The 60,948-nt window shown below is 38.4% G+C and overlaps 3 protein-coding genes and 1 long non-coding RNA gene across 8 annotated transcripts; 1 reads left to right on the forward strand and 3 right to left on the reverse strand.

Annotated features, from left to right (window-relative positions):
- The first annotated feature begins 20,513 nt into the window (after positions 1-20,513).
- LOC112171198 lies at positions 20,514-39,886 on the forward strand. Its single transcript, XR_002925119.2, has 3 exons — positions 20,514-20,656; positions 35,553-35,557; positions 39,839-39,886. It is a non-coding gene; the product is annotated as an uncharacterized LOC112171198 (long non-coding RNA).
- On the reverse strand, positions 36,002-41,323 carry LOC112171197 (disease resistance protein RUN1). Of its 4 annotated transcripts, XM_040508255.1 has the most exons (6): positions 40,821-41,317; positions 39,534-40,174; positions 38,205-39,294; positions 37,820-38,098; positions 37,255-37,722; positions 37,049-37,168 (listed from the first exon to the last, which is right to left on the reverse strand). In XM_040508255.1, the coding sequence occupies exons 2-6, from the start codon at positions 40,025-40,027 to the stop codon at positions 37,166-37,168; spliced, it is 2,334 nt and encodes a 777-aa protein (XP_040364189.1). In that variant the 5' UTR covers positions 40,028-40,174; positions 40,821-41,317; the 3' UTR covers positions 37,049-37,165. The 4 variants fall into 4 exon arrangements, with proteins under 4 accessions (XP_024164185.1, XP_024164184.1, XP_024164183.1 ...); XM_024308417.2 differs by having other exon boundaries at positions 36,002-37,722; positions 39,534-40,171; positions 40,821-41,323; XM_024308416.2 differs by having other exon boundaries at positions 36,002-37,722; positions 39,534-40,185; positions 40,821-41,323.
- Positions 41,324-44,985: 3,662 nt separating this feature from the next.
- LOC112171462 (F-box/kelch-repeat protein At3g23880) lies at positions 44,986-46,158 on the reverse strand. Its single transcript, XM_024308645.1, has one exon. The coding sequence runs from the start codon at positions 46,156-46,158 to the stop codon at positions 44,986-44,988; it is 1,173 nt and encodes a 390-aa protein (XP_024164413.1).
- A 622-nt stretch (positions 46,159-46,780) lies between these two features.
- Positions 46,781-53,337, reverse strand: LOC112174235 (mRNA-decapping enzyme subunit 2). Of its 2 annotated transcripts, XM_024311976.2 has the most exons (11): positions 53,222-53,315; positions 53,078-53,122; positions 51,465-51,521; positions 50,580-50,678; positions 50,195-50,346; positions 49,494-49,621; positions 49,157-49,252; positions 48,180-48,332; positions 47,821-47,924; positions 47,667-47,734; positions 46,781-47,310 (listed from the first exon to the last, which is right to left on the reverse strand). In XM_024311976.2, exons 3-11 carry the CDS (start codon positions 51,482-51,484, stop codon positions 47,126-47,128), a joined length of 1,005 nt encoding a protein of 334 aa, XP_024167744.1. In that variant the 5' UTR covers positions 51,485-51,521; positions 53,078-53,122; positions 53,222-53,315; the 3' UTR covers positions 46,781-47,125. The 2 variants fall into 2 exon arrangements, with proteins under 2 accessions (XP_024167744.1, XP_024167745.1); XM_024311977.2 differs by lacking the exon at positions 51,465-51,521 and having other exon boundaries at positions 53,222-53,337.
- Positions 53,338-60,948: the final 7,611 nt, after the last annotated feature.

The following is a 60,948-nucleotide window of genomic DNA, read 5'->3' on the forward strand; positions in this document are numbered from 1 at the left end:
TAGGATGGAGAGAGTTTTCTCCCAGATGGAGCTCCCAGAGGACAGGAAGGTTAATTTGGCGGTGCAGTTCCTGGAGGATACCGCCTGGCATTGGTGGACTGGTGTTGTCAATGACCCTACAAATGCTGGCCCGATGACGTGGGATATGTTCAAGGCCCATTTCTGTGGACGGTACTTTAGTGATGCCCACCTTAATCGGATGCAGGATCAGTTCCTGAGTTTGGAGAAGAGAGATAACCAGTCAGTCTAGTCCAAATGGGTAGAGCCGAGCTTTTAGACTAAAACACCCAGCCCTACTACAACCCTACTATCAATTTCTTAGTTGAAGACTAATACATACGTGTAATTTGTTTTGTTGTCTTTTTTTTTTTAAGTTTAACTTTTCTCATTGATTCTAAAAGCTTCCATATGTTCATAAACACCCCCCCCCCCCGGCACACACACACACACACATATATATAATATTTTACGGGCCGGGTTTTTGCGGGCTTTTGACCGGCCTGCCGTCTACCCACCGAGGCGGGCTTTTGCGGGCCTCCATCAGCCCACTTGATCCGCGGCCTTTTTGATGAGGCCTAGTTGTGGATAAGTATGATGGGTTTGCAATTTAAGGTATACTAGACCCAACTTCCCAATGTAGGATTTACATCAAACAACTTCATGTCCAGTAAGAAATTAGCTCCATTTATGATTTATTTTAAATAAATCGATTGCAAATAACTCGGGGAGTACGTTAGCTATGGAAAATGAGCTTTGGTGCAGACTCTCGCATTTTGTGCTTTAATGCAGTTATGGTAGTATGTCGTGTAAATAGGATCATTGTTGATGTGCTTTTGCTTTCCATTAAAATAAGCTAGTCGAAGAATATTATTTCATTTTGGATTTTAAATATAGTACTTTAAAGGACCATTATGTTATAACATGGAACCATTATGTGATAAAACATGATGTTAGAATTGCCCCTTTGGATTTTAATACATTGGTCAATACACCCTGAAGTTATGGACACCATTAAAATTGGGAATGCAAGACCTCAGTTGATTGCTTGCTTATAACAACTTATATATGTAAATAGCTAGAATTGCAATGGGATTAACACTGTGCAAGGGATTTTGGTTCATGAAACTGAATAATTAGACCACTGGAATAATTATTAACTTTACGGAAACACACAAGAGGCATAGGAGATTAATGACATTTTAAATGTTCCACCAAAAGTTAATAAGTACAGGAAAAAAATCGGCTAAATTCCTAGTTGGATAGATAATTTGATTCCTAAGATCGGAAGACATCCAAAAAAATGTACAATGTACTTGGAAATTTGATTGGCCCCCTCCTTTTCTTATAAAGCAAGATGAGTAGTTTTTTGTTGATTGTAATTACTAATTCCGTACCAATTTAATTATTTTTCATAATATATAGCAATGAAATAAAAGAGACATCCAAAATTTTGGACTAATTAAATATTGTTGCTTCATCAAGTCACCACCAGTAGGCATAAACCATAATTTTACAATCAAGCTTTCCCTTTCTTTTTCACAGAAAAAAAATGCATTAACCATGTTTTTGGTCATGAATATAAGGGATTCCACTGGGTCCTGCGTTGTCAAGGGGGAGTTTCTCAATTCTTTTTGGAAGAGCCTGACTTGCAACTACTAGATGCTTCATCCTCATCATAGTATTGAAGGCATCACTTGGTATTAATGCTAGTATTGCTCTGCTTCAATAATGTTTCCCAAAGCTCCTCTACATCTTCCTCATATACCATACGGACCCCACACTTCTTCACGTGCACAATTTCCTCATTCATTATTCATTTATCAAGCTGACACAATTCTTGGCTACGACGGCCGTATGCTACGCCAAAAACGCCTGTTAACGGAGGGGCACTTACGTCAATTCCACGTCCATGGTAAATGAGTTTTACCTGAGCCACCTCCCTCTCACGTGCCCTTCAATGGGCTTCATCTTCTTCAACCGGATTTATCCGTTGTCTCTGCAACCTTGCTCGGAAGAGGACTGTCACGCCCCTGATTTTACACACATGAAAATCGATATATAATCCCATAATTACATATGCGTGAACGTTCAGCCATCAATACAAAATACCTTGAAACTTTTTCCCTTTTAACCCAAGTACATATTGATGCCCTGAACCCACTATGTCAATATTGACCTGCTCCATAGAGTCATATATTACATAAGCTTACGAATTAAATTGTCAACAACAAGATAAAACGTAAGTGCTCCTCAGAGTTTACTACAACTGAAGTCTTTATCAAAAGTAAGGTCACAGAAATAACTTCCTACCGTAAATCATCAAAGGCACTACCTCAGCTTCAACCACGATTATCCTAACCTGCACGATTAACCCCTACACCGTTTGAATAGTTTACCGGGTTGTCATACAACAAACCCGGTAAGCTTTTGCAAGCCCGTATGAGTAACTCAAAACAGTTAACACAACTCACACCAGAAATAGGGAAAACAACTCACGCTTTGATTTCTTAAAACATGAAATAAAGGAGAATAACTCACACTTTAATTTCCTTTCAAATCGAAACATAGAAAATGACTCACTCCTTGGTTCCTATCAGTAAAACATAGAAAACAACTCACACCTTGAATTCTATCAAATGTACTATAAGCGTACCATAGAAAGCAACTCACACCTTGATTTTTATCAAATAAAACATAGAAAACAACTCACTCCTTGAATTCTATCAATAAAACATAGAAAGCAACTCACACCTTGATTTCTATCAATAAAACATAGAAAGCAACTCACACCTTGATTTCTATCAAATCGTTAATAAGGAAAACAACTTGCACCTTGTCCCCTTAAAAACCATTAATAAGGAAGCAACTCACACCTTGTTCCCTAAAAATACGTAATGTCATGAGTTATCAATAACCAATTCCCATTACCCCATGAATTACCTATATGGCAGACATATTAGAGCTCTAACTGAAAACGTAACCACTCGTCCGGCCAAAGACATGATTACCTGATATTCTGCCCAAGGTCATCGACCTTCGATCCTCGTGCCGCACTGTCCCTTGGAGCAAAACATTAAAGGAGTCACACTGGACCCAAAATGTTACACAAATCTCAACGCTTTTGAAAACAATCGAAATCAACATTTCCATAATCATTGTTTTCCGAAAAAGCCATAACACAAAACAATAAAAAGCATCAATTCATGCATATTGTTTTCATACCCAAATCTTAACGCTTTTTCCCAAATCTCAACGCTTTTCAAAACAAATCGAAATCAATCATTTCCACAATCATTTGTTTTCCAAAAGCCACAACCCAAAACAATAAAAAGCATCATTCATGCATATTGTTTTCACAAATCCACAAACCACCAAAACATATATATTTCACTAAAATATATATATATATATATATATATATATATATATATGTAGTCATCCGCTCAGGAATGCCTACTAATACCAACTATAGTTTGCAGTTAAATCAATAACTCTCAAAACGATAAAGGAAATCCGTTCATTAATGAACCTTGAACCTTGTGAGATTACTCACCTCGAAACTGCCGCTGCGTCTTCTATACAGAACCGAACTAACACTCTCGCCAACAACTTGTCCAATTCACCTTTTAGAAGCACCTATTCACCAATGATCTCAAATCAGTAACGATTCACATTTGATTTAAGTTCAAAACCCCTGTTTTGAACTAAAATCCCCAACGTGGCCCCAATCGAGGCAAAACCATATCCGAGACCTCCCAAAGTCTCTGGAATACGTCCACGATCGATGTGACCAAACCACAAGTCGATTGGAGGCTCGAATCCTCACGGATAGAATAAATCGATCGGTATGAAACTGCAAAAATCATAACAATTCCATACGAACTCCAAAATTTGCATATTATATATCGAAACGCTCGTATCAACGAGTAGAACATATACAATACCAAAAACAGCTCCTTAAGCCGGAACGCCGCCACAGACAGTGGCGCACCGCCGCCGGCCAAAACTCAATATTTCACAAAACTCCCAACATCAAAAAGCTTCATCTAAGCATGCTTGTGAACTTTCATAACTAGCTAGAAGTCAGAAAACAAGCATAAAGGGTCGAAAACTACCTCACAAGCTGTGGACAGTAATCCAATCTGAGTTGAACCAAGTTTTACGTGAATCGATCCAAACAACCACCAAGGATCGATCAAGGAGGCTGCTCTGAGCTCCCCAAGCTCAACTTGAAGCTCCGCTGACGTCGGAGATCGGAGAACCGATCGGGTCCGAAAACACTCAACTGCGCCTCCTTGCAGCCCCGCTGTGGAGGAGAATCGGGGCTAAAGGACACCTGAGGGACGACCAGACGGAGGAGACGATCCTATCTGAAAAGTTTCGTCACCGGAGACCGCCGCAGTTCGCTGGAAAAGCCGGGTCGGGTCAGGTCAGTCTGATTATTTTGTTTCTGAAGGTGCAGCCGAGAGAGAAGAGAGGGGAAGTGAGTTTTCCGGAAATGGAAATAATGAAAATAGTAAGTTTCCAACTTGGGAAACTTCTATTTATACCAAAATGAAAATTCCTTCCAATGGTCATAACTTTCTCATACGAACTCCGATTGAAACGAACCAGATGTCCACGAACTCGTATCGACGCTCTCTACAACTTTCGTGAAGGAAGTTTTTGGAGAATCCCAATGTATAAAAAATCAACCTTTGGCAACCCCCCTAAAACCATATTCTTCAATTAATTATTCGCCCGAAACACTTCCGCTCCATCCACGAGCCACGAAACCGTCCAATAACCATAATTTAGATTCCGAAAAATCCTCGGAAAATAAATACGAATTTCCGGGGCATCACAAGGATTGACTTGATACACATTTACGCAAGCGTATGTATCATTGTCAAGATAGGGAAGTATTAAGCCCAAAATTATCATACCATGGAGATTAGTGGCTAACCCACAATCCTTGGGTAGTTAGAACTAAAGTCACTAAGCAAATAAAAGAAAAAGAAAAAGAAAATAAATAAAAATACTATTCTAAGGCATCAAGCCTTAGCAATGCTCGGCTTTGGTTTTCACCAAAGCCTAATCAAAACTAAGAGCCTAGTGATGGCTATTTACGATGACGTAGAGATTGTCATTCGAAATTGTAATTGTAATTTTCTAATAATTAAATTGCAAAAAAAAATAAATTAAATGAAAGCTTTAGCTAACAACTAAATTAAATAAAGGAAAGAAAAGTAAGAAATGGAAATTAGGTCACTAGGGTATCCTCTTGCCAAAATTCAATGCACAAATATACTCCGACAATGGTCACTCAATTTATAATGGCATCAAGAACTGTACCCAAGGCTTTTCAAGGCTCATGAGTCATTAGATTCCTTAAATGGTATTCCTACTCCGGATCAAGGGTCGTAGAAACTCAATTGAGACAATTTAGAGCCTTGTTAGGGCCTCTAGTTGCACCAAAAGGCGAAGAGTTCTAGAATCAAGGATCTCAAGCTAGCCAATACGACAATCGAAATTGGTATTGTAACTAACCATGTTCTAAACAAGTGTCCTAGCCATAAATTAGAAAGGTGATTAGGCTCCCTAATTTCGTCTAGACATGCTCATCTACACATTCAAGAGTTAATCAAGCTCCTAATATGCATCTAAGCCAAGTATTATAGAATAAAACATATGCCAAACACGAAATTGAAAACCATTAAATCAAAACATATTTATTACATAAAATTCATGCTAGGGCTCAAACCCTAGTTTCCTAAATAAAATACTCACTACCCATCAACTAATCAACAACAATATTCACTAAATTAAAGAGAGAAAGGTGAAGAGAAGTGATGAGAAGTAACAAGAACAAGTCACAAATTGCTATAGAGCAATTATGACAAATCTTGATTTATGACTTCTCACTTTTACCCAAACTCAAATCTTGATGCTCCTTGACAAATTGATGAAGATTTGTTGGTGAGGATATGAGAAAAGAAAAAAGAAATGGAAGAAATTAGGAGAGAGCAGCCCAAAGGGCTGCCCCCTTTTAGATGGTGTGGTGCTGTGTGTTGAGAGGAAGAGAGTCGTCTAGGTGTGGCGCTGTAGCTCCTGTAGGGTAGAGAGAATGAGAGTGGGATGACAATATATATATATATATATATATATATGGACTCGGCTTCTCTGCTATAACAGGCAGTGCTAGGATCTACTTGGACTTCACTACCAAGCTGACACGTCATCTAACATCATTCCAAGGGCCAGAAGTGAAAGTCTCCAAAACACAAATCATATACCGCACACATCATATCACTCTCCCTCCCTCCCTCCACTCCTTTTGCAACTCCGTCTACGATACCACCATTCTGATTCCCACACTTTAATCTCCACCCGTAGTAACCTCTAAACCACCGGCACTCTCATCGCCACATGTAGAACCCACCACCGCAATATCGTCGAACGAGCATACCCTAGCCTCCCTAATCTCCCAGCTCGCCCTCTCTTTAGACGGCGCCATTTTACGCACCATTGTCGCCTTCGCCACCGTCGATTCCTTCCTCAGCTTCAAATCCACTTCCTCCGCCCTCCGCAAGATCCGCCAAGCCCCCTCCGTCAAAGTCTCTGATCTCCACTCCCTAATCCACAACGACTCCAACCAGCCGTAGCCGTCCGATGCCTCCAAGCTCGTCGGAATTCCTCAAAGCTTTCCTTGTCAGGGAGGGTCCAAGCCCCTGACAGTTCCAAGAAATCAACCTCATAGCCGGGTCTATGACTGACAAAACCAGCTGCTGTCGATATGAGCAGTAGGAGCAAAAGCCCAAACTCTCAGTCAAGCAAAACAGCGATGAAAGAAGAAAAAAGAAAAAGTGATTTCAGATTGGTGGGTAATTTGGGGATGGCGGTGAAACTGAGGGTTGTGAAGGATGGATTAATTGGGGGATGGAAAATGTTTAAAGGGACTGATTTTGGACGAGAAGGCGGATTAGGTATAGTGGTGGTGGAGGATGGGCGAAATCAACAGTGGATATCTTTATGAGAAAAATTAAGGGATAGGAGATAGCAGTGGAGATCGGTATGCGTGAGTATGGGAAGGAACGGAGATGGTTGAAAGACTGGAGGAACAGAGTGTGGGGATGGATTAATTGAGAGGAGGAGACAGCTGGGGGTGGTGGAGGAAAACTGAGACAAAGCTCAGGGTGCTACTATGAACAGTAGAGAGCTCTCACTAGGAGAGAGAAGCGTTTGGAGACTTCCACTTCTGGCCCTTGGATTGATGTTAGATGACGTGTCAGCTTGGCAGTGAAATACAAGCAGATCCTAACACTGCCTGTTATAGCAGAGAAGCCGAATCCTATATATATATATGGGCCATATGGCTAGTCTCCAGGCTATCGTTGACAAGAGAGAAAGAGAGAGAGAGAGAATCGCCCTAGGTGGCTTTCCTCGTCTGAAGAAAATGGAGATAAGAAAAGGGTACGTGGCACTACATGAAAGGAAGAGCATGGTTTGAAATTGATCAGCAAGGCATAATTAAGCAAATGACCAATTGCTTAATTGATAGGCCAACACGTGTGAAGCATTCCAAGCCTTCTTTCTTTCTTTTTCTTTATTTTTTCTATTTATTTATTTTCTCTCATATATATATATATATATATATATATATATATATATAATCTTCTCCACGATCTCAATATATTTTCACACCAATCATCAAGGAAGTAGTCGGGTATCACTTCTCTCGCTGACATTGACCGGAGCCACTATTTTGTCGTTTTCTCGTAAACTCTAATTTTGCTTAATTTTCCACATTTTCTCTTAATTTCCTCAATTCCACTTATTTCCTACACAATAAATAAAAGTGGATTAATTACATAATAATTGACTTGAGGATTAACTTATTTCTAGTGTTTCAGATACAATTACATGCATAGAAATGCGTGTAATCAAGGACCACTGAATATATCATTGTTACTCAAGTCTCAGAGAAGAAGCTTCTCCGAAAAATACAAGTGTTAGAGATATCTCATAAGTCAATTGATTGAATGAGAGGTTTAGATGTTGCAAAGCTTGAAGTGAAGCAACATGTTAGTATGCCTCCGACCACAGAATTGTTAACCAGAGTCAAAACTCGACTGTCGGCAAGTAGAGAAACCAGGCAAACCCAAAAACTGTTTCGATCCAAGATTGAAAAACACCAAAGATTGGTGAAATCAGTAAGACTGCCAAATAAATAATTGTTCCCAAGATCCAAATACTTCTAACATTTCAAGCATGACAAGCTTCAGGAATCAAAACCCATTTCCATCTGTGTTGGGAAATTACCAACCCACCAAAACTAAGAGGTGTTTGTTAAATTTCAATAACAATTACAAACAAGAAACCCAATAATATAATATGAGTGAAACTGAAAATGGTAAAATGCAAAGACTTGGGTCTCTGTTATGGGTAATGAAGAAGAAAGCCCAGAAGTGGTTTTAGGCTTTAAGCATAAATGTGGTGCCTTGGCTAGCTTGGAGCTTTTCTGGGTATGTGGTGATTTGCTTTGGCTTGGGTTTTGAGTCTGGAATCGAGAACTAAGCAAGCATGTGGGGAAGACAGCAGGGAGTGGTGAGAGCTCCTCCTCTGAGATGCTTAATAGCTTAATAGCTATAGAAGGCAGAACACAGATTAACACATTACAACGGTGGTGAGGTGGCTAAGACACAAAGAATTGTGCAAAGTAGAAGCTCAAGATCAAATCACCTCAGTCTTTTTTTTTTTTTCTAATTTATATTAAACTGAGTTTGTTAGTTTAAATTTGTTAGTTATTGTTCTTAAACGACAATAGTTACTTAAAAATAAACAAATAAAAAAAATTATAAATTAAAAAATTAAAAACAAAATTAAATTAAATTTTTTAGTGAATTTTTGACTTGATTGAATTTTAATTATCTATACTATTATTAAGAGAAGAGGATTTGTTAGCCAAAATTGAAAATTTTGACAGATTTAACCTTGAAATATTAAAAAACTTTAAGAATAAATTAAATCAAAAGGGTAAATTGGACAATTATAAAATAAATTTTTATTAGAAAATTAAAAAGAAATGATCCGACAACCCCTACTTTTTCTCCCACTATTTTCTATCTGCAATAACTGTTTTATTTCTTTTCTTTTTTTTCTTAAAGAAAAATTATTACACATGCAGAGCATATATGAAGAAGGCTAGTATATAATATTTAGTAAGAATACAAGGCGGTTACCAAACTCATAGCGAAACCCTAGGTTTCGAGTCTAGAGCGGCGCCGCCTTTCTGGCTAGATTTCGTCGCAGCTTAACGACGTCGACCGTCGAGTCTTTTGTCAGAGAGTGCAACGTGGTCTGCTGGGTTGAGTTTCCCTTTGCCAGATTTCGTGAGGGGTGGTGGAATCGGGTCCAGGTGCTAATCGATCGGCGTTAGTGTGTTTGGGTGGTGCATCGGTCGGTGATCGGACTCAACCTTTGAACTTTGGTTGGCTACGTTGTGGTACCTTGCAGTTTTGGTGGTCGGCCGCGTCGTTGGTTGCAGCAGATACATCAAAGGTTGAGTGATGGCGATGATGGAAGCCTGGGGTGGACGTCCACCAGATAGCATAGGGACTGGGCCTATTTGGCTAACATATGAAGATATGGGCTATATGTTGAAGACCCTCAAGAAGAGCCCAAGGAGCAACATGATGCCGAGGTTGTTGGCTACTGAGAGGGCTGTAGATGGTGCTGGTTCCAACCCTACGGGGAAGGGACTCGCACTTTCTTAAGTGCCCTAAGCTTCTAGACATTATGGACTCGAGCCTTTTGAAGTAGGGGTAATTTCTATAAGCTTTTCTAAGACGTTTCTAGTTGATATTTGTACCACAATTGCGTGCTTGACAAATTAGAATAGATGAATATTTTTTCCTTAGAGAGCAAGATTATTCTTGCATAGATTAGGCTTGCTGTTCAGCGAGCGTCCCTTTAGACTTTAATAAGTTTAGTTGTGGCTTAGATAGGTTACCCAGTTTGTCCCCGAATTTCTTATGTAAGTTCTGTTAGACTCTGGCCTGTTTCATGGCTTGATTACTAATGCAATCAACTCCTTTTCAAAAAAAAAAAAATGAAGAAGGCGGCTAGTATAATTGAAGTGTTTAGAAAAACTAACTATATTTTCAAGAAAAAAAAATCTTACTGCGAATATCAAGTCTCTCAAATTCTTGTACATGAGTAATCTAGGTATACCATATGAGAAATGGTAATGAAAAGTGCTCTCATAATATTAATGACACATTGGCAATTTGTATTTTAGTGTTAGTAATATGAAGATATCGTAGTTGATTGAGTAGATCGTTGTTGAGATGAAGTCGAAAGCGGATAATATTTTGAAAATGAGCATAAAGTATCTCAATCATTGCATCCAACGGTCGGTTTTCCAAATGTCTTATATCTTGATGGGGTTGCCCTTAGAGGAATGTAATTAATAAATAGTGTTATTAAGGTGTCTTCGGTTCACCATATGGATCGAAGTCAAATCGATGATGAAATTGATTTATTTTTTTTAAAAACAAACATAACATATTTCAATCATCTCATCCAACAGTTGGTTTGACGAAATTCAACTTCCTATTCCGTGTCATTTTTGAAAAATTCTTGTCACTATATAAACAATGTACAAGTTATACAACACTAGTAGACACATATATTTCTAGTGATATGCAAACCTAAAATTAAAAATCGATAAATTTGACATTACCCATGTATTTAACATGTATTAATAAGTGTCGTGTATAAATATTAATCCGGTCAACTTTCATTTTCATACTGGTCAAATTGGTCAACGCAATATACGTTTATACTTCCTTAAGGGGAGCCGAATCATAGGGAGGTAAATGTCCCGAAATTTTTACATGGGTTGATACACCTCATCCCCACGAGAGTGTGAGCGTTGCAGGATCAAGAAAAGAAGTTGCGATTGAACATTTTATTGTGATGAGTATTTAGAGTTTAGGGTTGACCGCGTGGATCGAGGCCAAAACAATGACAAAAACAAGTAAATTTTTGACCATCGCCATATTTCTTCATATTGATCACAGCCAACGGTCAAATTTGCCGAATTATATTTCGTCCATCTTGTTCATTTAGGAAGGTACACTTTTCCCTACAACTAATAAACATGTTATGCAACACTAGTAGGCATATAAGGATTTTATGTGATCCAAATAATACAAATTGAAAATCGATCAATTTGGCACTGCCCATGTATCTAACACGTATTAATAGATATCATGTAAAAAAAATAACTCGATCAGCCTTCATTTTCATATTAGTCAAAGAGGTCAACCAAATATACGTTTATGTTTTCATAATCACAGGGAGATAAATGTCCCGAAATTTTCATATGGGTTGATACATCTCGTCCCCGCGAGAGTGTGAGCACTGATAGATTGAGAAAATGAGTTGCGAGGGAGTGGTTACGAGCATTTTAGTTTGATGAGTGTTTAGAATTTAGGATTGACCAAGCGGATCGAGGCCGAAACAATAACGAAAACATGTCAATTTTTAACCATATACATGTTTCCCTGCCTTGATCTCATCCAACGGTCAAATTTGTTACATTCTATTTCTTTCACTTTGTTCGTCTTGGAAGGTATACAACCAATAAACATGTTATGCAATACTAGTAGGCATATAAGAATTTTGTGTGATCCAAATAATACAAATAGGAAATCGATCAATTTGGCATTACCCAAGTATCTAACACGTATAAATAGATACCGTGTAAAAAACTAACTCTATCGGTCTTCGTTTTCATATTGCTCAAAGGGATCAACCCAATATATGCTTATGCTTCCTACGGGGAGCCGAATCACAAGGAGATAAATGTATCGAATTGTTTACATGGGTTGATAGGATTGAGTAAATACGTTGCGAGGGAGTGGTTACAAGCATTTTAGTTTGATGAGTATTTAAGGTTTAGGGTTGACCACATGGATACAGGCTAAAATGATGACGAAAATATATAAATTTTTTACCATAACCATATTTCTCCGCCTTAATCACATCTAACGGTCATGACTTCGTTGGAAAAACTAGTTATTGGCGATTTCATTTCTCCTATGAAAATATTATAAAAAAATGAGTTCTTGTAGTCTTTTTTTTTTTTTTTGTCTCTAAAAGTCCACTATTGAAATTACATGCATAATTTTTTCATTATAAAAATAATTATTGCATATTAAGTGTAGTTTATTATAATTTTTACAAAATCTGTTTTAAAAAAAAAAACGAAATAGTTAAACAAAATAATTGACAATTTTTTCAGATAAAATAAATAAATAAATATACTTTGCCAAAACAAAAACCCAGCCCCTATAAAAAAAACAAAATAACCCAACCAAAGCAACTAGTACGTGGCTCGAACCTAGAAAAGCCACCACATCAGTTATGTACCCTTATCACCCCGTCAATGCTTGTGGATGGTTTTGATTTCCTTCAATCATTTATAATTTGTTGACTGGTATCATAAGACAAGCCGAAAAAGCCATTGCCACCGAGCTAGTTTCTCCCATCGAGACTTGTTTGAACAAATTCAAAGCCTCTCTGTTAAAACTTGCACCACCAGCCACATCTTGGTTTTATGCTTCGAGACGGTTGAGAAGGCTCGAGCTAAGCTGCAGTGAGGTTTTGATTTTGTCTAGCCCAGGAGGCTTGTCTGTTCGCACACCATCTGAGATTGTGAGTTTGAAAACTATTTGATAACATTAATGTTTCATATAGTCTATCTCATCGATTTGTTATGTACTTATGCATGAGTTTATTTGATTTGTGATACACAGAAAGAAGAAGGTCGGTGGGCATCAAGAATTCTTGTTCACGATCCTCAACAAGAATGCAGGCCCGGGTCAAGAACTAGATCACCGGGCTGACCCGAACTCCTCCCAGAACTTCTCGTTCTCTCTAATCTCCTCCTCAGTTGGGTTTTCTTTCTTCTCCATAATCGGGTCGGAGATTCTTGTCCACTTCTGGAATGTGTCTGTAATCGAGTAGGTTCTTCGCATTCCCAGAAGAACTGCTCCAGCATCTGGGTGTAGTGCTCGGCTTCTCAGGCTCGGGTTCGAATTTCAGGTCAGGTTTTCTGGTGGATTTGAAGGGGTTCGAGAGGCTGAGGGAGGCGAATTTGGGGGGTCGGGGTTTTGGGGAAGAATGAGTCGGCGAGGGAGAGGAGGTTGATGGGTGGGAGTGGATTTGGGGGTTTTCGAAACCAGCCCTTAACAAGAGTTTATTAGAAACAATCATCTCGTCTTGCTCTACGTCTTGCATTGATTGGTTTTCAAATTTGGTTGAAGTTTGGAAGAATTGGTATTTGGAGTGGTTTCGGCCACCGACCTTTTCACGGCGACTCGTTTCTTCGCTTTCATAAGATACTTTGACCGTCTTCATGAATTTTGACTCACCATCTTGATTGGGAAAAATTGGTAATTGGCTTCTATACATCTTGATCACATCAGGCAGATTAGGAATGACAAAAAGTTATTAATCAGATGGGAAGAAACCGGTTCCGTGGAAGTACATCATTGGAATTCGAAACTTGACAGCAACATCTATAGCCCTAGTATAGAAACGTGATGCTTTCCAAGGTAATGAGGTGTATGTTATCCTAGAGAGCGAAGAAAGTATTACCGTAACGGAGTAATTTTACTGATAACAGTCGTTATCCGTGGAATTACATCACTGCCCTTCTCTTTCAACACTTGTGGACAGGAACGACCCATGCATCCGGGCCCCACTTCGGCATAGCGTACGCCCGGCGTAGCCCAGACGCACCCATCAAGCTGATAGTAGATATCCCTGCCACTCATTTTTTAAGTAGTGTCCATCACGATGGGCCTCATACAACAACCAAATGTGATCTGACACAGGTTGACCCCACTTCCCCCCAAACGCTGGACCCCGGATGGGAGTGTCTTCCCCATTGGCCCTCAGTTTGCAATTAATGGACCACCTAGCAGTCAAAGGCGCGAGTGGTTTGAGGAGTCTAAAAACGACACATGAGGCAAATCCCATAAACTTGTTACTAAACCAACCTTAGGCCTCATCAAAAAGCCCGCGGATCAAGTGGGCCGATGGAGGCCCACCGGCCCTGAGGGCTTTTAGCCCGGCCCGGCCCGTCAAAAAACCCGCAAAAGCCCGCCTCAGTGGGCCGAGGGCCGGCCCGCCAAAAGCCCGCAAAAACCCGGCCCGGCCCGCCAAAGGCCCGCTAGGCCCGGCCCGTAAAAGCCTGTAAAATATTATATATATATATATATATGTGTGTGTGTAGATATGTGTGTGTGTGTTTATAAATATATATACACACACACTCACACATAGATATATATTTGTGTGTGTGTTTATATATATATGTGTGTGTGTGTGTGTGTGTGTTATATATATATAGAAAAGATATATATGCATTACCGCATAATAAATATATATATATATAGATATATATTATATGTGTGTGTGTTTATATATATGTATATATATTTATATATGTGTGTGTGTGTTTATATATATATATAATTATATATATAGATATATATATATATTGTATGTGTGTGTGTGTTTATATATATATATATATAGAGATATATATATATATATATATGTGTGTGTGTGTGTGTGTGTTTATATATATATATGTGTGTGTGTGTGTGTGTGTGTGTGTTTATATATATATATATATATAATATATATATATATATATATGTGTGTGTGTGTGTGTGTGTGTGTGTTTATATATATATGTGTGTGTGTGTGTGTGTGTGTGTGTGTGTGGAAGTTCTTATACTTCTATTATTCTATATATATATATATATATATATATATATATATATTCTACATATCGGTTGACCAATTCGATCGGATTCGAAAATATGGTGAAATTGGCTAAATTTTGTACCACACTTATAATTTATTGTAATAAACTCATCCAACGGTCGGTTTTTCCATTTTCTTTGAATTGATATGGGTTGCTCTTTGGAGTATATGATATATAAATATAGGTTTATAAGAGTAACTAAGTTTGACCTAGTTGATCGAATTCGAAACGATAACCAAATTGGCTGGATTTTCTACAACCACCATAAAACATTACAATCTCTCAATCGAGCGGTTGGTTTCTCTGAATTCATTTTCCACTTCATGATTGCAATAGAATAAACCTAAACAATTTAAATACAATGAATATGTCATATAACTTTAGGAGGAAAATTGGTATAGACCAATGTGTTTGTAATTAAAATTAATTTTTTTGATCTTATGTCCACGCACATCCATTGATGGAATATATACAAACGTGATGTGAAAAAATAAGCACGTTTCGAGGTTGTCACGGCATCGGTCAACCAATAAAACATATAAGTGTCTACGGTTGACTAATCCGATCGGATTTGAAAATATGGTGAAATTGGCTAAATTTTTTACCACACTTATAATTTATTGTAATAAACTCATCCAACGGTCGGTTTTTCCATTTTCTTTGAATTGATATGGGTTGCTCTTTGGAGTATATGATATATAAATATAGGTTTATAAGAGTAACTAAGTTTGACCTAGTTGATCGAATTCGAAACGGTAACCAAATTGGCTGGATTTTCTACAACCACCATAAAACATTACAATCTCTCAATCGAGCGGTTGGTTTCTCTGAATTCATTTTCCACTTCATGATTGCAATAGAATAAACCTAAACAATTTAAATACAATGAATATGTCATATAACTTTAGGAGGAAAATTGGTATAGACCAATGTGTTTGTAATTAAAATTAATTTTTTTGATCTTATGTCCACGCACATCCATTGATGGAATATATACAAACGTGATGTGAAAAAATAAGCACGTTTCGAGGTTGTCACGGCATCGGTCAACCAATAAAACATATAAGTGTCTACGGTTGACTAATCCGATCGGATTCGAAAATATGGTGAAATTGGCTAAATTTTTTACCACACTTATAATTTATTGTAATAAACTCATCCAACGGTCGGTTTTTCCATTTTCTTTGAATTGATATGGGTTGCTCTTTGGAGTATATGATATATAAATATAGGTTTATAAGAGTAACTAAGTTTGACCTAGTTGATCGAATTCGAAACGATAACCAAATTGGCTGGATTTTCTACAACCACCATAAAACATTACAATCTCTCAATCGAGCGGTTGGTTTCTCTGAATTCATTTTCCACTTCATGATTGCTTTAGAATAAACCTAAACAATTTAAATACAATGAATATGTCATACAACTTTAGGAGGAAAATTGGTATAGACCAATGTGTTTGTAATTAAAATTAATTTTTTTGATCTTATGTCCACGAACATCCATTGATGGAATATATACAAACGTGATGTGAAAAAATAAGCACGTTTCGAGGTTGTCACGGCATCGGTCAACCAATAAAACATATAAGTGTCTACGGTTGACTAATCCGATCGGATTCGAAAATATGGTGAAATTGGCTAAATTTTTTACCACACTTATAATTTATTGTAATAAACTCATCCAACGGTCGGTTTTTCCATTTTCTTTGAATTGATATGGGTTGCTCTTTGGAGTATATGATATATAAATATAGGTTTATAAGAGTAACTAAGTTTGACCTAGTTGATCGAATTCGAAACAATAACCAAATTGGCTGGACTTTCTACAACCACCATAAAACATTACAATCTCTCAATCGATCGGTTGGTTTCTCTGAATTCATTTTCCACTTCATGATTGCTTTAGAATGAACCTAAACAATTTAAATACAATGAATATGTCATACAACTTTAGGAGGAAAATTGGTATAGACCAATGTGTTTGTAATTAAAATTAATTTTTTTTATCTTATGTCCACGCACATCCATTGATGGAATATATACAAATGTGATGTGAAAAAATAAGCACGTTTCGAGGTTGTCACGGCATCGGTCAACCAATAAAACATATAAGTGTCTACGGTTGACTAATCCGATCGGATTAGAAAATATGGTGAAATTGGCTAAATTTTTTACCACACTCATAATTTATTGTAATAAACTCATCCAACGGTCGGTTTTTTCATTTTCTTTGAATCGAGGGTTGCTCTTTAGAGTGTATGATATATAAATATAGATTTATAAAAAATTAGTGTCTTTAAAAATTTATTTATCAATAAATTAGTATCTATATATAAATATAGATTTTTTTGGGTACAATATAGTTATATAGATATGTTATCTTTGGTTGTATTTGATCATTATCCATTGAATTTCCAAAGCTTGATTAAAAAAAAAAATACTTGTGTCTTTAAATATTTATTTATAAATAAAGCCCGCAAGGCCCGGCCCAAAAAAGCCCACAAGGCCAAGCCCGGCCCGGCCCGAAAAAGCTCGCAAGGCCCACTTTATATGGACGGGCTTGGATCCTTTGATTTTTAATAAGGCCCGGCCCGGCCCGGCCCGCAATTATTTAAAAATATAGCAAGGCCCGGGCCGGCCCGGCCCAAGCCCTCTATGAATGGGCCCGGCCCGGCCCGTTGACGACCCCTAACCAACCTGGATGCAGATCTACAGTTTCCTGACAACTTTCTTTACGTTACCAAACATCGGAGATTCGAAATGGAAAGTTGTTGGGAAATTCATTTCCCTTCCCATGGGAAAAACAAAGGAATTACTTTCCTTTTTGTGAACAAAACGAGGCCTTAAGGTGTCGTGTTAGCAATGGAAGTGCTATACTCTTACAGCTGTCATTCTCCCCCATTTTAAAACAGTTAACAAAATATCCTCCTTGCACCAAATTGCATTGTCCCATTTGATTGGCCAATGTATCTAATGAAATACAGTTGCCAACGGTTACATATATTTGAGATGGAAGCTCTGGTATTGTCCGAAGTTTGCCGCACCAATCCAACTCAAGTGCTTTGAGTCTAGAGAGTTGGTCGATGCTCTCAAGTAGTCTAATGAATTGATTTCTGCTGATATATAATTCTCTTAATGAAGACAAGCATCCAAAATCACTGGGCAATTCAGAAAGATTGCAGTCACTTAGATCCAGTTCGGTTAATGAATGCAAACCAGACAAACAAGGCAACGACAATCATGCCGGAATGTGACTTCTTTTTTGCAATAACTGAACAGGGTTGAACATCATATTCCATGAATTAGATGACGCTGCTTTACATCCAGCAAGAGAGAATACTTTGAGGTTTTTAATAGAGCAGGGCAGTTCTCTTATGCCACTTCTACTCACATCAAGCTTCTCCAAAGAGGCAACATGACCCAACTCATCTGGCAATTAGTCAAGCTTTGAGCAACTAGAAAGATTGAGATCTTTGAGAGATTTTAAGCCACCTACATTGCTTGGAAGACGCACAAGATTCTTGCAATCTTTCAAGTTTAGCACAGTAAGTCTTTCAAGGACTCCAATTCCTGGGTCAACCTCATACAATCTTATACAACCTTCAAGAAACAGAAACTCGAGATATGGCATACCTTTAAAGTTTGGGGTGTTGACAAGATTCAGACAGTCACTCAGATTAATGGTTTTCAAATTTTGCAAAGGCTGCATGTCAAGTAAAAAGCATAGAAAACATTAGCTTCCATGATATATTCAACATTTATTATAAGTAATAAAAGAATGAGATAGTAATTATAGTATACCTCTGTTCCTATCCGAAAATGTTTAAAACAACTATGAGACAAGCTTAGTTCAATTCGAGTAGCTTCTGAGGGTTGAAATGTAATGGCAAAGATTTTAACGGATACCTCGTCCAATAAAGAATCCGTAAACTACTAGGAAGATAATCAAGTCCCTTAGGCAGGTTTCCATTCTTGATCTTCAGGTATCTCAATTTGTTCATCATTAAAAATGATTTCAGAGTCACGTCCCCATCTACTCCTAACTCCATTGAGTCCACAAATATGCCTTCTATTGCTTCAGTTCCCTATCAACCAAAATTTTATCATACCATAAAAAAAGGATTTAGTAGACTGACTTGTCGTATAATGTACTAGCAAATAACAGTTAAAATTATTCATGTACTAAATTTCTTATAGTATTTTTGGTCAAGACATGTTTGACGTCTTCAAGAAGCCACAACCTACTGCACCTGCCAGGCTCATTAGGAGATTCCAGGCGGACAATTTCGTGACCCATTTCTCTGAGCAAATCATGCATCCATAATCTTCCATCTGAAAGAGTTAGGAGGGATCTTTCAATGAGGACTTTTATTCCAACAATTGCAAAGAAAACGCAACTGGTTAGTGCTTTTGTTACTCTTTGTCCTGTACATTAAAGAAACATGCAATATCTAGGAATATTTTCTTCTCTTCAGGATCTAGATCCTTATAACTTATTTTAAGTATGTCAAAAATTTCCAAGTTACAAACTCTTCCTAGTTTTCTCAGTGCACTGTCCCATTCAATTAGACCCCTTCCATGCAAAAAAGAATCCAGTACTACAAGAGCTAAAGGAAGGCCTTTGGCATAATTTATAACAGATTCAGACAAACGAAAAATTCTTCTTTAGGGTAAACTCTTTTGATTGCTTTCCGGCTAAAAAGCTGAAGAGAATCAGATAATCTAATTCTTCGACCTTCAATCTTCTCTCCACTCCATGTCCAATCAACAAATGCTCATTTCTAGTTGTGATAAGAATTCTACTCCCTGGACCAAACCACTCTGGGTCTCCTGCCAAATATTCTAGATGACCTGGATGGTTCACATCATCAAGAATGAGAAGAACTCTTTTGTCACCTAACAACCTCCTTATAATCATGTGTCCTTCATGAAGGTCTGATATGTTGGCCTTCTTTGTCCAAATCCCAGAGAGAAGTTGCTTTTGTAAATTAAGTGGACCACTTTTTTCAACAGAGTTTCTAACATCAGTAAGAAGGAAACTGAATTGAAATTCACGAGAGATTCTCTCATACACCGCTCTTACCATAGCAATCTCACCAATCCCGTCCATTCCCCATATACCAATGAAGCGGACGTGATCCACCCCTACATCTAAAAGGACATTGACTGGCTGGAATCTTGAGTAAAGTCCAACTAGATTTTCTGCATAACTGAATGATGTAGGTTGCAATCTTCTCCATATAACTTCAACAATATGTCTAATGAGCTATGATTCATACCTACAACACATAATAGATTAAACTCATCAGGTTATTGACATGAAGATTTAGTTTATGAAGATGTCTCTACATTGCAGTCGATTTCTTTTATATCATTGTAATGTCATTTAAAAAGCCTCAGACGCTGAATTTATTATCTGCCTATATTATTTTTGAATAACATAATGAAAAGCTAGCGCAAAATTAATTGTTGTAAAGCAAAGGAAAGTGAAAAAAAAAAAAAAAAAAACCCATATGTAATATGTATACGATTCTATTGAATTCCACCCAGAGAAACTTGCCACTTCAGTTAACGCAGATCTCCACCTCTGCACTTTCCCTTTGCCATCCTTAACCTTTCTTCATGATTTGCAAAGGCTCTTTTAAAACTCCCTGTTTGCTTTCTTACATCAGAGGGATCAACATCATAGAAAATTGGCAGCACAGTTCCTTTTGCTTCCATGCATTCAAGAATTCTCACTAGTTCATCCAAGCACCATGTTGACGATGCATAATTTTGTGAGATAACAATGAGAGCAAATCTCAATTCTTCAATTGCAGCAAAAAGTGTGTTGATGTCATAATTTGGTTCACCAAATACTTTTGACTTTTCAACCTACTCCACGTAGGACACGTTGAAATGTCAAAGAGTCCACGCAAGACTCCGACTTTTCAACGCACTTAAACATTTCGTCAAGAAAGAAAAGATAATCCTAAGACGGAAATAACCATGGCTAGTGAGATACTTCACTTTGGTACTCCAAGTCTTCAACCTTGGATGGTCACCATATGTTTGATTCACCATCTTAGATGACACGACAAAAGCATATCATGACCTCACTATCAGGGAAACATAATCCAAAGGAATCAAGAGACTCAACCCCCAAGAACAAGAGTTTGACCTCCAAGCTTAAAACCCTCGACCTCTAAGGATCATGACCACAAGCTCCAAAGCTAAAGCATCGACCTCCAGGTTCACAATTAGTAGTTATCATGAAGAGACATGTAGCACCAATTAAGGCCAAATCTCACCAACTATGCCAAGCGTCGAATTCTGACATGAAGCATGGCTCTTAGGCATGGCCTAAGAGTAATTCAAGGAAAAGGGAAGCTTGGATAGACGACACCTGTCTCTTGACCCTTCACCGACCAAATCAGACCACAACGTGGTGACACGTGTCACTGAATCTGTCAAACCCATACCTTGGAGCGTCAGTAAGCAGGAATTACGAGCTGACACCCCGATTTTAGGGAAGACCCCATACCGTCCCTTTCCACCTTAACTACTCCTTCTACAAATATCAATCCTTCACAAGCAGAAGGGGGGACTTATTCAACTCTTTCTTCTCTCCCAAAGCTATGCCAAAATGCATAATCTCTTCTCTCTCTTTCTCTATTGACATGTCAACTTCATTCTTATGTCATAATGCTTAAGCATCATTCTTTCTTCTCCAATCTCCATAAATGTTCAAACACACTTATCTAACTTAGGCATCAGAGTGTGTTTGGCCGGCCTTAGGCTAGTTATCCGATAACCTTCCATCTCTTCACATTTGCAGGTCTTTTCTATGGAGCTTCGCCAACTCAAGGAATTGGATGCCCAACGTCAGGTGGAGGATATTGTATGCCCGAGCCAGACAGGATGCTTAAGAGGAGGTTGATATACGTCCAAGCCACAGATTAGATGCCCAATGTCAAGCGGAGGAATCCCGAGACGTCAAGTGAAGGAAGCCTGAGACCAGACTATCAGTTTCACCGAACAAATAAGCTTGGACGCCCAACATCAAGCAAAGGAAGCCCAGGGCAAGACCATTTGCTTCACCCAAAAAAGGAGCATGGAGGCCCAACATCAAGCGAAGGAAGCCCAAGGCCAAACTTTCTGTTTCACCTAACAAGGGAGCTTGGATGCCCAACATCAAGCAAAAGAAGCCCGATGCCATACATTCATTCACAAGAGGTGGACGATCAAGACTAGGCATAGGACTACCAGGGCATACCGTCAGTCACAAGTAGACGACCAAAGCTACTCATGTAGTCAAACTAATCGAAGGAAAAGATAGGCCCACTTGAAGAAAACAACCCACCACTTTACACTTGGATTTCAACGGATCTTCCGTTGACTCGCTGATGCCGAAATTGGCACCAACAAAGTGCTAGATAAATAGCTTCCCTTTTTTGAAGTTCAGGATCATCCCTGAAAGTTATGATTCCTTGACATTCCAATGCAGTGTATAAGTGGGCTGTACAAGCCTTGCGAGTGTCATCGCCTCTAAAGCTCAGAAAAACATCATATTTCCACTGAGGAGTTGAATGGGGGAAAGATGTAGAGATTCTTTGTATGCTCATTTCCAATGAAGCCTACTTTTTCTACTTGTAGAAGAGTAAGTGTCCAAGTACTATATATAGATATGAGTAACCTGAGAAGCTTTCAACACTTGCTATTTCAAAGTTTGGGGATCGAAAACATGCATTTGTGTTTCCTGGTTTCTCTTCCCTACTGCATAAAACCTAGAAAAGATTAATAATTTCCCTACTACATAAATAAATATTCATTCTAACAAGAGTTGTGTAATTGACTACGGAGCAACAAAAAATTGGCTGGTTTGGTTTTTGTGGTCGATTTTTATTCCTTTGCTTTCTGTCGTTCCGGTATCTAAATACACAGACACACACAACACTAGCTCTTTGTAAACTAGAAAGAAACATAATTGAGAAAACGATTGGTGTCAAAACGATTCATTGAAAGGCAGTTGAACACATTCTTATTTTTCTTATTTTGAGCTGAAACCCCTCGACAGTTAAAATTAGAAGTTTAGGGACTAAATTTATTTTGGACCCAAACTACGTAGTAGTCAGTATTTAGCCCTTTTTTTTAACTTCTTTGTTAAATCAAATGCAAAATCAAGCACAAAAATTAAAGTGATTTGTGGTCAGAGGGCCGTCAATCATCTATAACCCAATCTTCTTCTTCTATAGAATTAAAAAAAAAAAAAAATCTTCCATTCAATTTCAATTCTACCATCAATCGTAGAAACAAATAAAGTTCGGATGCTTCCCAACTTCCAAAGAAACAAAGAAAAATGGGAAGAGAGAGAGGCACAGAGATAGAAGAACAAGAAGAGAATTAACAAAGTAAAATAAAAAAAATAATTGAAAAATAGTTTTTTGTGTAAAATATTATTATAACCCCACAAAATACTGCACCACACGTTATCAATTTTAACAAAAAGTTACAAAAAATTAAACCGATGTATCAAATTGATTTGTTTTTAAAACTTTAGGTATCATTTTGATCACCTTTGAAAGTTGGGTATCAAGTTGATTTGTTTTCAAAAATTTAGGTATCATTTTGATCACTTTTAAAAATTTAGGTATCATTTTGATCACTTTTGAAAGTGAGGATCATTTTATCCGGTGGATAAAAGTTTTGACCCTGGTGGTGGGTTTTACTCTAAAGCTAATGAGTGCCAAGTATACTGTCTGTTCCATACTTTCATAAGAAATTCGGCATATAAATCCATGATGAATTAGAAGTACTAACTAGAGAAAAAGACAACAAAAAAGATAAACAGAGAACAGAAACATAGCAACATATGTAAGCAAATTAAAATTGTAAAAACAAACGCAAAGATCAGATAGAAATCAGTTGGAGCTTAATTGGGTTTCGTGGGAATTTGAAGTTGGGATCGGATCGACTTCAAATATAGCAGTTTTTGATCAATCGATGTTCAAGAATGAATAGAAGCAAAGTGGTGAGGGACTTCAAATATAGCAGTTTTTGATCAATCGATGTCCAACAATCAAATTGTTATTCAATGAGGCAGATGGTAATTAGAATGATTCGTGATTTAGGCATCTGTTTATCTTTCTTATTTTTCACTTGTTTTCTGGTTAATCATTGTGTTTCTATGAATCATTCTTGTGTTTATTTAAAAAAAAAAATCACTCTTGTGTATCAAACTAAAATCCAAGTTCATGATTAAGAAGCTGCATGTTCATATATAGTTTTTTTTTTCCTTCTTTTTTTTTTTGGGTCTGGTCTGTGAAGACTTGAGCAACTTCAGCGCAGCGAAGACGTCTCCAAGGAAAAAAAATTAGAAAAGTTTATTCCGGCTGCCACATCATTCCAACCCAGAAGTCTCCAAAAAATAGAAGCTTCTAATTTAAAATACTTCTCTTTTTTTTTTTTTTGAGAAGAATGAAAGACTAATTCATTGATGGGAATCATTACAATCAGAGATTACAATAGTCTCCACACTTGGAGGAATATTGGTAAAAAAATTCACACTAAACTGCCCAACTTTGGCCTCTTGCGCTAGAGTATGCGCCACTAAATTAGACTGATGATTGCCATAACTTACTCTTGCACCTAGAGCAACATGCAACAGGGCTCGCAAATCAGTTAACAGGAAACCCAGGTCCAAGTGGTCTAGGGAAGAGCCATGTACAGCCTGTACTAAATCCATGCAGTCAAATTCGACCAACAAAGGGGTAAGTTGGTGATCAAGTGCTAATTGTACACCTTGAATTAGAGCCAGCAGTTCCGCATGCCTAGGTGAGTTAGCCACCCCCAGAGTGTGATGAAAACCCCCCACAACAGAGCCTTCGTGATCCCAAAAGATCCCTCCCAACCCAGCCAAACCTGTATCCAAATTAAAAGCAGCAGCCACATTAAGTTTAATAAATCCGACTAGAGGTTTACACAACTTATGTAGGCCCCATGGACCATTATCACGAACAGGATGAGAATGAGCAGCTTGATAGTCTTTCCACCATCCCATAGTCATAGGCACGATTTCATGAGTGGGTTTACAATCATCATCCCAAATCCGTGAATTCTTGTTCCGCCAAGTAGCCCAAATCAACATTAACAAAGGAAAAAAGGCCGCAGGAGTGAGAGTATAGATAGCTATCAACTAGTCTGCCACACAGGATGCATTAATAAGAGTGGGAATATTAGCTACTTGAAGAATGCTTACTGCATAAGGACAATCCTGAAGAGCATGGATAGGAGATTCCACTTCTTCATCACAAAATAGGCATTGGGTATCAATATCAATACCTCTTTCACTAAACCGACTTCGTGTAGGAAGAATATTGGAGGCTGCCTTCCATGCACACACCTTCACATTCCCTGGTACCTGAGCTTGCCAAAGTTGCTTCCAGAGAATGGCACTAGGGTTAGGAGTAGAAGCACCATCCTCCAGAATTCTCCCCCTAGCAATATGATACGTAGACTTCACAGTAAACTTTCCCTTCTTATTACCAACCCCCCCCCCCCCCCCCCCCCCCAAAATCCACCGATCCCCATGGTTGTGGGGACTCAAAGGCAACGCCTGAATTTTTTGAACAATATTCAGTGGAAATAAGTTCGATAAAAGCGGTAAATTCCACACACCTGGAGAAAGAAACAAGTCGGCCACCACTGTAGCATTTGCTGACCGAAAAGAGCTGAGGTCTTCTCCCATTAGCCATGGGTCCGACCAAATATTGGTTGGCATGCCATGTCCAACATGGCAGTGAATACAAGCCCGAAGGATATCTCTGCCCTGCAAAATACTCCTCCAAGCATAAGAGGGCTGGTCACCCAAGGAGGCTTCCCAAAAATTACAATGGGGAAAATAAATAGCTTTGAACAGCTGCCGGATTAACGAATCAGGGTTTTGAAGGAGCCGCCATCCTTGTTTCACTAACATATATAGCCAGATTAAAAGCAAATAAGTGACGAAAACCCATACCTCCCATGCTTTTTGGTTTGCATAAATCATCCCATGCTCGCCAATGCATAGCCCCCTTCTCCTCCATACTACCCCACCAAAATTGGGCACACAGTTGATGGAGCTCCTGGATAAGAGATTGAGGTAGCAGATAACAATTCATAGTGTATAGAGGCATTGCCTGAGCCACCACCTTTATTAGAAACTCCCTACCTGCACTACTCAGTAACTTAGATATCCAGCCTATCAGTTTCTTAGATAATTTATTTTAATAAAAGAAAAAGTCTCAGTCTTGGAGCGTCCCACGAGAGTTGGAATACCCAGATATTTTTCGTGTCTTGACAGCACCTGTACCCCCAAAATTTGTGCCAAGTTTTAGCGCAGGTGAGGAAGAACACTACCACTAAACACCACATTACTTTTCTGTAGATTCACTTGCTGACCAGATGCTTCCTCATAGGTATTAAGCAAGTGACGAATCCTGTGACAATCCTCAGGGCTAGTAAAAGAATACAACATACTGTCATTAGCAAAGAGTAGATGGCTGATCATATATGCTAATCGCAAATACGAAGGCCCTGCCAACTTCCTTTCGAGACCGCATGAGAGATGAGAGCAAATAAACCCTCAGCACACAAAAGGAATAAATAGGGTGAAATAGGGTCCCCTTGCCTTAATCCCCATTGAGGAGTAATAAACCCCTTAGGTACCCCATTCACAAGAAAAGAGTAGTGTACCGTCGAAAGGAAAAACATGATCAAGTCATCCCACTGAGTAGTGAAACCCATCTTTAACATGATCCGACGCAAGAAGCTCCATTCCAGCTTGTCATAGGCCTTGCTAATATCTAATTTGAGGGCCAAGAAACCTTCTTGTCCACGCCTGAGCTTATGCATATAGTGGGCCGTCTCTGAGGCCACCAGAGTATTGTCAGAAATCAATCTGTCAGGCACAAACGCACTCTGTTGGGGAGAAATAATGGTCGGTAAAAGTTTTTTACCCTTAGCCACAACCTTGGAAGCAATCTTATACAACACATTGCATAAAGCTATGGGTCTCAAATGCGACATAGTCGTTACTTCCTTAACTTTTGGGATTAACACTACATGAGTAAAGTTCAAGTCCGGGGGCATCTCCATCCTAGTCAACATTGAGATAACTGCATTGCTAAACTCATGCCCAACCAAATCCCAATATTTTTGAAAGAAAAAAGGAGATATGCCATCAGGCCCTGGAGCCTTAGAAGGATGCATTTGGAAGAGCGTGTCACGGACTTCCTCCATAGTATAAGGGGCCAACAGAGAACCATTCATAGGCGCCATAACTCTAGGTGAGATGGCCTGGAGTACCGTATCTTGAGCTACCAAGACAGAGGGTTGGGAGCTAAACACTGACTGAAAATACTCCAAAACAACGTTCTCTATCCCTAGAGAAGACTCCTGCCAAGTACCATCCTGATCAAAAAGCCCTTTAATTCTATTCTTCTGAAGTCGATTAGAAGCGCACCTATGAAAGTATTTTGTGTCTCTGTTACCTTCCTTGAGCCAAAGCTCTCTTGATCTTTGGCGCCAGTATGTTTCATCAATAGACATTAACTCATTCAACTTTTTAGATAGCTGCAACTTGGCCTCGTGGTCTTGCGGATCATACGGCTTTTGCAACAAGTCATTGAGCTGAGAACGAATCACCTCCACATCATTCCTCCGACTCCGGAACACAGTACAATCCCATGCAAGTAGCTGCTGGCCAACCCCCTTAATCTTCCGACAGATATGCAGTAGGGTCCCCGATAGAAGGTTCGTTCCATGCTTCCTCTACCTTTTAAGAAAAACCTTCATGGGTGCACCACATCTCCTCAAAGCAAAACTGTCTTCTCCGTCACTCATTTACCTGTGGAACACAGTGTATTTCCAATTGTCTAAACCCTAAACCCAGTAACAGAGGAACATGGTCTGACCAGCTAGGGTGCAAATGCACAACTCTCGAAAAACGGAAAGCAGCCCACCACTTCGAGGAAGTAATGCACCTGTCCAGCTTCTCTTTTGTCCCTGAATCACACCAAGTATACAAACCTCCAGCAGCTCCTATGTCATCCAAATGATAGTCTGTCAATGCTTGACAGAAGACCTGCATCTGCCCCAGACTCTGAAGCCTCCCACCTGATTTCTCCCCCAATTCCAAAATCTCATTAAAATCCCCTGCGACAACCCACTTTTCTAGCGGATCCTGGGCTAAAGATCAAAGCAAATCCCACGAAATGTGATGTTGACAGGTCTCCGGATGGCCGTAGAAACCGGTAAAACGCCACTCCACGTTGTCTGGACCCTTCACTACCGCGTCAATGAAGTAGCGATCAACCATTCTGACATTGACGATGATGGAGTCATCCCACAACAAAGCTAACCCGCCTGCTCAGTCAACACGATCAAAGTGGGCAATCTGAGAAAGGCAAACCGATTTTAAAAGCGACTGGTGCTGCTGTTTAGTGCAATGAGTCTCACTGAGAAAAACCAAACAAGCCTTGTGCTTCTGGATCAACGACTTGAGGGCATAACGAGTTTTATTATTCACTATCCCTTGACAGTTCCAAATCAGACAGTTCATGATGACAGGAACAAGGTGACAGGCACCTGCTGGCGCCGGCAAGCGGCACCGCAGAAAACTCTAGGAACCGGAGGCTCAAACCCTAGTCCGAAAAGTTCTCTATTTTTCTCTATTTCCTGTTATTCTTAAAATACCTCTCTTTAGTGAAGACTTGTTGGAAAAATTGACCACAGGAATCCTCGTGAAAGTTTCGTAGTGCTGTGCAATTTCAACAAGTCACACATTAGTTTATTTATAACACCACTCTTAAAATAACATAGCAGAGGTGAGGTCCTCTCATTTGGTATGGATTAATCGAGCTCACCAATTCATCCTTACTTAGATTGACTCCGAGTGGATTCGTTCTTGATGAAATTTTTTGAATAACTTAAGCTACTCACTAGCTACTAGAAAAACTAGCCACTGCACACGGATTCATTTGTCACAGATTTTGACACAGATGAGTATCTGTGGCTTATAGTACCCTATGATACAAAAATTTGTGTGAATTAGTAATACACACAGACACAGTGTGAAAACAAAGGGTAACATAGGAATGAAGTAAAATTGGAATGTCATTACACACGGATAGCTATGTATGAAAAAATTGATTAGACATTTGCGTCAGAAATTTTTGAACTCTATTATATTTAATTGTCCTAACACATATAGAACTCTGTGTGATTTTAATTACACACGGATATTTGTGTAAGGTTAACAATCCTGTCAAGAATCCTGTCTCATCATGTATTGTTATCACATGGCTATCCATGTGCATCTCTGTTTACACTCGAATGCTTGTGTGAGTTTTGAAGAAATAAAGTAATAAACCACTAATGCTCCTATGAATTCTGACTTGCAAATTTATTAATAATGGAAATGGAAGACTTTGTATTTAATTATCAACACTTAACCAACAGAGAGCTTCCTAGAGAAACGACCTCAAGTCCCTAGAGCCTTCATCTTCCACAGCCAGTAATGGCGGACAGAAAGAAATCTAAGAAACCCTCAAATAACAAGCGACTGACATAATCTCCTTCGCTTCCTCCCTCGGCCTCTCAACCTCTCTCCCACCCTCAGATTCTTCAGGCTTCAATGATGTCGATTTTCGCAACCCCAAAACAAAGATTCCACCAAAACAAGAACAACTAGAAATGGCAAAGATATACCCCTCAGAATGTTCACTAGTCTCAACCTCAAATCAGAAAGTCACCTTCTTTATCCCCAAATCAGTCCCCATCTCATAAACCCCAAAAGCTCTTAGATCCGACCCAGAAAAATCCCACCTCAAAATTCCGGCGAAACCCAAACCCAGACCATGGAAGCTTTCTGGTAAAGTAGCTTTTTTTTTTCTTGACTGCTGAAGTATTTATGTTATATATTTGACTGGGTTTTTTTTAGGTTAAAATTCCTCTCTTTAATGTTATTCCTCCTCAGATCTCAGTCGTCTCCGGTCGGTTCTCGAATTACATGCAGAATTGCAGAGTCGCAACTCCGCTAGATCGTTCTCGTTCTTATATTTCTATCATGGTATGAGCTGAGTTTCTTGATTTTTAGACTCGTTATCAAATGGGTTGCTGAAACTTCATGATTGGATATTTTCCAAACTAGTCTTCGTGTTTCTTTTAATCTTCTTGATTTAATACCTGCAACTCTTTGGAATCAGTAGTCATGTGCAGATGGTCCAATGAAGAAGTAGTAGTTTGGGATCTGCCCTCCTTCACTGACTTAATCTTTGCCGTTGCAACTACCGACGTCTGGATTTAGATAATTGACTTAAGATTTCTTGTGCAATTCCTTTGCCCAAAACTTCTCTAGATCAGTTCGTCCTCCGGTAACATGTATTTTGAAACAGGACTATGTATTGTGAAACAGTAATGAAGGATACAATAAAATATCCAAATCCAACGTAAAATACCATTCACACGGACCAATAATATATTATAACAAAAGCTTGTCAGATTGATGCGACTAGTATTCAGCAGACGACAATAGCGTGGGACCCATCAATTTCTTTCACACGGACAAGCTTTACCGTGCACAATCGCATTAGCGACGCTAGCAATACCTACAGATAAAATATCCGTCACTGTACTGTGTGAATTAGTAAGTTCACACGGAAATCTGTGTAAATTAAGAGAAATACACACGGATTCTGCACCGAGTGCAGTGGCTATATTTTCTAGTAGTATACTTCTCTTCTAACCCATTTTTTATTAGAAATCCATTCTATATTTTACACCCTTACAATGCCCTATTTTTCCTTTCCACACAAATTCAGTATGAGAAGGAAAATTTCTTGCACCCGTTTTTGTTGGTGGGTCCACTTACCAAGAGTGCGGGCTTGTGCTCGTGCAGAGGTTCTGAGTGGCCCCCACATAAGAAAGATAACAATCTCAGAAAGAATAGCGAGCATTTGTACACGTAGATGGGTGCGATGTATCCTGTTCGTGTTGGTTTGACAGCTGGTCTGGATCCTAGTCATCTTCGACGCCTATTAAAGCGGACATCGCTACCGATTCTGAAGATATTGATCATTTCCCATCCACACTTCTCTAAATTGTGGATGGAAAATGATCAATATCGTAGGAGTGTAGTCCGAATAACTCCGGACTTCCTCTTGACGACCTCTCCCTTTGCTTGTAGGTCTCACCGAACGAGAAGCTTCACAAACGAGACCGCCGAAGTGCTCAGACATCCTCAGCGGAATCAATCCCAAATAATTGTCGACACTCACCAAACATTATTCGTGTTTCCCCCAACTATTGTGTGAGATTTTACATTACTTGTCTTCACGCGATTCGCCTCCTCATGATTCTCATGATAGGGTCTTCAACATCAATTACTTCAACATTATCCACCTCTACTTGAATCTCCCAATGGGTTTTCGAAACCAATTTCTTCAACATGACTCACTTTTGCATGATACCCTAATGTGATGGTCTCTCTCCTTCATTGAATCTTTCACCACCCTTTATGGTGTCCCTGCTGATCCTTATCTGCAAATTGGAGTGAGTTATTTTTAGACTATCTTTGTTTTTTGTAAGAAGTGCCTTTACGAATCAAAGTTAAAGCTTGTATCCTCACTGTCCCTCCTTTTTCTTTCTGCACGATGTCCAAGCACTGAAAAGAAAAAGAGATTTTGTCCATTTACACTAATTTCAGCTACTTAAACCCCAATTACCCCAACAACTTATAAGATTACCCCCTTACCCAACAATTTACATATTTTTCCCTAATACCCTATTAAGTTTTTTTTTTGGACTATTTTGCCCTCTCTCCTTTAGTCACATATAGAGAGAGAAAGAGAGAGTGGAAGAAAGAAAAGTCATCAGAGACTTCACCGGAAACCTTGCCGGAGGTCTCCTTGAAGATCTCATAGGTCGCAGGAGACTTTTATTACCCTCAATAAACTTTTATTGCCCATAATAAAACCCAATAAACTTTTATTGCTCCCTAATATAATTCAATAAACATTTTGTGAGGCTCGAAAAAATGTCTCCGGGTATACATTTGATTTTACTAAGTTGTTAAAATTGTGGATTAAGAGTACAATTGAGTTCATGAGGAGTTTGGGAAGAATTGATTAAACTGTTAAGAGGTATTGAGATTGAGGATTAGAAACCGTGTGAAGAAAATGATTTGTGAAATTGTGGATATTGGATTTTGCTATATTGGTGGTTAAAATGGCAGGCTGATCAAAACTTTGCAAAGGTAGTTTGTTTAGTAATGGTTCATGAAGCTTTGGAAAAAGGTCAAGTTGTGATATTGGGTGTCATTGGGTGTCGTTAGTGTTTTGAGCACACCTTGATTTCGAATGAAATAAGTTTGGGTGTCCATGGTACATTCCGTCGAATTACTATGCGACAAAATGGTTAAGTAAATTTGGGATCTCTCGTTGGTGAAATCGTTATTGGTTTGCTTGTGTAGTTTGTTGTTTGATAATAAGTAAAGAAAAGAAATTAGTATATATTGGGTGCATAATATATATTTGGTTGATACTGTAAGCTTCAAGTGAATGTTAGATAATTTAAGTTAATTATCGAACCTATCTCGACTGGTCAAACATTGGTCAAAATGGTCAATCCTGGTCAAATCAAGAAAGGTTGGTCAAACCTTGTCAACTCCTGGTCAAACCAGAAAAAGTTGGCTTGGTTTCGTACAATTGTTCAATAGATTATTAACTATTGAAATGTCGGAACTTAGGACTCCAGTTACCCAAGGAACAGACGGTTCGTGACTCTTAGAGTACGTGAGAGAAAGCATCGGAATCCAGGTAGGGATTCAGGACTCTCCTCGGTTAGTGGTTTTCTTACATATTGTTGTTAAAATGATGTATGTTAAGTGGTATGGTTTGGTTATGTTAAAATGCAATCCATACTAACCAAATCGTGAGAAATGTGATGGCTTGAGAGCGAAAGGGGCACTAACTTCCTTGGGTTCGATTCCCTAAACCTCCGGAGTTTAGCTATGTCGGTCATCCGAGTATTTGTAATAACGGACTCGGTACGTGTGTGTAGCTAAGTAGCGAACACTCTCGCTACGCTTACCTGGTGATGAAGTAAATTGAGGTAAGGTCGTGTAGTGGGTCTATGGGACCGGCCATCGGGTAAGATTCAAAGCACGTATTCAATTGGGTAACATGCATCGATTCTCGAAACATTTTAAGAAAAGTTTGTGATTCTTTTAAAATACTTGGTTTAAGCAAGTTTTTATACTGGAGCTCCAAAACTTTACTTGTCGATTTCAAACCTAGTCGTGTTAGAGTTCCTATGGAGCAGCGAGGACGAAAGCTCACCCCTACAACAGTATGGATGCAGGTACTGTGCACTGGTGACTGAACAATAGCGGACGGAGCTGGATGTGCAGAACAAGTTCGGTAAATTACCGATTGGATTTTATTCTAAATTCTATTTCTTGAATTCCGTATTTCGAAATTTGTTGATAATTCGCTTTGTGTTCTATTCGGACAAATGCTCATTCCCAAACGTTCGTACCTTTCGTGTCTACATTCATTTCAAGTTCCGGACGGACGAAATAAATTCTTGTGATTTAAAGATTTACACCTCAAAAGTATTTGCAGCTTCTGCTGTGTTTTTACGAAAAGTCTTCAAACAAATTGCCTAGCGATCCTGTAGGATGTAAATCAAGTTTTTGGTTTATGTTTTAGAGATTCACGGCACCATAACGAGCCTAAGCTGGTGAGGTACGGCTTGGGGCGTTACACTTTTATTGCTTCTCTTATAAAATAAATGTTTATTGGGTTTTATTGAGGGGTAATAAAAGTTTATGGGGAGAAATATGACTAATTTACCACCACTGCTATTGACAATAGTATAACACAGGACATATCTTAGACAAGCCCCCACATGACCATCCAAGAGAGTTACTTGATGTCTTACCATTTCTACACTTGGTTGTGGATAAGTATGATGGGTTTGCAATTTAAGGTATACTAGACCCAACTTCCCTATAGGATTTACATCAAACAACTTCATGGCCAATAAGAAATTAGCTTCATTTATGATTTATTTTAAATAATTGCAAATACCTCGGGGAGTTAGCTATGGAAAATGAGCTTTGGTGCAAAAACTTGCACTTTGTGCTTAAATGCAGTTATGATAGTATGTCGTGTAAATAGGTATCATTGTTGTTGTGCTTTTCCTTTCCAATTTAAAATAAGTTAGTCAAAGAATACTATTTCTTTTTGGATTTTAAATATAGTACTTTAAAAGACCAATATGTTATGACATGGACCTATTCTGTGATAAAACAGGATGTTGGAATTGCCCCTTTGGATTTTAATACATTTGGTCAATACACCTGAAGCTATGGACTCCATTAAAATTGAAAATGCAAGACCTCAGTTGATTGCTTGCTTATAACAACTTATATATGTAAATAGCTAGAATTGCAATGGGATTAACACTATGCAAGGGATTCTGGTTCATGAAACTAGAATAATTGGACTACTGGAATAATTATTAACTTTATGAAAACACATACGAGGCCTATATAGGAGCTTAATGCATTTTAAATGTTCCACCAAGAATTTCATACGTACAGAAAAAAAAAATTCAGCTAAATTCCAAGTTGGACAGATAATAATTTGACTCCCAAGATCGGAAGACATAAAAAAATGTACAATGTACTTGAAAATTTGATCGGTCCTCCTTTTCTTATAAAGTAAGATGAATAGTTTTTTTTTTTTTGGTAATTACTAATTCTATATAAATTTATTTTTCATAATATATAGCAATGAAGTAAAAGAGACATCCAAAATTTTGGACTAACTAAATATTGGTGCTTCATAAAAAGCTAAATTTAACTTAAAACGACCTAGCGCTCTGCTAGGGTTTCGGAATCCTCTTCCTCTGGGCGGCGGATTCTTGCATTCTTGTTGTTGCTTGTCAATGGTGGTGATGGCAGATTTTGGTCTGCTTATTCTTTTCTTGATTGCTTTGGGGAATACTGAGGCGGTCTTGAGTTCGGGGCATGGAGGCACTGTTGTCTCTGCGTTCATGCTAGATGGTGATATGAATAATGCGGCCCCGTGGGAGGGGATGGCATCTAGATGGCAGTTGAGCAGCGATCCGATCTTGGTTTGGTCAAGATCGGATCGGAAAGGTCGTTTCCGATCGAGTCCATGGAACGACGGTGTACCTGGTTCAGGGGTTGATCATTGGAGGGCCGACGATCTTTCTATCCTGGATGGTGACTGAGTGCTGGTTTGCTCGGACCCAGGGGCTATTGCTTCCAATAAGGGTGCTTCTGGGGATTACGGCTGCAAGTATGGCGGTAAGTGCGATGTTCGAAACGAATCAGGGTTTCTGGGGATGAAGGCGGATCTGCTTTCTTCCTGCCCGAGCTCTTCAGTGGCGAGGATGATGATGTGGCTCTGCTTATCGGAGAAGATTATTTATGATGGTGACGCTGCCTGGTGCAGCGATGGGCTCTACATCGTCGGTGATGTCAGCGGTCATGGTGATGAGGTCGAGCTGCCATGGGTCAGATGCGGCATCAGCGTCTTCCAGATTGGGTTGTCTCCGACTGTGGGCGTAGGCGGTGGCGTCACAAGTGGCAGGTACGGACTCGGTGGTAGCTTTTGTGCCTGTGCAGATCCTGATGCTTGGGTATGCGGCGTCTCAGTTGCTAGGGCGTCAAGGCTGGGTGGTTGGGCCCCAAACAGCAATTTGGGCCTGATGGTGGCTATTTGCACTGTACGCATTGATGTTGGATGTGATGGTTCGCTGCAACGCAAGATTGGGCAGTTTGTGGAGGCTATTATTGTGGAGGGTGATGTGGAAGGTGCTATGTCACATTCCACTATTAGTTTAATTTAACTATTGCTTGGGTAGCAAAAACCAGAGCCTTAGTTGTTTCCTTTTTATGTCTGCTTCGAGGTTTCTTGGTTTTTGTTGAAATAATGGTGCGTGGATTTCCTAAAAGGTGGGTGTACTCAGGATTTTTTGAGATTTTATTCTTTTAGCATAGGGTTTCATGAGGTTCTAAAGAATGATTGCTTTCTGTCGACCCCATAGGAGTGTTTCGTTTTTGTACTGCTTGCTGAATCTAATGAAATGGCTGACCTATTTTTGTCAAAAAAAAAAAATATTTGTGCTTCATCAAGCCACCACCAGTAGGCATAAACCATAATTTTACAATCAAGTATTCCCTTCTTTTTCACAGGAAAAAAACAAAATACATTAACCATGTTTCTGGTCATGAATATAAGGGGTTCCACTGGGTTCTGCGCTGTCAAGGGGGCGTTGCTTAATTCTTTTTTGAAGAGCCTGGCTTGCACTACTAGATGCTTCATCCTCATCATCGTATTGAAGGCATTGCTTGGTATTAATGCCAATATTGCTCTGCTTCAATAATGTTTCCCAAAGCTCTTCTACATCTTCCTCATATACCATGCGGATCCCACACTTTTTCACTTGCACAATTTCCTCCTCCAAGTCGGTATCCTCCCCCGAGTCGGTATCCTCATCTGAGTCGGTATTAAATGATAATATAAGATGATAGTAGATATCCTGCCACTCATTATTAAAGCAGTCTCCATCACAAGGCACATACAACAACCAAATGTGATCTAACACAGGTTGACCCCACTTCCCCCCAAACCGTGGACCCTTATTAGAAATGTCTTTCCCATTGGCCCTAAGGTTGCAATTAATGGACCACTCAACCAAAGGCGTGAGTGGTTTGAGGACTCTAAAAACGATACAGGAGGCAAATCCCATAAACTTGTTACTAAACCAACCTGGATGCAGCTCTACAGTTATCGAAGACCCCACACTTTGGTGATTGTACCACTCTGGAATTTCATTTCCGGGAGCAACAAAGTCAAATTTCCGCTTTGCACCGAATTGCATTGTACGGTCAGAAGATGCTTCACTTTTAAGGTATCGTGTAAGCCATGGAAGTGCCATACTCTGACAGCTTCCCTTCTCCACCATTTTGAAACAGTTAACAAAATATCCACTTTGCACCGAATTGCATTGTCCCATTTGATTGGCCAATGTTTCCAATGAATTGCAGTTGTCAGCGCTTACTATTATTTGAGATGGAAGCTCTGGTAATGTTCGGAGTTTGCCGCACCAATTCAGCTGAAGTGCTTTGAGTCTAGATGGAAGCATTGGTAATGTCCGAAGTCTGCCGCAACAAGCCAAATCAAGTCCTCCAAGTCTAGGGAGTTGGCCGATGCTCTCGGGTAGTCTAATGAAATGATTTCTACTGAGATATAAATCTCTTAATGAAGACAAGCATCCAAAATCACTGGGCAATTCAGAAAGATTGCAATCACTTAGACCCAATTCGGTTAATGAATGCAAACCAGACAAACAAGCCAACGACAATCCTACCGGAATGTGACTTCTTTTTTGCAATAACTGAAAGGGGTTGAACATCATATTCCCTGATTTAGATGACGCTGCTTTACATCCAGCAACAGAGAATACTTTGAGGTTTTTCAAAAGACCAATAGAGGAGGGCAGTTCTCTTATGCCACTTCCACTCACATCAAGCTTCTCCAAAGAGACAACATGACCCAACTCATCTGGCAATTTGTCAAGCTTTGAGCAACCAGAAAGATTGAGATATTTGAGATATTTTAAGCCACCTACATTGCTTGGAAGACGCACAAGATTCTCACAATCTTTCAAGTTCAGTACAGCAAGTCTTTCGAGCACTCCAATTCCTGGGTCAACCTCATACAATCTTATACAACCTTCAAGAAAAAGAAACTCGAGATATGGCATCCCTTTAAAGTTTGGGATGTTGACAAGATTCACGGAGTGACTCAGATTAATAGTTTTCAGATTGTGTAAATGCTGCATGTCAAGTAAAAAGCATAGAAAAAATTAGCATCCATGATATATTCAACAATTATTATAAAATAAAAGAATGAGATAGTAATTATAGAATTACCTGTGTTCCTATCCGAAAATGTTTAATACAACTATGAGACAAGCTTAGTTCCTGTAGCTTCTGAGGGTTGAAATGTGATGGCAAAGATTTTAACGGATACCTCGTCCAATCAAGAATCCGTAAACTATTGGGAAGATAATCAAGTCCCTTAGGCAGGTTCCCATTCTTGATCTTCAAGTATCTCAATTTGTTCATCATTAAAAATGATTTCGGAGCCACGTCCACGCCTACTCCTAACTCGGTTGAGTCCACCAATATGCCTTCTATTGCTTCAGTTCCCTATCAACCAAATTTTTCATATCATAAAAAGAAAATTTAGTAGACCGACTTGTCGTATAATGTACTAGCAAATCAATTAAAATTATTCATGTACTAAATTTCTTACAGTATTTTGGGTCAAGACATGTTTGACGTCTTCAAGAAGCCACAACCGACTGCACCTGCCCGGCTCATTAGGAGATTCCAGGCGGATAATTTCATGACCCATTTCTCTGAGCAAATCATGCATCCATAGTCTTCCATCTGAAAGATTTAGGAGGGATCTTTCAATGAGGACTTTTATTCCAATAATTGCAGCGAAATCGCAACTGGCTAATGCTTTTGTTACTCGATCTTTATCCTGTCCATTAAAGAAACATGCAATGTCTAGGAATATTTTCTTCTCTTCAGAATCTAGATCCTCGTAACTTATTTTAAGTACGTCAAAAATTTCCAACTTACAAACTCTTCCCAGTTTTCCCAGTGTACTGTCCCATTCACTTAGATCCCTTCCATACAAAAAAGAACCCAGTACTTTGAGAGCTAAAGGAAGACCTTTGGCATAATTTATAACAGATATAGACAAAGCAAGAAAATCTTTTTCAGGGTAAACTCTTTTGAATGCTTTCCGGCTAAAAAGCTCAAGAGAATCAGCATCATTTAATTCATTGACCCTCAATCTTCTCTCCACTCCATGTCCAATCAACAAATGCTCATTTCTAGTTGTGATAAGAACTCTACTCCCTGAACCAAACCACCCTGGGTCTCCCGCCAAATATTCTAAATGACTTGGATGGTTTACATCATCAAGAATGAGAAGAACTCTTTTGTCACCTAACAACCTCCTTATAATCATGGCTCCTTCATGAAGGTCTGATATGTTGGCCTCCTTTGTCCAAATCCCAGAGAGAAGTTGCTTTTGTAAATTAAGTAGACCACTTTTTTCAACAGAGTTTCTAACATCGGTAAGAAGGAAACTGAATTGAAATTCACAAGAGATTCTCTCATACACTGCTTTTACCATAGTAGTCTTACCAATCCCGCCCATTCCCCATATACCAACGAAGCGGACATCATCCACCCCCACATCTAAAAGGACATTGACTGGCTGCAATCTTGAGTAAATTCCAACTAGATTTTCTGCATAACTGAATGATCTAGGTTGTAATCTTCTCCATATAACTTCAACAATATCTCTAATGAGCTGTGATTCATACCTACAACACATAATAGATTAAACTCATCATGTTATTGACAAGAAGATTCAGTTTATGAAAATGTCTCGGCATTGCACTTCGATTTCTTTTATATTCTTGTAATGTCATTTAAAATAAAATGCCTCAGACGCTGAATTTATTATCTGTCTATATTATTTGTGAATAACATAATGAAGAGCTAGCGCAAAATTAACTGTTGTAAAGCAATGGAAAGTGAAAAAAAAAATTTGTATGTATACCATTCCTTTGAATTCCACCCAGAGAAACTTGCCACTTCAGTTAATGCAGATCTCCACCTCTGCACTTTCTCCTTGTCATCCTTAAACCTTTCTTCATGATTTGCAAAGGCTCTTTTAAAACTCCCTGTTTGCTTTCGTAGATCAGAGGGATCAACATCATAGAAAATTGGCAGCACAGTTCCTTTTACTTCCATGCATTCAAGAATTCTCACTAGTTCATCCAAGCACCATGTTGACGATGCATAATTTTGTGAGATAACAATGAGAGCAAATCTCGATTCTTCAATTGCAGCAAAAAGTGCTAGAGAAATAGCTTCCCCTTTTTGAAGTTCAGGATCGTCCCTGAAAGTTATGATTCCTTGATGTTCCAATGCAGTGTATAAGTGGTCTGTAAAAGCCTTGCGAGTGTCATCGCCTCTAAAGCTCAGAAAAACATCATATTTCCACTGAGGAGTTGAATGGGGGAAAGATGTAGAGATTCTTTGTATGCTCATTTCCAACGAAACCTACTTTTTCTACTTGTAGAAGAGCAAGTGTCCAAGTACTATAGATATGAGTAACACGAGAAGCTTTCAACACTTGCTATTTCAAGGCTTGGAGATCGAAAGCATGCATTTGTGTTTCCTGATTTCTCTTCCCTACTGCATAAAACCTAGAAAAGATTAATAATTTCCCTAGTACATAAAAAAAATATTCATTCTAACAAGAGTAGTGTAATTGACTATGAAGCAACAAAAAATTGGCTGGTATGGTTTCTGTGGTCGATTTTATTCCTTTGCTTTCTGTTGTTCAGGTATCTAAATACACAGACACACAAAACACTAGCTCTTTGTAAACTAGAAAGAAACATAATTGAGAAAACGATTGGTGTCAGAATGATTCATTGAAAGACAGTTAAACAAATTCTTATTTTTAGCTGAAACCCATCGACAGAGTGATAGACAGTTAAAGTCAAACATTAGAAGCAGCAGCAGCAAATGCATATACTCTTCCATGACACATCTCTACACATCTTATTTGACCGAAAGTTATGATTAAAACTAATGAGTGCCAAGTATACTGTCTGTTCCATAGTTTCATAAGAAATTCGGCATATAAATCCATGATCAATTAGAAACTGGTGCCTCTTTTACAATAATAAATCATGAGCAGAGATGCAGAAGTACTAACCAGAGAAAAAGACAACAAAAAAGATAAACAGAGAACAGAAACATAGCAACATACGTAAGCAAATTAAAATTTCAAAAACAAACGCAAAAGTCAGATAGAAATCAGTTGGAGCTTAACTGGGTTTCGTGGGAACTTGAAGTTGGGATCGGATCGACTTCAAATATAGCAGTTTTTGATCAATCGATGTTCAAGAATGAATAGAAGCAAAGTAGTGAGGGACTCGACTTTTGAGAGAGAAATAGATTTATCTGGTCTGTGAAGACTTGATCAACTTCAGCGCACTAGCGCAGCGAAGACGTCTCCAAGTCTTCTATTCTCCGCCGACACTTCTGTCACATACACACCACCGACAATTATTTTTAAACGAGTGAGTGATATCTGTATGAAAAATTTCAATAAATAGATTTATCTGGTCGGTGAAGACTTTGAACAACTCCACCGTTGCCTTTTCAGCGCAGCCTAGACGTCTCCAGAAGAAAGAAAGAAAGGGAAAAGTTTATTCCAGCCTCCACATCATTCCAACCCGGAAGGCTCCAAAAAATAGATGCTTCTAGTTTGAAATACCTCTCTTTAGTGAAGGCTGGTTGGAAAAATTGACCAACAGGAATCCTCGTGCAACTTTCCTAGTGCTTTTGCTGAAATGTCATGTATTAGTGGATCTAATAACGCCACTCTATACGTAGGAGGGGTGAGGTCTTCTCGTTTACTACGGATTAGTCAAGCTCACCAATTCGTCCTTACTTACATTGACTCTAAGTGAATTCGTCTTTGATGAAATTTCTTGAATTCTTCTCTTCTAGCCTATTTTTTTTTTTTATTAGGAATCCATTCCAATATTTTACACCCTCACAATGCCCCGTTTTTCCTTTTCACACAAATTTAGTGCGGGAAGAAAAATTTCTTGCACCCGTTGTTGTTGGTGGGCCCACTTACCAAGCGTGCAGGCTTGTGCCCGTGCGGAGGCTCTGAGTGGCCCCCACGTAAGAAAGATAACAATCCCAGGGAGAATAGCGCGCATTTGTACACGTAGAGGGTGCGATGTATCCTGGTCGAGTTGGTTTGACAGTTGGTCTGGACATTAGTCATCTTCGACGCCTATAAAGGGGACTTCGCTCTCCATTCTAAAGGTATTGATCATTTCCCATCCAAACTTCTCTTAAAGATGGCTTCCGCTTATCTTTGCTCTGACTTGAATATCAAAGGAGTGAAGTCCTGATAACTCCGGACTTTCTCTTGACGACCTCCCCCTTTGTTTGTAGGTCTCACTGAACAAGAAACTCCGCAAACAAGATTGCTGAAGTGCTCAGACATTCTCAACAAAATCAATTCCTAACAGTTGTCGACACTTACCTACATTATTCGTGTTTCCCCCAACTACTGTGTGAGATTTTACATTGCTTGTCTTCACGTGATTTGCCTCCTCATGATTCTCATGATAGGGTTTTCAACACCAATTACTTCAATATGATCCACCTCTGCTTGAATCTCCCAGTGGGTTTTGATACCAATTTCTTCAACATGACTCACTTTTGCATGATTCCCCAGATGTGATGGTTCCTCTTATGCATTGAATCTTTCACAAGCCTCTATGGTATCCATGTTGATCCTTATCTGCAAATTGGAGTGAGTTATTTTTAGGCTGTCTTTGTTTTTTGTAAGAAGCGTCGTTACGAATCAAAGTTAAAGCTTGTATCCCCACTGTGGCCCCTTTTTTTCTGCACGATGTCCAAGCACTGAAAAGAGAAAGGGATTTTATCCATTTACACTAATTTCGGCTACTGAAACCCCAATTACCCCAACAACTTGGGGGTAATTTACCCAACAAATTATATATTTTTTCCTCTAATACCCAAATAATTTTTTTTTTTTTAAAGACTATTTTGCTCTCTCTCCCTTTGTCATATATATATATATATATATATATATATATATATATATATATATATATATATATATGACAAAGGGAGAGAGGGAGAGAGAGAGAGAAGTCATCTGACTTCGCCGGAAACCTTGCCAGAGGTCTCCTCGAAGATATCATAGGTCGCCGGAGACTTTTATTGCCCCTAATAAAACCCAATAAACTTTTATTGCTCTCCAATAAAATAAATATTTATTGAGTTTTATTGGAAGGTAATAAAAGTTTTTTGGGGGAAATATAACTAATTTCTCTAAAATTAGACAAATAAAATTTTGATTGAAAAAATCTTTGTAGCTAGGAGAACGCGCCCCACGCACGAAGAGAATAAGAACAAAGGGTTTTCGAGTGCGATCTCTCCCTGCCAAACGCCGTCGGCGATCCTACCGCTGCGTTCCTGTCAGGGAGAGGATGTGAGTCCAGTTTAGCGGCGAGGTTCTATGGCGGAGGTTTGGCTCAGGGATGGAAAATGGCTATTTGATCTTGGAGGGGGCAGATCGTTATGGATCTCTTCTTCTTAGATCATGGGCAAGAACTTAGAAGGTGTAGAGGAGGGGTGTGTCTTGCCGGCAGCTGGTTCAGATGCCACTGCTGGTTCTGGGATCTAGGCTATGGCTGGGTCTTCGATCTCATGGCAGAACGAGCCGGGAGAGGGTTCGTCTATTTTTGGAATTCGATCTCGGACGTTGGCCAGGCTTTGGGGTGGCCAGCTTCGTGGTGCGGCGGTGTGAACGACATAGAGATGCATCGCGGCGGCGGGCGGTGCAAGGTATTTGTGTGGTTGTGTGGTGATGGCGCCCATTGGAAGCAAGCTTGGTGGCCTGCTACACTGGTTCCTTGTGGGGATGGGTGGTTGTGTCAGGCCTTTGTGTTAGGGCCTTGCTGGTGGTCTTTTCTTTACTAGTTGTCTATTGTTTAGTTGTTTTTTTTCTCTGCAGTATTAACGGTGTCTACAGGGTTCGAGTTCCATCTTCCTCTGGCTTCGTTGACCTATAGATCGATTGGTATTGTTGTGTTAGGTATTAGATGTTGGGTCAAGTGCGCTGGAAGTTGTGGCAGAGACAATCATCACTTGGGCCTTCTAAAAGGTCATTCCTGTCTGGTTTTGGGTCAATGGAGATGGCAAAAAAGTCTGGCTGTGGCATAGACAATCATCTTGGCCTTCAAGTGGGTCGTTCATGTCTGGTGTTAGGTCGGTGGCGATGGTGATTTGGAGCAATAGTGGGTTGATGGTGTTGACAATATGGTGGTGACGATGTTGGGTTTACTTTAGTCCCAGGTCTAAGTGTCCAACACTCAGCTTTGGTCGGGTTGGAGTCACAATGAGTGTTGGCTTGGTCGATCAAAGGTTGGTCAAGTGGTCTCTGGGTGGGGAGTTTGTGTTGACACAAGTGAGTTATCTGGCTCATTTTTCTTCTTGGCTGGACGAGAGGGGAGATGTCAAGAATTCACTGCTCCTGCGCATGTTGTCTTTGCCATTGAGTTGTTGTGCAAGTTTTTCTTTGTCTCTTTAAGTCTGTAGTTGCAATTTGGCTTGAGTGGCTTTATTGTTTAGTCAACCGTTATCTTGTTTAGAGTCAGGGTGTTTTGGCTCCTTTAGTTAGTCAGTATAGATCTCTAGTGCAAAGTCTAGTGGCCAATTCTGTGTAAGAGCTTCCATGTTGGAATGTTGTTGCAGATTGCTGCCCAAAATTCATTATAAGCAGTTTCATTATTAATGAAGTTTCTTCTTGACCATAAGTCATTGGAATGGATTAAAATAGTGCAATTTCATTCTTTGCCAATGAAGAAGACCGGCATAAAGGAGGTACAATCTAGTTAAGAACATCCCAAATTGGCATGGAGTAGCCCCAACCCAATCTCCATATTCAGTTTGCGAAAAAAAATATTAATTAAAAAAAAAAACTCAAAATTAAGAGGATGATCTCTCAAGAAACTGTTGAGGTGTCATTCAACATAGGTCACACATCTATACTTTAGACTTTGGTGTGCTTCACCACCGCTATTGACAATAGTAGAACAGAGGACCTCTCTTGGACAAGACCCTCACAGAGTTACTCGATGTCTCTACACTTGGTTGTGGATAAGTATGATGGGTTTAAGGTATACTATATGTAGGATTTACATCAAACAACTTCATGGCCAGTACGGAGTACTAATCAGCTCCATGTATGATTTGTTTTAAATAAATCGATTGCAAATAACAATTTTTTATTTTTTTATTGCAAATAACATTTAAGCAGCATAAGAATAAATATGAAATATCAAGTCCTTATGATTTAAGTAAAATTGCTAGCTCAAATTACATGATTTACATCCAAACTTGTTTTTTTTTTTTTATGATTACATCCAAACTTATTATTTTCTTTAGTATGAAATAGCATTGGGTTTGTCTAGTAATACAAGGCTTTCTACAAAATAATCCATAAAGTCGTAAGACACATACCCATTGATTCGAAAATCAGTAGTGCTTTTGGTCTTAGAATCCACCGATTTCAGCACTCCCTGAATGCGCTCGAGCACTACATCACCACTGTTTCTGAACCATAGCGGCCGTGGATATGGATATGTTATATGATGGAAGTCCATAGTGAAAATAATAGTGCAGGAGTTTGCCACACCATACTCTTCCATGACCCACATGCTAAGACGAAATACGCCAAGACGAAATACATCAGTAAATTCTTGTTCAAAGAAAGCAAGGGAGTCCCTGTATCTTGAAATTAAGCAAATCTCTCTATTTCCCCAGAATGCAGGCATTGTCATTTCGCCAAATGATTCACTTGAAATATCAAAGGAAACAATGGAATCGTGGTAGTTTATCATCTTATACTGATGAAACCAATGCAGAGCACCATTGACAAAAGCATGAGTGTCATGAAGAAAAGCTTTGGGATAACGGGCGTCGTCACCAGAAATAACAATGGAAGCAGTTAGACTCTTCCATGAGCCACGGGCCAATGACCAAATCTCAACTTCACATGAACGAGCTCCCTGAACATAACTCACAGTTCTCAAAACCTTATAGTCATTGGTGGACGAATCATAACCGAAGGCATAACTTATTCTAGGGTTATCATCCCTGATGAAGGTGACACTAGGCCTGGCCAAAACCACGAACTTTCGAATACTAGGGTTCCAAATTAACACAGTAAAGTCACGAGCAACAAGGCATACCAGCCCGTTACAAGTCCCGACCACATTGATAGGCTCACTACCTAAAGCTATTGATTTTTTTTTGGAGATAGCAGCTTGTGTCCTATCGTAAGCTAAGAATGGATTTCTAAGCTTGGTATACACATCGAACGAAGGGTTATCTCGATGCAACGAGAAAGGCTCCCTCCTATCTGCAGGTGATGAAAAAGCCTGTAGCAAGAGGAGTTGGCCGTCTCTGCAGTTGAGGTGGAGGTGGGTGTCGATGAAACTAGAGGTTGAGATTATAGAGTTCCATGTCTTGCACACTGCTTTACATTTGAGTAAAGACTTGATGGGTAACCTCAGGAAGATTACATCTATGATCTCTTCAGGAAGGGCTTCCATGGATCGGTCTTTAATTTTTTGTTTTGGCTAACATTTTCGATCTAATGCTAGAATAATGTGCTGAGGGTTTGCTTTTATAGATTTGGGGACACCCGTTCTAAAACCTATCTTCTTAAGAGTCCTAATTCCCATGTAATTCTAATTTCTGAGATATGACATCGCCTACTCCCATTTCACACAAGATTTTATCAGAAATTTGAGTCCAAAATCATTTAGCGCGAGAAAGGATCAGCAAGCGAGGTAATAGGGAGTTTAGTTATCCTTGATTTTTAATTTCGGCCATGGATTGAAAATCTAAAGGCTATAATTATAACATGTGGACAACTCAACTTTAAACATATTAAATTAAGCAATTGTCTCTCCTGCATCGCATATTTCCTGCATCGTCTTTTAACAATCTATCAGAATAACAGAATACAAAAACATGCTGCAGTTCTAATCTCAGTAATGTGGTCTTCTCTTCTATCATATCATATCATATCATATCAGTCTCTTGATCCCCTGTTCCAGTCCTTCAACCAAGGCAGTTGGTCAAGCACGTGAGGAACACATTGGACTATTCAAGCAAAATCTACGATGAAACGAAAAGGCCAAACACCATATTGAACTTCAACAAGCATGATTTGATCCACAGGAAATTAAACGTTTTAACAAGTAACCATTAATACAAATATGCCCAGAAACCTAGTGCAACTTTTACAATGTCAACTAGTCTTCATATGAAGCTTTTCCCTTTTAGCAATTTAAGTAAAAGCAAAGTATGAACAGATGGAGAAAATGCATGCCTTTCGCAGCATGGGTTTCTATACATTTGTTTACAAAATATACATAAACCCAAACCCGAAAATCCAGTGCAAACAATGTACATCTGAATGAGGGCACCTCCATAGAATACCACAACACAAGTGAAACAAGGAAATAACCCAGCTTTGGAAACTTGAACCACTTTACAAGAAGCAAGTTGCATTCAAGCAGAGAAACCAGCTTCCATTGCTTGTAAGATTGGAGCAGTATTGAACCTGAAGTTTCTGAAGCTCTTGCCAGGTCCTATGTCAGGAGGATGGACATCAAGCTCAGGTTTAGTTGATTGGCTCTCCATTATCATGTTGCTACTCCCTATTGAGCTGTTTTTTGCTCTCCACACACTGATTCCTAAAAATGATGAAAGAAAAAGCTCCTGAGCAAAAGCAGAAAAAGAATATCCACATAACCTGTACTATAAAAATCAAAGGCATCTTGTTATCAAAAGAAAATGCAATTGTGGATCTGGAAACATCAAAGCATCCAGTTTCATGTGCTCAACTATGATTGAAACCATAGACTATACCAGTACCATTTTACACAAAGAAAACCAAGACGTCTCTTGGCAAATCAATCATGCTCATATGCTTTGGTTTCTCCAAGATTATGCCATTCATCTGTTCTTTTCCTCTTTTAGTTTTATTTCACAAGTTTATTATAAACCTGAAGTTTATAGGCTATAAAGACATGAAAGTGGGAGGGAGAACCTCTCAGAGGCATATCAGGTCTTGGAGCAGTTGGGGGCTGATGTTTAAAGATCCATGACTTCAACGATCTGCATGACGACAAGGTCCCATTAGGCATTATTAAAAATGTTGGAACACTTTAGAAGATAATAAATTATATATCGAAAGTACTTACGCCAGAAAAGGTGACACCATGTAAAGCTTGAGGCCGGTGATACCACGGGATATCACATCATCACTTGCTGGCTGAAGATCATCCAGCCGATGCCATGCAATTTCCTGCAAACAAGTAACAAAAGCCGTGCGCTTAGCATGTGATAATGTGCAAGATACAAGGTATATATATACAATATGGAAACGATGAATCAATTTAACAAATACTTAGGTATTTAGTTATCACATTGATTACCAACTTATAACTTTCAATGTAAACTACAAGTTCTTATCTTCTGGAATAAATTTTGCCAACCAATATAGAACAGTAGACAAAACCAGAATTGATTTATAAATGTTGTTGCATTAAGAATCACATACACTGATCTCCTTTTTGGTGAGTGGTGCAAAGGCTGTATCTTCCCTTACACCAGCAATAATGTAGAGTCGCACCCTTTGTTGTCCAAATATAACTTCAATGTAATCATCTATTTTAAGAAGTTTAGTAACATCAAATCCTGTTTCTTCATGGACCTGCATTCAAAGAAAAAAAAACCAGGCTATTTAACAACAGAGGAGAGGAAAAACCATATGATAGTCTAGGGACATGCTTTCAGAGGGAAAAATGACGTGCAACACTTTCTGATGCAAAGTGTAATCGAATAACATTCCTCATCAGTGAAAAACATTATGAAACAAAGCAAATTACTTCAGCCATAGATCTTAGTTTCTTAGTACTAAAAAAATCTATAGTAAAATTTACTAAGCTGACATAATAATCCATAGTATGTTATGCAATTTCCCATAGGATGAAGCCATTACACCAACCTCCTTTCCCAAAAATTCTCTCATGGAGGGTCGCACTGTCCTACTCCATATCACAGATTTGGGGAAAATGAAGTTGGGGTACTATCCTAAAACTGCTGTTAACGTGTAATAAAGTATACGGCAAGAGTATTGCTACAGAATAGATATGAATCCTCAAGCCATGGTGCATGCGGTTTATTTGATATGCTCTGCCTAATAGCAGTTGATCTTATCACCTCAAGCAGATGAGAGCCCATATGTCATGCAATATAAAATCTAAAATTATAATTTTAGGTTTGTAAACCATACTCACCCACTGCCCTAGCAACACATCCACAGGTCATACAAAAACATAAGATTTGTCCTACCTATTATCTCACTTGCAAATTTTTGCACATTATGCTGCAACCACACAAGAATGTAAAGTGCTAAAAATATCATTTACTATGTTTCAAATTCACTGGTTCCTGGCTGTGAAATCTCAGTTTAAATCTCATAAAAAAAAAAAAGAACTGGATAAAGAAAGAGAACTGCATAAGAAAGAATCTTACTTCTCTGATGGCACATGCATGGTCTTCCTCGTCTTTGTTCTTTTTGCCACGAGGAAAACTCCAGCTTGATCCTTTCCATCCCTTCACTAGTATGCACTGCCAATTGGACAAACACAAAATAAAAATAAGCACAGGACAAAATGAAAATCATACTTTTCATGTAAGCTTATATAGTTCGCTGTTCACCACTGCATATAACAAGATCTTATCATATCAAATTATCAACTACTCATCAAACTTAGAATTATGAAATGACTTGCCACATTTGAAATATAGTTTTACGAAAAGTTGTTCTTGTTAAAAATCAAAGTTCAAGAATCATTCAAAAAATTCTCACCCTTTCATAGGTTTCATCCAAAATGATTGCTCCAGTTACAGGAACCTTAACCTTGTAAGAAGTGAAGTCCTTAAATATGTCGTCTATATGGGCAACATAAGGTTTAAGAACATCACAGCTGTTAAACACTGCAAGATATTAAGGAAAATCTGAATACACTAATGATCCATGCTCTTCAAATCAGTAATCGGATTATTGGTTGACCCGGTACACATGATTTTCAGGTCACCATAAATGACAATGCAGGGAAGAAACAGAAGGACTAGCATGGAGAAGGGGATATAACTTGAGAGGCACAAATTACAATGGGGTGTCATTAAGACAACACTTCCAGAGTAATCTAAGACTGTAAATCATACAAGATATCCGAACATAGAATATTTTGGTTTATTATGGTGATGATCCACATGAACATGACTTGGTACATCACGATTTCTTTTCAATTATATCAAAGCAATAAATAAATAAATAAATAAGTAAATAAAAGAATCCACAAATTAAAAAGAAAAAGGATCAACTAAATGATCCACATGCATGTGACAATAAATAGAAATGATGACAAAGCAAGTTGCTTTCCTATTAAACTACATATTATTGATCAAGGATTTGAAGGGGCAGCCATGTGTAGATTACATATAAAAAAATTGGAAAACAAATATGACTCAGTTAGCATTCACTTGACAATAGACTGCAAAGGATACATAAAGAAGTAAACTCCTTCAAATTAAATGACTTCAGCGATGGATTTTTCTCCACTGAGTTGTCTTCATAAAACCAATGAGCATACTCCACAAGAAATAAAATCCTCTCAAATGATTGTAGGTCTTCTTTTGGAACGTTTAGAACAAACCGACTGCAAGCGAATTAGTAAGATAAATTAGGCTTAGATATTTGTCAAAGGGAATCAGACTAACATAGATAAAGCATAAGCAATGCATTAGCAACGAGAGCCAATGGGGAAGAGAAAAGCAATAGGCGATGAAATTTATACACGACTAGGATGTTGAATGAACAAGAAAAAAATAAGTCTAAAGAAAAAGTTCTGTATCTAATCGAATAGATAGAGAAGTATGTACTCGTGCAAACCTGCAGAGATCATCGAGGAGTTCCTGGGGAGGAAGGCCATTCTTTAGCGGAGCACTTGAAGACCGGGGAAGGCCAGACATGGTGGCTTCCCGGTGATTTCTGATATTTTCAAAAAAATCAAGTATCAATGTGGATATACCAGGCTATGCTCAAATTTGCACTAACACACAAAATTATGTATATAATCTGTAGAAAGATTCTTTCATGAAATTTATGAAAGCACTGCCATCTCTTTTCTTTCTCTTGGTTTTGATCAACTTGCTTGGATTTAATAAGTCTTTTCATGCATTTGTAAAATCCAATAAGAGCATGCACTTCACTTCGGGGAATAAATTGAATAACAATCTTTGTATTGATACAAATAAACCAAGGTTAGTTTCTATACCCCTAGATTTTCCAACATAAGCACAGCAAACCAATTGATTTAACAACCATGACTCAATGAACCCCTTTACCATTCAGGACTTTTAGTAATTATATGTAAATTTGGATGAAACTTGGACAGCATAACCACCTCAAAGCCACTCAACTTAATAGTTAATACCATCTAGCAGAATCCTAAGATACTCCTATACCACTTGACCAGCCTAGTGTTTTCAAATGCAACATTAAAAGGGTAAGTTCTCAAGTAAATAACCAAAATTGAACAAAGTATTATCAGCTTAAGCCTTTTCTTGTCAGAAATATCAGCTTAAGCCTTTTCTTGTCGGAATTATCTGTTTGAACTAATTGTAAGCATGAATTTGTCAAGAAAAAAAAAATTCTCTACTGTAAGAGATTTTCCACCCTAAAACGACTTAGAAAAATGTACGAATTCACGTATAGAAGAACAGAACAATATAAGATGAAAGCACATTGCTAATGAAAAGATATATATTCGAAGACCTTTTCTGTTGGATCTGCATGCCCTATTGCTAAAATTGAGAGAAACCGACTCCAAAACTGTTGGACAGAGAGAGATATAATGCAAATTAGGAGAGAACACAATACCTTGCTGAGTTTCTATGTTCTCACTTTAAGACTGGGACAAGAGTGAAAATGGAAATTGATTAAAGAATTTCTTTGGATTCCCAATACTGAAAGTGGGACTGTGGGAGCAGAAAAGAATTGCTTCTAATTGATTCTATAATTGTACAAATTGTTTTCCCTTTGCTATCTTTCTACTAAAAGAAAAATAAAAATTAACACAAATGCAACTTTGATGATATTCTTTCATGCACTCTTCACATATAAGTAGGGACAAAATTGCACAATTATAATACTCTTTTTTTTTTTTTGGAGAGAGCACAACTATAATACTTGGAATAGATTTGTAATCAAATAACGATGTAATGCATTTATAGATATATCTACAGCCCTAAATTTCCACCAAATCACCTAAACAAGCTATCCGAGCCAAGTTCATTTGAACCATAACTCAGTTGAAAGTTGAAACCCACTCAGCCTATGATATGATCTAGCGGAATCCTCCTATACATCTACTCTTCCACACTAGCCTATGATATGATCAAGCTCTCGCTCCGAGTCTACCTGACCCAAAATTGAATAAAGCTGTGGTTTAAGCTTTATTTTCCTCATTATAGTGATCATGAACCTGCATTGTGCAAATACACAGCGTATTGCCTAAAGCCCTAGAATTTTCACTAATACAGTCAAAATAAGTAAGCTAGCAGCACCAAATTGAATTAACAATCATGACTCGGTGAACATCTTTACCATTAAGGCTTTTCAGCATTTCGATTAAATTGTAAGGGACGACATACCCACGACAAAGCCACTCAATGTAGTACCATCAAGCAGAATCCTAAGATACTTCTATACCACTACACCAGCCTATGTTTTCATATCTTTTTTTTTTTTTCTTTGCTTTTCCAGAACAAACTTTTAAAAACACACAGGAGGAGAATGCAGAGTAGAAGATGAGGGCACTACTAAGAGCGGTGGTTGATTCCTATAAGCTAGGACTTGGGGTTTAGAAGGAATTTGTTTGACCATGAGATGGGGCAGTTGATCTCTTTGTTAGGGATGCTGGAGAGTGTTAGACTAGTGGACTCTAGATTAGACTTAGCGGTGTGGAAGTTTGATTCTAATCCGGTCTTTTCCTGCAAATGGTTTCTCTTTGAACATACTTGCTTCCCAACTATGAGCCAGCAGGAAAGCCAAAATTCCTCCCGAAGTCAAAGCTTCGGCACGATTGCATCCCATGCTAAAACTCAATGCATATGACTAATTGGTACAAGGTGCCCACTGGTTGGTTAGCTTACAATCATCACCAACCACAAGTGTTCACTCAACGATCCTCTTATTCATTTCCAACCATTAATAATTTCTGCCATAGGGCAACGAAAACTCAAAAGGAGAACTAAATTCACTAAGGAAGCCACTAATTCTACTTGATCACTAAGATTCCTTCGACTCCCCAAGTTTCAAAGAGTAGCAGAATCCCGCTTCTCCGGAATTCCCAAAACTCTATCAAGATTTGGTGTTGAGAATGTTACCTGGATCGACGGTGGGTCGAGGATTATTCGAAAATTCGCGTTCAACTGAGACACATAGAGAGAGAGAGGGACAAGGATCAGAAATTCGGAATCATCGCAACACTGAAGAGAAGAGAAGAGAAGGGCGGGCGAGAGTCTACTTACCTTTGACAGAGAGAGCTTGGGCTTTTGCTCTGTTGCTCTCTTGCTCCGACTCTACTTGCTTCTACTTGCTCTCACCTACGCTTCTATTTTTCTTTTCAGTTTTCATGAGGGGGAGGTAAGGGAGGTTTTATTTTTATTTTTTTTAAAATAGAACCACCACGGCTGCCCTCAAATCGTGACCATTAATGAAACCGTATAATACACAAATGGATATTGTGCATAAATCTCAAAATACAATGAACATTAATAGAACATTCTGAAATAATAACCGGAGTCTCAATTAAGCATATATATATTCAAAAAAAAAAACACTAATTAACGAAGAATGCACGAGAATTGAGTTTTTATTCATACATCTAAATTTTGTATTTAGACCTCCTCGATCTCATAATTTTACCATTAAACTTCTAACTTTACCCTTTATTTTGCTTTCTTATTTTCTTTTATCTTCTATCTTCTACGAGCTGGAGAGCCGCTGTGCAAAAAACTTAAAATATTCGAAATCGTTAACCAATCTACTTGTTGTTGTCTTTCAAGTGGTCCGTATCATAATCTCTTCTTTCTCCACTATATGGAGATTAATTGTTATTCATGATATGATTCCATTTCATTTTATCTCCAAAACTTCTTACTCTTATTCACTGTAGAGGGAGAGCAATTGTCATTCATGATATGATTTCTAAACTATTACTACTTTATTTGTGGCGTTTATATGTGACTTTAGCATACTGGTTCTTTGTCTCATGTCTTATAATTTTGTCACGCCCCTGATTTTACACACATGAAAATCGATATATATAATCCCATAATTATACATGCGTAAATGTTCAGTCATCAATACAAATACCTGGAAACATCTTTCCTTATAACGAGTAAATACTGATGCCCTGAAACCATCCGAGTTAATATATAGAGCGAGTGTATATTAACTCGGATGGTTTCAGGGCATCAGTATTTACTCGTTATAAGGAAAGATGTTTCCAGGTATTTGTATTGATGACTGAACATTCACGCATGTATAATTATGGGATTATATATATCGATTTTCATGTGTGTAAAATCAGGGGCGTGACAAATTTGACAACGTCAATCTTGTTTAATGGATTTTAGATTTGTTAACCATTTCATTTTGGGTTCTTGTCCTCATCTTAATTAACCTAATAGAGTTGGAAATAACAGAATACTACGACTCTATTGTTGTGAATATTTTCATTAGTTTAGCTGAAGCATACACCGAGAACAATGTGAGAGGATTGAGGTTGGACATCATACATTCTTCGGGTACTTGAGTTGGGATGGTGTTTGGGTATTTTTTTTTTTTTTTGTTTGGGGATAAAAAAATATAAAAAAAATTCTAAATTTCAAAAATGTTTAGAGGTCCAAATATTAAATTTGGAGGTATGAATAGAAGCACCATTTTCAGAATGCTCGAGTCTCACAATATATCCTTAACTAAATTAGAATTTCAAGAATAATTTTAATCACTTTTTTAATAAATCATGATAGAAAATTCATTAATACTAATATCAGAATGACCATTACATACTCCTCTGCTATCTTTAATAATTTTAATAAGCTAAATATTTAAAAAATATTGATTAGTCTTGAATTCATTATGTCTTTTTCCTTTCAATAGGTAATTTTCAATCTTGTAATTCATTATGGCTCCGGAGTGGCTCTTACCAATCCTAGTTGATGAAGTCTAGTACTTGAGATTTAGTTGGAGTGTGGTACTCTTCCCAACCGGTTTGTGGTGGGTTTAATGAGGCCACTATATACTCCTTGATGTAATCTGTTTTTTTATTAATGAATTCTTTTGATCAAAAAAAAAAAAATCTTGCAATTGGAAAGATATCTTATAATCAGGCAGTCTGTGGCTACAATCGCACTATCTTTAGTGCCGTGAATGTTTTTTTTTTTTTGGCAAACCTCGATGAACGAGGAAATTTATTTTAAAAAGAAAAGAAAACAACGCGGGGGGACATAAACCTTACCCAAAAAAAACACGAAAAATGAGGTACAAGAGAAACAACCTTGGCTTTACAAGCCAGTAATACAAACAATTAATAGAAATGAAAATTAGGAAGACCCAACCAATCACGACTACGAAAAGAAGTAATAAATGGGGGCGGTAGATCCCACCAAACCAAACCTGTGCAGTTGACACCGGCCATGATTTGCTAAAGCATCCGCAACTTGGTCACCTTCATGAAAGATATGCGATGAGTAAAATTGCATATGAGAGATACGAAGTAAGCGATTTCTCCAATGTATGCTAAGCGGCCAAGGTACTAAAGATGGAGAGCACATGAAGTTAAGAACAATTTCATAATCCACTTCCAACCAAATATGTTTCCACTCTTTCACCCGAGCCAATTCAATACATTGAATAACAGCCATCACTTTAGTGGCAACCGAACTTGGCATCTCTGAATTTGAGTAGTACTAGTGCCGGAATGGTTTTTCCCCACTTTTGTAAAAGATTCAAGTCAAACCAATGGAGTGTGATACTTTTTCCTTGTTGGTGGGGTTGTGGCACGGTTTAACGAGTCATTATATACTTCTTCATTGTAAGTCGATTTCTCTTCTTGTCAAGAATAAAATAAAATGGATGTTATAAATATTTAAGCACACTTGATGCAAAATTACAAATACAAGTAAAAGCTAGCATCACAGATCGATGATTCAGACAAATATACAATTCTAGATAAATCATACAAATGATCCACTTTTTGCAGAAGGGTTGTCAATCCATTAATAATATGAAAATGTAGGTAACAACATATCATGACCCACCATCGCGGCTTACGTCAAATTTGATTTATGCAAGGTAACTCTAAAACAACTTAAATGTAAATACACTACAATAAAGCGTTAGAACCAAAGTAACCAAGATAATATAAGGGTGATGGGCCAAGGGTCGTCCTAACTTATTTGAAAATACTTAGGACCACCCTATGTAGAGGGGGCTTCCTTAGAGTTTATACTAGCTGAAAGGGCCCAAATACCCTAACCCTAACCACAAAAAACAAGAACTTTACAAAATAGCCCAATTCATAAACCCAAACCCTAACACTAGGGCCAAGGCCCAAATCCAAAACAGCAAGCCTAGCAGCAAAGTAGGCCCAATGCCCTAGTCCAAAAAAAAGCGTCGCAGATTTGATCTACTGCCAACAGCTGTGAACACCACAACGCCGCCGTCACCAGTAGTGAAGCCGCCAACACCAATTTGTGAGGCCATTAACTCCAGGAGTGAACCCGCCCACACATGAAACCACCAGCAGTAAAGTCGTCATCACCAGCAAAACTAGAAATCCAAACAACACTAACAGTGAAGCCACCATCGCCAATAAAGCCGCCACTGCCACCAGTAGCCCAACAGCTACCAGTCAAATGACCATCGTTAATCCTAATGATTCAATAGGGATCGCCACAACCACAACTAACAAAATTGCCTCCATTGCCAATAGGTCGTAGTTCAGAAGCATTGCCGCTGATGACACAAGAACCAACCCTTCAAAAATAATGGAGATAATGGTACAAGCACCCATGATTCGAACCAGGCTGGATTGGAAATTTGGAAAAGACAATCTGAGTGCAAGCCTTGATAGCGACTTCACCAGAGAGAAACAAGAGCATACTTCTTACAAATGATCCACTATGAGCATCTCCAACTACTTCCCTATAAAATCTTTATTCTGTGGATTTAAAAGTTAAAATCTTTATAATTTTTCTTTCATAATTCCAATAGTTTCTCTATCATATTCTCCATAATTTATTATCCATGATTAAATACAATAATATTTTTAAAATTTTAAAAATGTAGTCAAATAATTAATTATGGAAATAAATATAATTTGAAAAGAGAAGAGTATAAATAGTGAAAACTTCCTAAATGATTATTCCCTATAATTTTAGAGTTTGCTGTAAATATAGAGATTTTTGTTTTATCTTTCTTCACTTTCTTTAAAATGGAGATATGTATTTTTTATTTTTTATTTTTTTTAGCAATATCATGTTGATAAATACTCAAGCCAGAAATGACCATTACATATCCTCCCTCTACTGTCTATAGGTAGATAAAGAGTTTGTGGTAACCACAGCGATACATAGATTAGATCTGATCATTTAACGGTACCCATGCTCACTTATTCAAGAAAGCCTATAAACTATGTTACAAAGACAAGTAAATAGACTAAGTTTTTTTTTTTTTTCCTAAAGAGGATCAAAGGGTTTCACTCGTGCCCCCATGATGACTCGAACCCATAACTTCGTACATAGGTAGTGGGTGCTCAATAAATAGGCTAAGTTCAAAAGCAAATAAACTAAATTTTCTCCTTGCCCTTAACACTAGGGCTTGGAGGTTTGCTAGGACATATTACACTTAGCACTTCTTCAGCAGATACCTTCTTAGTCTTGGAAGGATTTTTGTTCTTCAACCCCAAAGGCCTACCCTTCTTCTTGATTTGCAGCGTTTGCTTTTTTGGGATTGTACCCTCTTTGGGAACCAGAACTCCTCTTGGAGTTTCAACCAAACCAAGAGATTTAGCAGACAATTTGGTGTGGAACTCCAGGACTTTCAGCTTCTTTGGTATCATAGCTATACCCTATGATGTTTCACCTAGCAGAAACTTGAGTTTTACTGGGGAAGAGAAAGGGGGAGCTGGCCTGTTATGCTTCAAATCTGCCGGTACCTCCTCAAAAGGTACCAGAACTAGGCATCCTTACTAGTACCCTCAATTAGATCAGCTCGAGTCTCCAAACCTGTGTTTCGAATAACAATTGGCTTTTGAGGCTTGTTGCCATCATATGAGCCAAACAGATTACGTGCTACAAGAGATAGTAAAGGTGTTTGCACACCCTAAAATTTGAATGCTCCATTGACAAACCTGTTTTCAGCAAATCCCATGAATGATTTTGGCAATGGTAGGCACACCTGCTCTGTCTCCTCAGAAAGCTTACACGGTGAGATCGCCTGACAAACACCTTGGGCATGGTATATTAGATTACACTTCCTGCATTTACCAATCAAGTTTTCAAAAAAAAATCTATCTCAGCCACGACTTCAGGAGCAGGCTTGAGGGTCATTTTCTAGAAGAAAGGTTTGGAGATTTCATGTGATACCAAAACCCTAATCTTACTAGAGTTGTCAAATAGCTTTTGATCTAACTCCTGGTACGTCCTAGCCATGGAAGCCACATTCATGACCGTGTGCTTCTCTTCCAGAGCTGGTGGGATGTTATTGATTCTCACCCAAAAGTACAGGGTTTCCAGCGGTACCTATTGTGGCGCAACAAAGCCATCATAGTCTTGCATGATCATAGGAGATTTTTTGAAGTACCACGCCCCCTCTGAGTACCTTATTTCGATCCTTTCAATGATCAAAAGAGAAGACATACCAGTTTGGAGACCGATCTTGCACCTTAAACGAGCCATCTAGCACCCAAATACGTCGAAAATGACGTTGCAGATCCACAATATTGCGTGCTTTCCTCGTCAAAGGACGTGCCAGCAAGAAAGCTTGGGATCCCTGCTTGGTGGAACCGTCAGACATGTGGGAGATATCAACGATATCGCCTCAGGCAGAGCTAGAGAGGCGGCAAAAGTGGCTGTAACATCCTCGATGGAGGCTATCTTACTATAAGAGGAGGGCGTTGTAAGTAGATCAGCGCTAGGGTTTCGTTGTTTTTGGAGCGCGGTAGATAGGCAGCGCTAGGGTTTTCTTTGAAAGAAATAGATAGTGATAAAAGAACATGGGCTATAGGATAGTAATATTACTATGTGAAACTGATATACAAAAATGTATTAATATCGATGCATCAAAAGTAATAGTCGGTCAATTTTTCTATCTTAGAAAGCAAATCAAAAGTGTTACGAAAGGTCGAGATCATCTCAAGTCTGAAATAAGCACAAATGGAGATATGTATAGGGAAGCTATTGAAGTAAAAAAAAAATTAAAAAAAACACTTATTTTTTCCTAAATTAGAGAAAAAAACAAGATATTTTTCTTAAATGAAAGACGACAAGCTATGTTAAGTGGAACTGAAGAGTGTATAGAGCGATGCAAACGCATCGAAAGAAAACAATGAATTACAAGATGAGCAAACACATCTAATTTTAAAGAGTAACCAGAACATGACTAAATGCCTTATGAACATAACTAGAAGCCGAAAGACCAAAAACTGCACCGCATATATCAATTCAGTAGTGAAACTGTAGTAGTAACCATAACCAGAACCGTAATCGTAACCAGAGAGATATACGCAGGCCTCACAACCCTCCAATGTACTGAATCGAGTATAAGGATCAATCGTTCCTTTAGCACCCCAAATAAGCTGCTACACAGGAGAACAAGCATACGCCGCCACTTACTGTCGCTGCACTCCAATCCTGACAAAATAACCCTCCAATGTACTGAATCGAGTATAAGGATCAATCGTTCCTTTAGCACCCCAAATAAGCTGCTACACAGGAGAACAAGCATACGCCGCCACTTACTGTCGCTGCACTCCAATCCTGACAAAATAACTACATAAATGATTTAAATGCATTTAAGCCTTTATGGTTTTAAGAAAAAACATGGTTTGAATGCATCATGATGTTGTCATTGACTATATATCTTTTTCTCTTTCTTTTATTTGAAGAAAAGAAGAGATTTTATTCATCACATATGATTAATATCATATAAAAGGACATCCAAAATGAATTATGGAGCATGAGTAAGCCAATTACATTCTACATTGTTCTCAAAACTATGATTAGCTAACCGATATGCATCTTTGTTTGTTGCTTGATGAGCAAATTGAACAACTTATATAGTTAGGAGTAGCTTGAAGTAGGAACTTGATATATTATTTGTTGTACATATGTCAAAGGATTGACAGTATAGTATTGTTAGACAATGATAAGAAATATTTTGTACGTATGAGAGTGAGAGAAAGAGTGTGTGAGAATGCATGATGTGGTGAGTGATATTGTGGTACATGTAGCTTCTGACAGGAAAAAGAAATGGTCATGTTGAAAAGAGAATTGTGGTGAGAGACAAAACAGAAACTGTGAAGTTAATGGATTAGCCTAAGTATAGCGTTTATGAGCAATCTATTTATTGCAGTTCACTGGGTATCAATGGGCTTTGTCAGCTTTTACTGTTGAGATCTGCTTTAAGAATTTGGATTCTATTGGAACCTCCACCCATAATTTTCAACCAAATGGAAGATCTCAAAGTTATAGAAATTGAGTATATGTCTATGTTGTCACTAGTGCCATCACTTGCAATTTTAAAAAACCTTCAAACACTACGTTTGGAATGGTGTAATCTCTTGGGTGATGTATTTGTCATTGGGGAGCTAAGAACACTTATGATGCTCAGTTTGAGTAGATCCAACATCAAGCAATTGCCTGATACATTTAAAAATTTGTTAATATGAGATTGCTTGATTTGTCCCATTGTTGGAAGCTTGAAATAATTTCACTAGGTGTGATATCAAGTTTATTCCGACTAGAAGAATTGTACATGTGGGAAAACTTTGGAAATTGGGTGGTTGATAAACTAGCCTAGACCGAAACAACCAATTGGATCTCTCAATTGGAGGCTGAGGGAGATGGACCCGGACAAGTGGATAAGTGGAAGAGAATAAACAGATTGGCAGTTGAACAACCTGCAGCCAACTATAGACTGATTAAATTTGTAGTATAACTTGTTTATTAGTTCTTGAGTTTTTCCTCCT

This window comes from Rosa chinensis, chromosome 6 (genome assembly GCF_002994745.2).
Source record: "Rosa chinensis cultivar Old Blush chromosome 6, RchiOBHm-V2, whole genome shotgun sequence".
In the NCBI taxonomy this organism is placed as follows: Eukaryota; Viridiplantae; Streptophyta; class Magnoliopsida; order Rosales; family Rosaceae; genus Rosa; species Rosa chinensis.

What these genes read in the sequence shown, in the direction of transcription:
- LOC112171197 (XM_024308417.2), bottom strand. Translation starts at nt 40,027, where the DNA reads ATGAGCATACAAAGAATCTCTACATCTTTCCCCCATTCAACTCCTCAG. An exon ending in GGGTGGAATTCAAAGGAATG is followed by an intron (nt 39,295 to 39,533) that starts GTATACATACAA and finishes TATGTGTTGTAG; the next exon opens with GTATGAATCACAGCTCATTA. An exon ending in ATTTTCGGATAGGAACACAG is followed by an intron (nt 37,723 to 37,819) that starts GTAATTCTATAA and finishes CTTGACATGCAG; the next exon opens with CATTTACACAATCTGAAAAC.
- LOC112171462 (XM_024308645.1), bottom strand. Translation starts at nt 46,158, where the DNA reads ATGGAAGCCCTTCCTGAAGAGATCATAGATGTAATCTTCCTGAGGTTA.
- LOC112174235 (XM_024311976.2), bottom strand. Translation starts at nt 51,484, where the DNA reads ATGCAGATCCAACAGAAAAG. An exon ending in GAAGGAGTTTACTTCTTTAT is followed by an intron (nt 49,622 to 50,194) that starts GTATCCTTTGCA and finishes AATATCTTGCAG; the next exon opens with TGTTTAACAGCTGTGATGTT. An exon ending in ACCTGATATGCCTCTGAGAG is followed by an intron (nt 47,311 to 47,666) that starts GTTCTCCCTCCC and finishes CATCATTTTTAG; the next exon opens with GAATCAGTGTGTGGAGAGCA.